General features: G+C 49.6%; 1 protein-coding gene and 1 non-coding gene across 2 annotated transcripts; both read left to right on the top strand.

The window, feature by feature from the left end:
- The first annotated feature begins 7,050 nt into the window (after positions 1–7,050).
- LOC125933568 (U6 spliceosomal RNA) lies at positions 7,051–7,160 on the top strand. Its single transcript, XR_007460999.1, has one exon. It is a non-coding gene; the product is annotated as a U6 spliceosomal RNA (small nuclear RNA).
- Positions 7,161–42,764: 35,604 nt separating this feature from the next.
- TMEM72 (transmembrane protein 72) lies at positions 42,765–68,827 on the top strand. Its single transcript, XM_049646379.1, has 5 exons — positions 42,765–43,307; positions 60,975–61,041; positions 64,988–65,059; positions 66,620–66,759; positions 68,138–68,827. Exons 1-5 carry the CDS (start codon positions 43,238–43,240, stop codon positions 68,614–68,616), a joined length of 828 nt encoding a protein of 275 aa, XP_049502336.1. The 5' UTR covers positions 42,765–43,237; the 3' UTR covers positions 68,617–68,827.
- The last annotated feature ends 2,489 nt before the right edge of the window (positions 68,828–71,316 follow it).

Raw genomic sequence — 71,316 nt, 5'->3', positions numbered from 1 at the left:
CGTTGTGGGCACAGGGACAGTAGAAGAGGAAGAGACTGAGTGCGGCCTGTGCCCTCCTCTGCTCTTCCCCACCTGCCCTCAGTGCCCCAGGTCTTCAGTGCCTCTGGAGGCTGGGGACAGGCCCCCCCCCCCCACAGCCTGCCCCTGAGGAGGTGCCTGGCCCACGGACGGGCATCGTCTCCAGGCCCCAGTGCGGCTCCCGTGAGTTGGCATCAGCCTCTGCATCTAATCCGCTGCAAATCTGGGTTCTCACACCAGTGCCCTCACCCTCAGACCTGCGGGTCTAGCCTTGTCCACTGAGGGCTGGCATTCGCTCCTTTTCGGTGATTATCAACAGTTGAACGGATCCTCTGGCAGGGGCAGGTTTGTGTTTTTAACCTCCCAGCATCCTTCAAATGTTTCCTTCAATCCTTTCCTCTCCACCATCAGTACCTTACTCCCAGCTGCCCTCCTCCCTGCCTTGGACACCCTGGAATATTCTCCAGGCCTCTTGTCCTGACTCTCCAATTCATTCACTTGAAAAAAAAAAAAAAAAAGTAAACCTGATTGTATCACTCACACCCTAAAATTCCTTCAAAATTTCCCCATTGCTTTTGACCTAGAGACCCAACTCCTTCCTGTGGCCCAGAAGGCCTGGCGTGTTCTAGCACGTCCTCCCAGCTTCTATTATTTTCTTCACTTCCCTATTCTCCCATCAGACAATAAAGCTCCCAAGGTCAGGGACCACGTCTGGTTTGCCCTTTAGACTATTTCCAGTTTGTGACTTCATCCTGGGCTCAAGCAGTAGTAACAGGTGAACGAATGAATGAATGAATGAGCGAATGAATGATCAAAGGAGGCAGCTGTCTCTCTGGAAGGTAAAGAGGACTGCCCCCCTTGCCCAAAGCATATCCCATTAGTCTGATGTCCGAAGTGCTGTGGAAGTTGGATTAGATCCCTCCCAGGTGTCTTTCAATTCTGCAGAGGGGCACAGTTTGCTCTCTTCAGACAGAACCGTTGGACTAGAGCTATGTCCGGGCCCTATTATTTTGCTGCTTTATGTGTCTGTGAGAAAGACCCTGGGTCGGGCCAGGACCACGTGTGAAGAGGGAGCCTGACTCTGGGCCACATGGGCACAGAAGAGCCTTTATTCTGGCGGACTCTTGATCCCTCACTCTGACTAAGCCCATTGGTGCACTGCGGGGGGAGGGGGATAAAAAGAAAAGTCTTGAGGAATGCCGGGGAAGGAAGAGAAGCCGAGTGTCTGGATGGTATGACCCCAGGCTACAACGCTACAGTGACTCTCAAAACATTCTCCCGTATCAGGAAGATACGCGCGCTCCCCCAGCGGGAGTGGGACTACAAATTGTTCAACAAATTGGGCTGCATTCTGAACTCAGCCTTAGTCCAGAGCAGGCCTCCTGCACAGGGATCCCCCAGGACAGACCTGTGGGGACTCTTGCCCCCTGTGGTCAGGAGAGTGAGCTGCTGGGCTGGGGCAGGTGCCAAGGTGAGGAAGGGGAGCTCCCAGTCACCAGCGGGGGGCTAGGAGATGATGAATAAAAGGACAACTGGTCCGGCATTGCTCAGTTCACAAAGAATTTACCATCTACAATGGTTAGATCCTTAAGCAAGATTGCCTTCTCATTGCTTTGCATGTAAAGACAATTAAGCTGAAACAGTGCCTGCGATGTTCATGGTTGCAGAGTGTGGGGCGAAGGGGGAGAGCGGAGTCAGACGGGCAGCGTCCCAGGGGGGTGATGTGATATCCCGCTACATGACACTGCTCTCTGGGGACTTATGAACTCCGCAGTAGAGGTTATGGGTAGATTGTGGGAATTCTTCATGAGGCTCTTAAAAAGCTATCATTGGTGTAAGTTGCTTTTACAGACATCCCTGGAAACCATGGGGAGAGTTGGCTAAGTCGTGGGGTAGTGGTAATTGCACTGAGTTCACACCAAAGGCCAAAGAGGAGCCAGAGAGATTAAGAGACAGAAGACAGGATCCTCAGACCTCTCAACCTACTGCCTGGGCCTCTGTGGGTTGCTGGGCAGCGACTATAAACCCACGTCCCTCAAGGCATTGGCCAGCCCAGCTAACAAACACGGACATCTTTGGTCTAAAAGGAAAAATAAGGTGACAGACAGAAATGCTATTTTTGTTGGGGCGCCTGGGTGGCTCAGTTGGTTAAGCAGCCGCCTCGGGCTCGGGTCATGATCTCGCAGTCTGTGAGTTCGAGCCCCGCATCGGGCTCTGTGCTGACAGCTCAGATCCTGGATCCTGCTTCAGATTCTGTGTCTCCCTCTGTCTGCCCCTGCCCCGCTCACGCTCTGTCCCTCTCTGTCTCTCAAAAGTGAATAAACATTAAAACGTCTTTTAAAAACAACAAGAGCCCTGCTGATATGAGATAGGGGAAGGTGTGAACCAGTCTTAACTAGTGGAAAAACATCAAGGTTCCTGTACATACACTGGACTGGGTTATCCATGGGGAAGGACACCTGGAAAGAAGTACTGGAATCTGGGAGTCCAGGGCAAGAGATGCTGAGGGAGGAAAAGGATAGCGAGCCCTGCCTGCCACACCTTGGCAGCCTCTGAATAGACACTCATCACCCCAATCTGTTCTTCCCTTCCCATCGGTGGAACCCTGGCCATGTCAGGATGGGAGACCAGGGCTGGAGTCTGGGATAGAAGGGAAAGAAGGAAGAGAACCAATAATTGTCCTGATGACTGGGCATCCACCATAGCCTCTTCTGAGCAGACAGGGCCAGCGCAGAGATGGCGAGGGGACCGGGGAAAGGATGTTGAAAGGAAGAGCCCGGTGGTCACGCTGGGTCTGTCTCCTAAAGCCTCGGGGCACCTGTCACCTCTGTAAGAAGAGTAACACCCTGTGTTTGTCAGGCTTCTTGTAGGGTCCTGGAGAGTAACAGGCACACCGTCTGGAGCTGGGATGCGGAACCGAGGACGGTGAAGTGAGCTGACATCTGCGGCCTGCCAAGGACACGCACCCCTGACTGATGCCCTCCACGTATGCTCCTTCGCTAAACCCTCAGATGCCCTCAGAAGGACTAGGTTTCCACATGAGGAAAGAAAGCCGTGGAGTCAGGAGCCAGGAGGACAATTCAGGAAGGCACATCCGAGCTCCTTAAGATGCAAGGTCATCCGGGTCCTTTACAAGTTTGAGATTCCTTGATTCTATTGGTCTGTTGTTGTGAGTCCAAGAGCGAGGTGTGCCTGCCTGGGGACGTAGATGCGAACAGTAGTTTCCTTCAGGCTAGTAAAATCACAAAACACAGAGGCTTAATTTCTAAAAGTTCCCTCAGAGGTAGCATTGCCTTTATGAAAATGGTAAAGGATACATGAATAGACAGAAAGAACTAGTTTTGTCAGAAGGGATTCCGTAGTTTGTTTGCACGTCTAGCGTCTAGGGTTTGACATAATTAAGGAGCTTGCCTTTTCCTTGAGTGTGCACACAATGCGCACACGCACAACATACATGTGTACACACACAACACTCTGGGTACTGTGCTAAGCTACCTCTGGCCCCGCATTAGTCACATTCTTTCCTACAGCACAATGCCCTCCTCTCTCTGGGCTGATTGTCTTTTATGATTAATGAACATTTTTAAATACCCACAAATTCTGCCGACCGGCTTTGAAAAGCACTAAACAATCTCCCAGCTGTCGTCAGGACGGGCTTTGGAGTCCGCGATGAGAAAGTACCCAGGGGCATCTGTGGAGGAGGGGCCGGGTGCTGGACACAGGCTACTGAGGTCCAAGCCGTCCAACTTGCTAGCTGTGGGACCCGAAGCAGGTGCCTTATCCTCTCTGAACCGCAGTTTCTCCATTTGTAGCCGGAAATACGATAGCATCTGCTTCTGAGAGTTGGTGTGGGGATTAAATAGTTAGCCCAGAACACTGTTTAGAATAGCACCTTTGGTGTCATAAGGCAGGAACTCCAGATCCTCCTTCTGTGGGCTCAGACACCCAGGATCTGCAAACTGTCAGGAGGTTTGGAGCTTCGTGCCCACAGAAGCCACACACCAGATTGAGTCTGGGGACTCTAGTGGTCTGAGCCTTTAGTTTCTGGGCCCCTGGGTGCTGGTTCCTTTTTCAATTTCTCCAGTGAAAGTAACCTGTTGGGCCTGTGAACCTTGCTCTTGGACCCTGGCTTGTCTGGCTCAGCATTGACTCCATATCGGCCCAGTTCAAGGGTCTGTCTCATTCCCACCCTTGTTCGGGAGCTGTTTCCACAATACAGATCCTTCCAGAATTGCATTGCTACCATCTCCCAGACTAAGAGCGCCAACCCTGTTCAGAAGCTCCTGCGGCCCCAAGATGAGAAGCAGGAAGTCAGAGGAATGGTTCAAAGACTAAGCAAAGTACACCGTTTGAACTCCACTGGACAGAGTTTCAGAAACAGTGGCCCCTGGAGAATGGCAAATTCTCACTGGGCCTAACGCAGGGAAATGATCCTGCCCGCCCCACAGGCATCCTGCATGTGGCCCATTTGAATGTGTTGAGATGCACAGTAACCTTGACAAAGATGCGGGAGCGTAATGGCCCAGGGGGATGTGCTCTGACTAGCATTGCCACCCGCAGTCACTGGTGATGACTGCCCTTTGATTGCTGCCCTGGAAGTCCTGAGGGAATCTTCCTGACCTCCACTCCCCAGGCTCTCCCATGGTGGAAAAAGCCCCCAGATCCCCTATATTAAATCTCTCTGCTTCCCTACATAACCCTGAGCAAAGCCCCTCAGTGACAGCTCTGAGGGTCCAAGGCACCGCCAGCTGGAAAGACCATCCACACTCCTTCCCACACACCCTCTGCAGGAGAATTCTTGCTCACACCAGGTCTCTCCCTGATGCCAAGCCTTTTCTATCTGCAGACAGGGAGCTCATTTCTCCAGGAAGTCTTTCTTGACCCAAGGACCCAGTTAGGTCTCCTTTCTTCATGCTTGCTACACCATATGCATCGAACATCCTGCTCGATGTCAAGATCCGTGAACAAGCAATTATGTCTGTTTTGCACCCCATTGTACCAGCACAGGGCCTATATACATAGACTTTGTATTCGTGAATAAAATAGATGAAAAATGTCGAAAGGCTTTGAGATCATGATGCCTGGGATAGGGAAAGAGAATATATGCAGCTCAAATCCCCGAAGTCTGATAAGGAATGCATATTGGCACAGACTCTGAGCTGGGTGGGCTCCACGAGGTACAAAGGTGAGCCCACTAGGAGACCACATCCAGGAGGTGTGAACATGTATAAGCGTCTGGTGGTCTCTGTGCAGCTGCATTCTGTTAAGGTTTCTGGTGACTTCTGCCTCCCTTTGTCCCTCTAGGAGCCATATTTGTGCCTGGAGGAAAAGCAGTGCCAGGAAGGAGACCATTCCCAGATGTCAGGAAAGCCACCTCTGCACTCCGTGGATGGCTTATTTTAGTTCCTGAACTTTCTTTTTCTTTTTCTTTTTTTTATTTTTTTTAATGTTTATTTCTGAGACAGAGAGAGACAGAGCATGAGTGGGGAAGGGGCAGAGAAAGAGGGAGGCACAGAATCCGAAGCAGGCTCCAGGCTCTGAGCTGTCAGCACAGAGCCTGATGCAGGGCTTGAACTCATGAACCGCGAGATTGTGACCTGAGCAGAAGTCGGACACTTAACCGACTGAGCCACCCAGGCGCCCCAATGTTTATTTATTTTTGAGAGAGATAGAGACAGACTGAGTGCAAGCAAGGGAGGGGCAGAGAGAGAGGGAGACACAGAATCTGAAGCAGGCTCCAGGCTCCGAGCTGTCAGCACAGAGCCCGACAAGGGGCTCGAACTCACAGACTGTGAGATCATGACCTGAGCCGAAGTCAGTCGTTCAACCGACTGAGCCATCCAGGCGCCCCTAGTTCCAGAACTTTCAACAAGAGGAACCAGTTGGTATCAGTTCCTTGAACAGCGTACTTAAAGGATGAGTTTACCTCATTTAACCATTTTTATATATTTCATTAAGGTCTAGGAAAGAAATTTTTTTTTTTTTTTTTTTTTTTTTTACTAAACAGAGTAACAGTCCTACCTATTGTCACCATGAGTGGGGAGAGGGGGAGCTGGAACACCACTGGACGGCCAAGCCCTGTTGAAGCTGTGACCAGGTTTTAGCTTGTGAAAGTTCTGCAAACGTGCTTTTAAAACCCTACACGATTTTGTATAGACTGCACTGGAGAGCAGCAGAGTCCAGCTTTTCCACACCATGTGTCATCTGCGTCTGGCTTACTACCGCTGCCCCTTGGCCCCCCTGGCCCAGGGCTCCTCACCCTCTGCCCCCAGGGTACGTCTGGGGCTACATCTCACCCACCTTCCGAGAAGCAGAGCTGTGGGCAACAAAGCTTAAAGCGGAGACATCACCAGGAGTATACACACAAAAGCAGGAGACAGGAGAGGAGCCAAGAACAAGGATCAAGTGGAAGAAGCCACAGGGAGGAAAAAAAAAAAAAAAAAAAAAAAGCCACCAGGTCTATCAGAACAATACTGGACCTCTGCCGCCCTCTAGCAGACGCTGGCCGCACCACCTCCTCTGCCGTGGGAGCCCAGGAACAGACAGCAGGCTCAGAAGCTGGGTTCCACCTCAGACACCGCCACTTTCTAGCAGGTGACGTGGGGAAGTTATTGAAAACAGCTGGGCAGTTATCTCATTTGTAAGGAGGGGGTAATACTAGTCTTCACCTCCTGTAAGACTGTTAGGAGGTTTAAATGGCCAAGATGGGGAAACAGGGACCAGATTTAACCTCCCCCAGCAAGAACCCCTGGGAGGTGGGGGGCAGGTCTGACCAAAAAGCTGAAATAACAGCTTTCAACACACAGCAGATCAGACACGAAGTACGGGGAGCCCTGAGAGAGAGGAAACAAATGATCTCTCTCATTGCCCATCTCACTGACCAGTTTCCACGGCCCAGGGAGGGGGCCCGGGCATGGCTTGCCGACTCCATGAGTTGAGGAGACAAAGCTGAGAGTCTGAAGCAACCAAGGCAGGTACTGAGGAACTGGAACAAGAGAAAGCTGCAAAGAGACACAACCCTAGAGCACTCCAGTGCTCGCTCGGGCAGCACAGATACTCACACTGGAACGACACAGAGAAGTAACATTAGCATGGCCCCTGCACAAAGAGACGCGCAAATTCGTGAAACTCCGGAGAACTCCAGAGAAAGGGTCCCCTTTAAGTATGTAGCAGAGTACCGATCGGCACACGCATGTGCAGAAACTACCCAAGCCCAGGAGAGGACCACCTGACTCACCGCAGGGCAGGGTACCCAGCACTCACACAGGACTGGAATAGCGTCTCTTCCTTCAAGGCAGACCGAAAACTTCACAAACCACGAGGCATTTACCTGGAGTCTTGCTTGAGGACTAGGGAATGATTACCCCCAGAGTAAACACAGTTTCAGCCCCCCTAAGAAACTTAAAGGCATGACCCGAAAGGGTCAAACTCTTTCTAAGTAACTTAACGGTACCCCAGGACTGAGCTCCAAAAAACATGCAGTAAAACAAAAATATCCAGCACACAACATAAAAAGTAACAATGTTCAGCATTCCATAAAAAAATAAAATAAAATGGCCACACATGCAAAGGGGCAGGGAACATAACCCATAATGAGAAGAAAACTCCATCAATGGACTGAGTGCCAAAACAGGGCACCTCAAAACTGGTGGGAGAGGGATCAAGCAACACGTTGAGGGGAATTCACAGCACCAAACCAGGTTTGGAAGCAAGAAAACTTTCAAATCCCTGTTTATCAGCTTCCATCTTTAAAAAAATAAAATAGAAAAGAAGAGCAAGTTATACTGAATGTAAGCGGGAGAAAGGAAATAATAAAGCTCAGGGCATACATACTGGAACAGAAAATAGAAGAACAACAGAGAAAAATCAGTGACATTAAAAGCTAGAAGGTTTTTTTTTTTTTTTTTAAGAAGACCAATAAAATTGATAAACCCCTGGTCAGATTGATCACAAAATAAGAGAAAAGATTCAAACTACTAATGTCAGGAATGGTAGTTGTGATATAATTATAGGTTCTACAGCTGTTATAAATAAATAAAGGAGAATATTGTGAAAAACTTGAGGCCAACATATTCAAGAAATAAAATGAAACAGACAAATTCCCAGAAAGCCGTTATCAATGCTCGCTAAACAGTAACAGATAACCAGACAGTGCCCTGTATCTATTTTTAAAAGTCAATGTATACCTTAAAAATCTTCTCACAAAGAAAAATTCCAGGTTTCATTACCTAACATTAAGGAAGAACTAATACCAATTCTACATAACTCTTCCAGAAAATTGTATAGGAGGAAGTATTTCTCAAGCCATTCTAGGAGGCAAGTATTGCCCTGATACCAAAACCAGACAGACTTTATAAGAAAATTATAGCAAATTAATATATAGCAAATTAAATCCAATGATATAAAAAGATAATACATCATGACCAAGTGAGATATATTCCCAGAATGCAAGGTCAATTTATGATTTGAAAATCAATCAGTGTAATTCACCGTATTTATCAATTAAAAAAGAAAAACCATATAGGCATCTCAACACAGTAAAAACATTTTCAAAAACTCCAACCTTCAGGGCACCTGCGTGACTCAGTCTTTAAGTGTCTGACTTCAGCTCAGGTCATGATCTTATGGTTCGTGGGTTTGAGCCCCATGTCAGGCTCTGCGCTGACAGCTCAGAGCCTGGAGCCTGCTTCGGATTCTGTGTCACTCTCTCTCTGCCCCTCCCCTGCTCATGCTCTCTCTGGAATCCAACCCCTTCTCACGATACTGCTGCTAGCCTGGCCCCAACATCTGATCTCCTAGCTTCCACCCTACCCTTCAATGAACTGTCCCCAGAGCAACCAGAATATCCATTCCATGTCAAATCTCACATCTCTCTTTTCTTTCCTCGCAGCATTGGCCAGAACCCCAAACACCACATCAAACAAACAGTGATAGCAGGCATCCTGATCTGGTTCCTTAAATTGGAAGAATAGGAGTCTAATGTTTCTCCATTAAATATTAGGTTTCTGGGGGATTTTTGAATATAACTTTGGCCAAGTTAAGAAAAATTTCTCCCATTCCTAGTTTGATATTTTTTAATCATAAAAGTTGAACTTTGTAAAATACTTTCCTACGTTAATTTAAATTGTTCTGTGATTTTTTTTCTCTAGAATGTTAATACAGTTAACATTTTTTTACCAAAAGTTTTAAGATAACTTCAGATGATGAGCTACCTTTGTAGGTTACACCCTATGTGAGCATGATATATTTTTTAACATGTTATTTCATTCACTTAGCTAAGATTTGAGATTTTCCTTCTACCGTAATAAGTGAAATTGGAGTACTATTTTATTTACCTTTATTGTTCTTATCTGAATTTTGAATTAAACATTACATTAGACTCACAAAACAAGCCAGAAAGCTTTCTCTTTTTCTATTGATGGAATCACTTATAAAAATTAGGGATTAATGATTCCTTGAACGTATTCTAAAACTCGCTTAAAACTCATCTGGACCTGGGGCTTTGAAGATAGGAAATCTTTAAATACCACTTTAATTTCCTTAATAACTATTGGTTTAGGTAACTTTTATAATTTCTTCATGAACTAATTTTGGCCCTTATTCTTCTTAAACTGCATTCTTTGCATTTGTTTTTTTTAACTTATTAGCACAATTACACATAATTTAATGTTCAGGCTATGCTGAGTTCACTTACCAACCTGTAATTATATGTACAGGCCAGTCTTCTTCCCAGTTGGAAAGAGAGAATGGGGGCCCTGGGTAGCTCAGTCGGTTAAGCATCTGACTTCTGCTCAGGTCATGATGTCGCGGTTAATGGTTTCCAGCCCTGCGTCAGGCTCTGTGCTGACAGCTCGGATCCTGGAGCCTGCTTCTGATTCTGTTCTCCCTCTCTCTCTGCCCCTAGTCTGCTGATGCTCTCTCTCTCTGTCTCTCAAAAATAAATAAACATTTAAAAAATTAAGTATAAAAAAAACAGAGATCATTTTCTTTGATAATGTTCATACATATCTCTAAAACTGTGCACAACTGATAATGTCTCCATGAGATTGTGCGCCCCATGTCCTCCTCGGAGAGCCTGTGAAATAGCCATTTCAAGAAGCTCTGTCCTGCCTGGGTTCTTTCTACAATAAAATATAGATGGATCCTTCACACTCTTCTTCCTTGCCTTGCAGTTTCATGCCACCAGGGACTGCTACTGTGTCTTCCACATTCTTAAGATTTATCTCTTCCCATTCAGTGCCCAGTGCATTGCCCAAACAACCATGTCGATGGACTGATTACAATTGGAAGTGTTCTCTCTGCTGCATTACAATAAATCCAGGATTAACCAGAGAATCGTTATCTACAACTTCCAGTTGTTGGAAATATCTCTCTAGTATACCTTCACTTTTAGAAGTAACCAGCTAAGGAGTGCCTGGGTGGCTCAGCCAGCTAAGCCTCTCACGTTGGCTCAGGTCATGCGTTCATGAGTTCGAGCTCCGCATCATTGGGCTCTGTGCTGACAGCTCAGAGCCTAGAGCCTTCTTTGGATTCTGTGTCTCCTTCTTTCTCTGCCCCTCCCCTGCACACTCACTCTCTCTCTCAAAAACTGAATAAATATTTTTTTTTATTTATTTTTTTATTTTTTTTAATTTTTTTTTTCAACTTTTTTTATTTATTTTTGGGACAGAGAGAGAGACAGAGCATGAACGGGGGAGGGGCAGAGAGAGAGGGAGACACAGAATCAGAAACAGGCTCCAGGCTCCGAGCCATCAGCCCAGAGCCTGACGCGGGGCTCGAACTCACGGACCGCGAGATCGTGACCTGGCTGAAGTCGGACGCTTAACCGACTGCGCCACCCAGGCGCCCCTGAATAAATATTTTTTAAAAACTTTTTAAGTAACCAGCTAAAATAATAACTACCATTCATTCAATGCCTACTATAAACCTGACATAAATCAGCACTTTGGGTATGCTAGAAGCTTTATTAAAGCCACAGAAGGAAAAAAATCTTAGTAACTTTCTTCCACTGATTGGGAAAACATGCCTTACTTGTGTTAAGTGACTTGCCTGAAGTCATTTAGTGAGTAAATAACAATGGGGACTCAAATTGAGATCCATCTGGTTTTAAACTGCTAACTGAAAGCTGGAATTTTTCTCAATAAAGAAGCTTCCAAGGAATGACCCAAATCAAATGGTTTCTGCCAAATCAGGTATACCTACAAAATTTTAAGCTCCTGGCTAATATTTTAATTCTTGGATAGCTATTAAGTTTCATGCTTGTACTAACTCCTGCCTACTGGAAGTTAACTGTCTGCAGTCTTATACTGAGGAAGACTGTGCAACTGAGTTTGCGCTAAGAGACAAAGATTGCAAAGAGTGAATCTAATGTTTGTATCAGTCAAGACTGTCCAGAGAAATAGAGCCAGTGGGATGGATAGATTAAGAGAGAAGAGGAGAAAGAAAGAGAGAGAGAGAGGCAGGCTGGGGGTGGCTGGCTGGCAGACAGGAAATTCTAGCAGGAGTTGATGTTGGGGTCTTGAGTGCAAGGCAATTTAAAGGCAGAATTTCTTCCTCCCCAGTGGACCTCAGTCTTTTCTCTTAAGCCCTTCAACTGATTGGATGAGGACCACCCATATTATGAAGGGTACTCTCTTTACCCAAAGTCTACTGATTTAAATCTAAAAAATACCTTCACAACAACATCTAAACACGTGTTTGACCAATCAACTCAGTACCATGGCCTAGGATAGTTGACACATAAAATTAACCATCACACAGTCACAGACCAGGAAGAGCATATTCTGGACAATAATGGATCTCAAATTTTAGCATGTATGGGAATCCCCTGGAAGGCTTACGAAAACACAGGTGTGGAGCCCCAACCTCTGACTTTCCGATTCAGTAGAGGGGGGCTGTCTTATAACGAGTGCCTTGATGCTGATGATGCTGGCCCAGGGACCACACTGCAAACCCCTGCTGCATAGTTGCGACTTTGCTCTAAGTGATGACATTGAACCATCATGAGCCATCATCACAGAAATGTATGCTTCTGATCTGTATTGTATAACAACAATTTTGAGTTTTTCCAACACTTAAAGTTCTCAACAAGAAGGACTTCCTTAACCCCCAGAAAAATGTCCATCCAGCCCTGAGCCCCCCCTCATACGATTATATAAAGAAAGTTATGTGACTACTCACGTACCAGTAATCAGTTAATTCATAATTTAATTAACTTAAATTTAATTTGTTGCGAAGCTATAGAGACACGACCCTGCGGGTCAGCCTGGACGTGGCTGAAGTGCGATGGAAGGGTACCACGAGTCAGGACACCTGGGTTGGGCGAGATCACGAGGCTCACAGTTCGTACCACTGCTCAAAGCCAGAACTCCCAGTTCCTAGTGCTTCCCTCCCTCAGGCCTCGGTTTTCACATCCATGAAATGAGTGGGTTGGCTCAGGTCTCTCCAGACCTAATTAGTCTTCCACCCAGGTCTTAACACATCTTGATTCAGTTCAATACAGACACTCAGAGAGTTCGTGCTGGCCAAGGGGGATGGGCTGCTCTGTAAGGTAGGAGGTTCCTGTCAGTGGAGGAATCCAAGAGGGAGGACACTTGGTGGGAACTTCATAGAGAGAATTCAGAGGGCAGACTGGACACGTCTGTCTCCTCTCACACTGTAAAGTTCTCCGAATCCCTGAATTCCAGCCCAAATTCCTGGGATGGAGCTTAAAAGGAAGAAACAAACCTTAAAGCAATACAGGAAGGTGCCATTGTTGCTAGAATCATGATGGATGCCCATTATAAAAATATTCACGGTACTCATGCATCTTATGTGCAGAAATCCAAAATCATGTTGTTAAAGCAGTTTCGGGGTTTCAGAAAATAAATAAGTAAATAAATAAGTGTCGGGTCTCTACACCTCCGGGAAAACTGTTCCCACTTGGATTAATCTGGAACTGAATGTCACATTTAATCCTTCCAAGGCTTGGCAGGGCCTCAGGCAGGGAATGGTTTGCATTCCATCCGGAAAAGCGGCTTGGGTGCTGAGGAACCGGTAGTCTGAGCAGGGCCCCATCAGGGTGGCCAGACCACAGTGTTCCTCTGGGAGGACTCATGCAGCACAAGTAAACTGAGGGTCACCCAGCCTGAATCCCGAAGGCAGTTCCCCACCCCCACTCTCAACCTGGCCCCGCTCATCCCTCTGCCAGTGTTACTGCTGGAAACACCACTGTGCGGTAAAAAAGCTACATTTATTCACAGCTGTGAATTCCCACCGAACCACACATAATGCTAAGACTCAGCGCCTGCGTTCTAAGACTCAATGGACACAGCCTCAAACTCGGAGCCCGAAGACCTCCAGAACACCAGGCTCCACCCTTCAAGGACCATGTGATTTAGGCAAGTCAAATCACCCCTCTGAACTCTGGTTTCCTCGCCGGTAACCAGGGGTTATTAAGACGTTTGACCAGGGGCACCTAGGTGGCTCAGTTGGTTAAGCATGTGACTTCGGCTCATAATCTCATGGTTCAAGGTTTCGAACCCCACGACAGGCTCTGTGCTGAGCTGAGAGCCTGGAGCCTGCTTCAGATTCTGTGTCTCCCTCTCTGTCTGCCCCTCCCCCACTTGCGCGCGCTCTCTCTCTTTCTCTCTCTCTCTCAAAAATAAATAAACATTAAAAAAATGAAAAATAAAATTAAAAAAGGTGTTTGACCAATAAACTCAATACCATGGCTTAAAGTTGACACATAATGCTGGATCTTCCCACCTACATGAGAAAAAGATAAAGTCTGACATCAGAGCCTGTGCTGTGGTCATGTTTGCATGGCGACATGGTCCCATATGGACATCAATGTACGTTTATCTTTGCACATAGATATACACACGCATACATTTCAATTAAGTAGATACAGCCCCATCTTGCTAGAGAGAGTGATTTTTGTCTCTTATAAGCTCCACTCTCCCAGTATGCAGGAACGATCGGTAAATGTCAATCAATGCATAGAATGGCACCGAGAAGAATGGTGGGCTTCTCCTGTGTTCCTAGAGTGTGAGATGAGGGGCTCCTGGATGGCTCAGTCGGTGAAATGGCGGACTTCGGCTCAGGTCATGATCTCACGCTTTGTGAGTTCCAACCCCGCTTCGGGCTCTGTGCTGACAGCTCAGAGCCTGGAGCCTGCTTTAGATTCTGCATCTCCCTCTCTCTCTGTCCCTTCCCTGCTCTCTCTCTCTCTCTCTCTCTCTCAAAAGTAAATAAAGGTTAAAGAAAAAAAAATTTAGACTGTGAGATGAAACCAAAAGCCATCATCAGATTAGCTGTTATCTTCACAATGAGGTGGATGAGTTGGGGGAGGGACAGGGACCAGTGTTGCAGAAAACCAGACCTTTTATCCAGCTTTGCAGACAACACCTGATCCCACCCCGGTCCTCCGGGTCTGGGCCTCGATGACTGGACTCTGGCCACACCTGCCTCCCCACTCCCCAGGGAATGAAGGTCCTCTCATTACTTGAAGGCCCTATTTTCCATCCCCCAACACACGTACTGATGATGTTCCCACATTCCAGCCCCACGCCAACCCAATTTGTCTAGAAATTGCCCTTTGGTTTCTTCATGTGACTTGAGGAAGCACAACAGCAGGAACCAGTGTTCACAAAGACAGTATATCATTACAGTAAGGGGAGAGAGGGAAAGATTTAGGGTGTGAGGGGTTGGAATCCAGCAACACAACTACGGGATGTGAGCGCTTAGAATGCAGAGGAACTCACGGTCCTGAGGACGGGCCAGGTAGGGGGAGACAGAAGCAGTGGCTGACCCACCAGGGCCCTGGCCTGGAAATGGAACCTAAAACTGCACCTGTGGGAAAGGTGGCCCAGCCTTCCCTCCAGGATGGTGCCTGAAAAACATCCATTGTTTGTGGCCAGTCCTTGTCACTCCCTTAAAGTACGGGGATTGTGAAACCAAAGCAGCGAATCAATTGGGCAGATCTTCGTGCACACATTGGGTTGAACCGTGTACAAAATGTGGATGAGTATAAAATACAAACAACCCCCGCTGTGTCTAGGGAGATGCTGCCCCACTGTGGGCCGCGGGAACAAGCAATACTGCGAGGTCATGGCAACCCCCAGCTCCCCACGGGGGCAGAGTGCTGTTTCCTGCTGCTCCCCTCCGTGTCCTGTAACTACCCCCCACGTTGGGGCACAGTGTCCAAGGGCCCAGTCCCAGCTCTTTGCACTGCAGCTCACAGCCATCTGTCAAGTGCAAAGTCTTCCGCTCCAAACTGCCACCCCCAGGGAGCCTATGACTATGAGGACCACTGCTCCTCACTCTCGTCCCCGGAGCTGCAGTACTCCTGCATGGCCGAGGGGCCCACAGGACAAGGGTCTCTGGCCAGCAGTGGGAGTGACTGTGCCGTGTGTCACGGGCATATAGAAAGTTGGCACTTCCCAGGATCCCCCCAAAAGGAAGGAAAAGCTAGCAACCATCTCATTAACCATGGCAAGAGGCAAATCAGAGGAATTGGCCAAAACGGCCAATGAAACAAAGTATCATTTGTGAGAGACCGTGTTCTATCTGACTAGAGCAAAGCAACTGCATCATTTTCAAGTGTTTATGTGCAGAGCTGGGCCGAGATCTAGAAAATATCTAAATGAAAACAAACCCGTGAACTTGGCAGTTTCCGTTGATCCGATGGCTCATTTGCCTTTGATCCACTGACTCCTATTCAGGGAGATGAACAGAGAATTCCAAGTAACAAGGTCTCTTGTCCTTCAGCGTGGTTATAGGATTTCCAGATGGCATATTGGAAGGTATGACAAATGGAAGCAGGCCTGGAAATGAGATAAAACAAGGGGGCTTGAAGGCCAAAATTAGACGCCGCACAGCACGGTCTGACTTAATAGCAGTGGCGAAAACAAAACAACCCCTTGTGACCGAGCTGGGTTGAGAAAACAGCCAGGTCACAGGACCCATTCCTGCAGGCCCTGGAGCAATGCACAGCTGGGAATGTACTAGAAACCTGGGAGGGAGCAGCCCGGTGACATTGAAAGGCCAGCTGGGAGGAGGCGGGGAGGCCCCCCCTCCCCATACCCCAGTCCCCTCGGTGCCCCGTGCTGCCCAGCCAGCTGCAGGGATGGGACGTCCGAAGCGGAGCACCCCCGGGCCTGGCGGAAAGGTCGCCTGGACGCAGCAGCACCACTGTCCGCTGCAAATGTCCCCTTGCCCCAGAAACCCAAGCCCTCGGCCTTTCCCAGAGGCTCCCTGAGCCTAAGGTCCTGGATCCGTAAGCAGAGAGGCCACAGGCAGTGTGGAGGAGGGCACACGTGCCTTTCAAGCAGAGAGCTCTGTGCTCAGATCCAAGGGCCCCACTTTCCAGCTGTGACATCGATGAAGGCTCCCAATTCCTCCGAGTCTGACGTCCTCATCTGTGGGGCGAGACAGTGACATCCGCCTTACAGAGGACCCAGAACAACCTAGCGCTCAATAGGCTTGCCTACTTTGTCTCCTCTCCTGTCTGGTTGCCTTCAAATCTCCTCTCCTGTCTCAGGGCCCCTGCTCCCCCAGGGACACTGAGGACAGGTCTGGGGCTCATTCCCTCTGGCTTCCCTTGTGCCCAGCATGGCTGAGATGAGTGTCCTGAGAGAATTTCTTCCTGCCCACACCGAGGCCTCAAATCCCCCACACAAAGCTCCAGAGGCCATTCCCTGCATCTCAAGAATGTTCCTCCGGAGCCACCTCCTACTCTCTGTTTCAGACCCCTGACGTCAGTCTGGGTTTCCTACATTCTAGACCCATGTCAAATCTCATGTGGCCTCCTTCCTCCCCCCGACCCATCTTTCTTTCTTTATTTCTTTTTTAAATATAATTTATTGTCAAATTGGCTAATACGCTGTGTGTGAAGCGTGCTCTTGGTTTGCGGAGTAGATTCCCGTGGTTCATCGCTTACATACGACACCCAGCATTCATCCCAACAAGTGCCCTCCTCAATGCCCATCACCCATTTTCCTCTCTCCCCCATCCCCCTACCCACCCTCAGTTTGTTTATTGAAGAGTCTCTTATGGTTTGTCTCCCTCCCTCTCTGTAACTATTTTTTCCCCTTCCCTTCCCCCATGGTCTTCTGGGATATGTGGATCCTTCTTTCCTCCTTGTGCATTTATCTTCTTTCCTTCCTTCTTTTCTCCTTTCCCAGTCTCCACCCCCTTCTCTTTCTCCCTCTTCCTTCCTGCTTCCCTATCTCCCCTTGCCTTGCTTCTCCATTGATGACTGCCTTCCTGGCCTTCCAAGCTTTGATTTCATTTTACTCCCAAAGACACTGCCTCTTGTCTCACTCCATTTCTCCCAAATCCTTCACTCAGGGCCCTGGGAAGTCATGCCCTCAGCTAGGCTCTGCTCCCTTACCTCCCAAACACTATCACACAGTTGACAACTGTAGTGAGCATTCAATTTACAAAAGTAAAGTGTGGGGAGGTGGGTTTATTCTCTCCAATGAGACTCTCAACACCTGTCTGTTCCAGGCCTGGCTTGCCAGCCCTCTCCTCAATCCTGTGGGCAAACTCGCATCCCTCCAACACATTTTCTTCTAAGTTACTAGCACAGGTCCCTGTTGCTTCCAACCAAAGAACTCTCACTGTGTGAGCGAGAGAGGATGAGGTGCTCAGGACACCAGCTGCAGGGGAACCTTGTCTGAGTCTATTCCAATTGTAGCAGTGAGAATGATTAGTGCCCAAGCTGAGCCAGGAGCAGTGTGTGTGCAGAGAAGGGGGCGGATTAAAGAGCTATTAAGAAGACGAAGACACTGGAATCTGATGTGGAGGATAAGCCCACCTCCAGGCTCCTGGTCAGGGTTTTGGATAGAAGGTAGTGCCCTTGCAAAGGGAGAAGGTAAGGGGTGGGGCGGGGGGTGACATGACCTGCTTCAGACACAGAAGGACTGATCTATCTATAGAGAACCCAAGCGGCAATGGATTGTATGGTTCTGAAAATCATCCCAAGAACAGATTATTTGCCAAGGATGTTGAGGAGATGTTCCTGCCTGGGGTCCCAGTGCCAAGCAGGTACCCAGTGGGGAACTTTGGTGCTAAGGTTGGACAAGGAGCCAGAGTGAGATGGCAGAAATCCTGGAGGAGAAGGGTGAGGGCCCAGCCCCAAGTCAGGCTCTCCACCACTCTGTGGCCTCAAAGGCAAGCCACTTACTGCTTCTGAGCATCAGTCTGCCCATCTGTAGAGTGGGGAGAAAACAGCCCCCTTGCCCTCCCAGCAAGGGGAATGATGAGTGTGGGAGGGCCTCTGGGCTACAGGAATAGAAATGGTCCTGTAGGCAAGTCAGGTCATGGACAAGGACCAACAACTTTAGATCAGGGCTGGGGCTGCAGGGAGGAAGAGGAAGAAGCTGAGGGCCCTTAAACACAGAGTGCCATCACACCAATTTATTGAGTGTGGCCTACCTTGAGCAACCCAGCACAGACCACTTCTTCCTCGTCTCAACCAAATGTGAAAGCTCATCAAATTCTTGCCCTGGCCTCCAAGTCCTGGTGGATACACTGTTTTTCTCTCTAGATTTTTAGACTTGAATCCAAGCTGAGGAAAGTCTGGTTAAAGACAGGTTTTCTCTGATTCCTGAGACTGGGGACCAGAAGGGCTCCAGACAGTAGCAAAGTTTCACTGACAGCCGGGGATGTTCCCTTCTGAGACTGGCTGCCTGGCGCTGAAAGACTTCTCTGTGCTGGGGGACCGCACAGTCCCCGGGCCCACGTGTGGCACAAGACACTCTGTGAAAGACACGGAACAACACCCGTTCTTCAGCCACTGGAAAACAGAGCCACTGAGCAGACCAAGGGGAAGCTGTGGACACTGCAGGTGAATGAAAGGCATGACTGAATGCTGTCACCTAGAACAGTAGTGTTCCACGTATGGCCTCTGCTTTTCAGAGCTACAGTAAAGACCGAAGGAAATGGAGGCACATAATTGAGGACCAGCCTGAGTATCCCCCACAGGGACAAGGGGGAGCATTCCTTGGGTGATTGGGGACAAGCATTAGAAAGAGCAGCTGATGTGTTCTAGAATACTGAGTCTGGAAAGGCCCCAAATCGTGTCATCGCTTGGACAATGATTAGTGAGAGAGCCCTAACCAGGGGGAGGGCAGCATTTACTACACTGGGCTCCTGCATACTCGGAGCCTGTTCACATGGCAGAGGCCCACTCACTTGACCGTTGACCTTAGAGAACTCACTTCACCTTTCCCAGGCTCAGTGTCCTCTCCTTAAGCCTTGGTATCCATAAAGCATTAACAGAGCGTTGACACATGATAAGTGCTCAAAAGACTGTAGCTTTCATTTTCTTTGTTTTCTAATGTTTATTTATTTTTGAGAGAGAGAGACAGACAGACAGAGCACCAGTGGGGGAGGAGCAGAGAGAGAGGGAGACACCAAATCTGAAGCAGGCTCCAGGCACTGAGTTGTCAGCACAGAGCCTGACACGGGGCTCGAACCCACTTACCATGACATCATGACCCGAGCTCAAGTCAGACGCCCAACTGACTGAGCCACCCAGGTGCCCCAATAGCTTTCATTTCCTTAAGACATTACTCTTCTCTCCTTTGTCTTTCTCTCTAGCAGCCAAAGCCCAGGGAGAGCGGGCTCTTCCCCCGCCGGTGACAAGCTAGACTTTCGTTAGTACTTTACCTCTCCAGGTCTAGCTTCTTGTCTGCCAATGAGTGGTGAAAACAGATGATGGATAGGGCCACTTGCTGCAAAAAAATGTACAGAACTGTGAGTCCAACATTGTGTGGTTCTCTGGACTACATGCTTATGTACCTGGGGAGTCTCCACCTACTAGGAGTTCCCCTCGTACTTCCGTGGGCAGGGAACAGGAAGGGTTGCATTAGCAGCTCGGGCTCATTACCTACATATCCTGGTGATAAAGTCGGCTTCGGAGTCTAAACGGCTACAGACTCCAGGCTCCACAACTCAGTCTGAGAGACAAAGTTCTAGACACTCTGGGAAAACATCATTTCTGGGAAAAAAAAAAAAAACAAAAACTAGCAAATAGTCCAAATAACATTAATGGATATTTTTAATGAGACAAAAGTTATGAGCGTCTCTCCTTTCCTGTTATTAGTACTTTAAAATATGCAAAATATAAAAAAAAAAGCTTGCAAAAACATCCCTAAGTACCACCCCATTGCTACTTAGTCTTGCTCATTGATGACATTTCCATTTCCATTAGAATATTCTTACAAGACTTCTTCACATCATCTTCCTCAACTCCTCTTGCCTGCTTCTCCTCCTTGGCTCTGTGACACATTCTGGAATTCAGCCCTTCTAAGAATCAGCCCTGAGAAGCCTGATAAATAGTATCTGGCAAATCCATGGAGATGTCCGCTTTCATCGCGAGAATGGTTTTAACACAAGCATAAGTGCCTTTCACACGGCTCAAGGAAGGCTCTCTCATCACTCTTCAGTCCTAACATTGGCAGATCCCACCTTTTAAAGGGCATCTTAGCATTACGTGCCCACAGAAAACAGAGGAACAGTCAGAGGAGTAGCTAAGGGTCAGCCTGTGGGGTCCTTACTCACGTAACGTACGTTTCAACACCACGTCTCAGACCCTCCACCCTTAGCTGGGGATCCAACAATTTAGTTCAGTTCTGACACGGATTACCCAGAGCTAGTGCAGACCCCACAAGTTAAGAGATCGGTCCCACAACATTATCCTTGCCTCAGATGCCAGTGGCAAACGGAGTCCCCAGGCCACCTGCACTTCTGCCCTGCCATCTATAAATTCAGGGTTTCCACAACGCCTCTTCAGCCTTGGTAATTCGCTAGAATGATTCACAAAACTCAGGAAGACTCTACTTAGAGTTACGGTTTTATTATAAAGGATACAAAGCAACAGCAAAGGAAAGAGACGCACAGGGCAAGATATGTAGATGAGGTGCACGGAGCTCACCTGCCTTCCTCAGATGTACCACCTTCCCTGCACTTGCTGTGTTCACAGACACAGAAGCTCTGTTGCCCTCATTGTTCCAGAGTTTTTAATCCAAGTTGTTTTTTTTTTTTAATGTAGGCATGATTTGATTACATCGTGGCCATTGATGATTAAAATCAGTCTGCAGCTCCTCTCTCCTCTCTGGAGGTCAGCGTGGTGGGGCTGAAAATTCTAATCCTCCTGAAAATTCGCCTGGTTGGTTCGTCTGGCAAACAGCCCCCATCCTGAGGCTTTCTAGAGAACTGCCAAGAGTCACCTCATTTAGCTAAACTCAGGTAAGCTCAAAAGCAGGGACTCATTATGAATAATAAAAGACACTCCTACCACTCAGGAAACTCCAAGGATTTTAGGAGTTCCTTGCCAGGAACCAGGGACAAAGATCAAGAATCTAGTTTTTATTGTACCACACAGCTGTGGCTGGGCTGGAATGTCACCTGGCTGACTGGGCAAAGCATCAGGTTCCTGAGTGGTAAATATCCCAAGACATCCTCAAACCTTTCTAACAAGTAGGCCATGTGCATCCAGAAGGACTGTGTGAAAGGGGCCGAACCAGTGCAACAAACAAGTTGAAACTCTCCACAATGAGTTGCTACCTCACCACGACTAGTGTTGCTAGAATCAGAACCATCCGGAGCTTGCCTGCACATGGATGGGCACACCCACTAAAGAGACGCGTTTGTTAGTTTCTATAAAGTTAACACACATCTATGCTATGATTCAGCAATTCCACTCATTGGCATTTACCACAAGGAATAAAAACCTATGTCTACAAAGAGAACTGAACTTGAATGGTCATTATAGCTTTTTTCATAATAGTTGAGAAAACCTAGAAACAGCAGGTGAATGGATAAATGAAAAGTGGTATAACAGAAAGGAATGAACTACTGATAGAAAAGCCCAAATGGATGAATCTTAAAATGTTAAGAAGCTAAGGGTGTCTGGGGGGCTCAGTCGGTTAAGCATCCAACTCTTGATTTCAGTTCAGGTCATGATCTCACATTTGTGAGATCAAGCCCTGCGTGAGGCTCTGCGCTGACAGCATGGAGCCTGCTTGGAATTCTCGCTCTCTCCTCTCCCCCTTCCCCGCTCATTCTCTCTCTCTCTCTCTCAAAGTAAACATTTTTTTAAAAATTAAGAATCTAGACATAAAAGGGTACGTACTTCATGATCTGATTTATATTAAATCTAGAATACTGAAAACTAATCTAGAGAAACCAAGGTAAGGACATAGCCATTGGCAGTTGATTGGAAAGGGGTATGAGCTCTCCCTCAATGGAGATTGAAAGCATTCTATATTTTGTTTTGAGTGGTAGTTACACAGGTATACATGATTATCAAAATCCTCTATACTGAAAGCTTAAATTCTTCCACTTTACTGTTAGTTTGTACCTCAGTTAAAAAAGTAAAAAAGTTTAAAGCCCTCTCAGTGAAGATCATGGTCCGAAGAACTGTATGGAGGTCTGTCTCTACATGGGAAGAAAGGACCCCGGGCTATACAGGAAAACTCCTGTCTAACCCTACAATCCCAACCCTGAATTCCAGAATTGCATTAGTTGCTGGAGACTTGCTAAGGAAAAGTTCCAGTGTCTACGTGGACCTTGCCTTTCCCTGAATCCTCCAGAGGCACTGTTTATGAAATGTGTTCTCCGAGTCATAATCCTTGCCTGCTTCCCCCAGCCTGAGCCCCCAAACCAGAAACTCCTGGAACACAATGGGGTGTGTCACCCCCCTCTGTGTCCCTCATGCCTGGTGGCGGATAGCAGACCATAGGTGCTCTATAAATATTGAATTGCACTAAGTCGCTAAATATCACGGTTGGCTATGGACGACTCCGAAAACTCAATCTTAGATGCCAATATACCTAGTTTGTCAACATGCATTGAATAAAGTAACCATGTAAGTATACAAGTTCTTGGTGGGAGCCAGATAGCTTTCTCCTCATGCCACACACCAAAGAGACAGCAAATACAAACCACTCACTCAGAAATTATGTTCTAAGGGAAGCAGACAAATGGGGAAGTGTCTCTCTCTCTCTCTCTCTCTGCCAGAAATTCCGTAATGTTGCCATGCTGATGAGAACAAGTACATGTGTATTTCATGAAATGATTTATTAAGGCAAAAACGAGGTCCTTCTCTTTCATCCATCTCACTTTCTTTTGCACTGAAGTGCAAGGAGGAGACAGAAGGGGGATTTATAACTCCCCTTTAAACCCCTTCACCCCAAGATAGACCCCCCCCCAGATAAGTCCCTTAGGTGGGTCAGTTTGAAGTTACCAGCATCACCGTGGAAACGTCTCCACTGCTGGGAAATAACGATAATTGCCGGTATAGAGTGAACGGGATTTGAAAAACAAGGCAGAATTACATAGAGCCCTAAGAGGAGGGATAAAGAGATGATTTGGGTTAAAAAGTGGTCACACATGCACTTGGGTTATGGGGATGTACAGAAGCAACCACTTGCAAATCTAATATTGAAGTTTGACCTCAGCAGTTGGGATTACCTAGTAATGACACTCACATGACATCTTTCTACAGGGTATACGTACACCGTATTTGGATTATCCAAGTTTAATCCCTCAACTACATGAGAGAGACCCTAAGAAGGACACAGGAACAGCCAATGATGCGGCATGTTTCACAGCAGTGGGAACAAGATCAGTGTGACTGCAGGTCATCTGCAAGAAATAGCTTCTGATCCTAGCAAAGGACTCCTCCAATCTCACCCCCAGAGCGAAGGAAGGAGAAGCGGGGCTGAGCTTGTGGACCTGAGGAAGTATCCTGTGGATGTATTACATTTATTACAAGAGAACAGACCTCGAGAGAAAGACCTTCTTGCAAAAGACAAATGACTAAAGCCATTTTATTAGCATATTAAATAGAAATGAGGTTGATTTTGTAAAGGCCAAGGCTACAAATCAATTCATGTAAGGTCCTTTAACAAATGTTCATAGAGTACCTACTATAAATCCAGCATTGTGTTAGCCACCGGACCAAGGGGACTAAGGTGTATTCAACACGATTCCTGCCTCCCAGGAGCTCAGAGAACAAGCACTTGGGGGACACAGACACAGAAACAACTCAGCCTGCCCAGCCCTGTGCTTGGTGCCTTGCAAGTACTCACAACTCCTAGTGGCCATGGTGATGATGACGACAATGACATGACAGTGTGATGAAGGCAGCCATTGAGGTACAGATGAGGTTTTCTGGCCACACAGAAAAGGAATGGCCAAGTCTGCCAGGATGGTCAGGGAATGGGTGCTCAAGCTGGTGAGCACAGGAAGAGACTAGATCCAGGGGACCAGAAGAATGTCTGAGCCAATTGCAAAGGGCCTATGACGACTCCTGGGAGCCCAGAGTCCCTTATAGAGAACTGAAGGGATGACCCAAGAACCCAGCATCCTGGCCCAAGAATCAAGCCAGTTCACATTAGAGCTTTGCACTAACACCATTGCTACGAGCAGGCTTCAGGGAAAACTACATTAGGGTTTTTTTGCCCTTCCTTGAAACGGGCTCCTTCCCATTTCAAATCCACATCTTTGAGATGAATATCAGAGACGAAGACTGGCCGACAACGAGGAAAAATTCTTCTACAGCGATCTGTGCAATGCCAATCATAAATCTCACCAATGTTTGGGACTTCACATAGTGAAAAGCCACAGAAGGATTTCAAATGACATTTGATCAGATTCCAGGGGCTTTCCAACACCATCTGCCCTTTGTTTTCCATAAATGAAAAGGATGCATGGATTACAGACTGAATATTGAGTATGTGATGCTTTGTATCTCAATTCCACAGATAGCTTTCTCCATCCTGTCATTTCAGGATGATCTGTCCTTCAGGGTTTCAGACTCTGAAGTATGCCTCTAGCACTTACTTCTGTCTGGATCCAAGTTATAGTACAGCTTTCCCAACTGTGCACAAGCCCAGAGGAGGACAAGACCAACCAGGGAGAACTCACTCAGCAGAAACCAGGAAAAATCCAAGTGCCAGCTGATGAGGTTCAACCCCCAAGCCAATGGCCCTTGGTACAGCCCCAGTCAAGACAGACCGGCTGGGTCACAGGCAGGTGTGTGCTAAAGTTGACTCGTGTTGTCTAGTGAGAGCTAATGGTTAAATCTCCAGGTATTTAAAGGGCTAGCTGTTAAAGCCACCATTTAAAATAAAATTATATTCAAGTAAATATATAATGAAATGCAACAAATATTCAAAACTGAGTATTAGCACCCCCTGGAGCTGCACAGACAAAATACTGTATAACAGTGTCCTACGGTGCCCCTTCCCAGCTCTAGCATCATGTTGGCAGCTTGAAACCACCATGGTGGGAGTATTTGCACCACAGAAATGGGCAACTGCTACAAATAAGGGTCCTCCCCCCCCCCCAGATGACTGTTGTTGAGCATTTACTAGCCAGCACATTATTGCCCCCCAGCCTGGTGAAGGACCACATACTTGCCCTGCGGAAACTGTTGAGATTTTACACTGGGGACTGACACGGTTCCTTCTGTGTCTCCGAACGACCGCCCCTGGCTGTGGGGTGGCATCTGGAATGGCAAGAGAAGGTGTCAGAGGGGCCAGATCAGCTAGCAGCTGATGGCCCGCAGCAGAGGATAAAGAGGCAGGCCCCCGGGCTGGCACAGCCCCAGCGAGATAAGAAGGAGGCACGTGAAAGCGATCCCTGGGAAATGGGAACCACAGGGCTGAAGGAGAGCTAAAAGCAAAACTTGGCTCTGGGGTGTTAAGCCTGAGTGCTCGATAGGTGCTGATATCCTCAGCCAAGTTAGAAGTCTCAGAATGAGGTTTCGACTGAGGACCAGAATTGAGAAAAAAATGAGTCCCTTTGAGCCGTTTGAAAGCAGAAGTAATGGGTGTCGCCCTATGACCCTGAGCTCAGGTGTTGCCTAAGCAGAGATTGGAGGAAAGATGTCCGTGTCCTTGGCTAAAGATTATCCCCACCCTGCTCAGCAAGTTTTCACCTCGTTTTACAATCTCGGGGTGTCAGAGCTGGAAGGATATTTGTGACCCTCAGACCCTGTCACCTCATCATACGGATGAGATCATCACAGCCAGGGGCTTAGGGGAGGTACACGGGCCCCAAGCCCATCACCCTCAGGTTTCCCCAGAACCGTGACATGCCCCCCCACCAGGGGTGGGACCAGGGTCTGTGAGGGGCTCACCTGCCATTCAGTGGGGGGAGGGGGGTACCTGATTTGCAATCAACCTTGACGGTACAGGCATGCTGTGCTCAAGACGGGGTGGGAAGCCAAGTCTCTCTGGATGGCCGCCCCAGAGCTCCCTGGGGAGGGAAGAAGCCTGCTGCAGGGGGGCTGAGGGCACCCCACAGAGGGAGGTGAAGGCCGCCCCAGCTGTGAGTGTTCCCCGGGGTGGATAAGGTAGGGCAGGCCAGGAGACTAGCAAGAATTCCAGCCAAGAAAATGACTCCAAGGGGGGAAGCCCCGCAGCCATCAAGAGAGTGCTGGTGTTCAGAGTACAGCTCTGCGGAGGCCATTTACGCAGGAGAGGCTTCATGTTTATGGGGTCCCCACTCGCCCATCCAGGCGGGCTGAGATGACGCGAAGAACAGGGAGCCAGAGTGAGAGGGTGAGGCGCAATGCTCCCTGCCAGCCTGGGAACCAGCCTCAGGCAACTAGTATCATTTGCTTCTCCATTCACTATCAATGTCTGTCATGTGCCAAGCACTGCCCCATACTGGGGTGAGCGGCCCCACGTAGTCCCCGCCCTGAGAAATGCATATCCCCGTGGAGGGGAGACAGATCGTAAGCGGGCACGCCAATGAGAACACGTGTGCACATGTCACGTAGAAACGAAAGGAGAATAAGAGACCCTGAGCAAATTCCCTGTGCCCTGTGCCTCTGTTTACCCATCTACAAAATGGGACTGATGTGGCCACTGACCGCCCCCATCAGGTGAAGTGCAAATGGGACCTGCCGACGTCCCCCAGAGGGCCGGGCGAATGAGCCGAATGCAACCACAGGGGGCTTTCGCCCTCTTTTTTGAGTTTTTATTTATTTATTTTAAGAGAGAGAGAACACATGCGGGCATGAATGGGGAAAGGGCAGAGAGAGAGAGAATCCCAAGCAGGCTCTAAGCTCTCAGCGCAGAGCCTGGCACGGGGCTCGATCCCTGGGGCTCGATCCCATGAACCCTGAGATCATGAGCTGAGCCAAAATCGAGTCAGACACTTAACTGACTAAGCCACCCAGGCACCCTTAGCCTTTTTTTTTTTTTTTTTTTTTTTTTTTTACTCTGGGAAATTATGCATGAATTCACCATTTTAGCCATTTTTAAGGGGCTAAATGTTATGCAACCCTAACCACCATCCACCTCCAGGACTTTTTCACCATCCCAAACAGAAACCCTGCGCGCATTAAACCTCAGCTCCCTATTCTCCCGCCCCCAGATTCTGCTAACCCCTGTTTTAACTTTCTGTCTATGAATTTGCCTCTTCTAGGTACCTCACATAAATGGAATCACACACTGTTTGTCTTGCGTCACACTTATTTCACTTAGCTTCACCCAGAGGTGGAATTGCCAAATCATCACACGATAATTCGATGGTTAGCTTTTTGAGGGGCTGCCAGACTGTTCTCCAAAGTGCACCATTACCATTCCTACCGGCAGTGCGCAAGGGTTCTCATTTCTGCACATCCTCACCGACACCCATTATTTGCCACTTTTCGAGTAATAGACAGCCTAACGGATGTGATCTTTGGCTCTCTTTTATGTACTAACAGATAGTGTTAGATTGCATCCTGCCTGTATGCCCATTACACGCCTACATCGCTATCTATGCTATTTATTTACAGTACATGTTTTTATATAGGGTTGGATATACCAGCCTATGTCTTCTGTGCCCTATGGACAATTTGAGGCATTGTCAAAGGTAATCTCAACAAATTTATAAGTGTCTCTGTTTCTTTCCATAGCACGAGTGGTTACGGGGACTGGCACCCTGTCTAGAAAGCTTGGTGATGTGTCCCTGTCAGACCTAGGGAGTCTAAAAGTCAGTTCCAGTACTGTCCTCTCCCCTTCCACTCCACCACCGTTGTGCACGCCACAGACTCGTGCCAGGGAGGATGGCAAGTCCAAGGGCAACTCATGCAGGCTTCACATTCATGTTTATGGGCCACTGCTCAGTTTCAAAATGACCGGAACCAATGTGAATGAGTAAACAGGGGTAAATAATACAAGGTCTATAAACTGCCCCTAGCCAGACTGACCTTGCTGCCCACATCTGATCTGCCACATACCTTAACCTCCAACAATAAATAACACGTGCCTGGAGCAGAAGATACAGCAGTAGTTTAAGGTTTTGTGGGTTTTTATTTTATTTTATTTTATTTTATTTTATTTTATTATTTATGAGAGAGAGAGAGAGAGAGAGAATAAGCAGGGGAAGGGCAGAGATAGAGGCGGGACAGAGGATCCAAAGCGGGCTCTGTGCTGACAGCACAGAGCCCGATGCGGGGCTTGAACCCACAAACTATGAGATCCTGGCCTGAGCAGAAGTCCATCCAGGCGCCCCAGTAGTTTGTATCTCAAAATCCAAACAAGTGCCAAACTGCAGCCAGTTCTATGAATATAAATCCCACCTCGTTCATATGCTGACTCTCCGTGGTCTGAAAAAGAACAACGAGCAAGAAGATGCCTTCCTGACTAAGAGTTCCACACGGTCAGGTCCTGAACTTGAGCACTTTTAGGGACTTCAGCAAGGGCTAGGCAGAGATTGGAGGAAAGAGGTCTGTGTCCTTGGCTGGAGATCATCCCTCCCTGCTCAGCAAGTTTTCACCTTGTTTTACAATCTCAGGGTGTCAGAGCTGGGAGGATGTTTGTGACCCTCAGACCTCGACACGTTATCATACAGATGAGATCATCACGGCCAGGATTTATGCGAGATAAGCAGGCCCCAAGGCTGTCCTCCCAGCCAGTTCTTGGGCCTGACTTGCCCTCCAAGGTCTATTAAGAACATTACTGCCATTCTGGCCTAGGCTGAGAAGGAATTGGGGACCCTGTGGAGAGAGCATAGGGAGGGACATAGCAAATATCTCCTGAGTCTGAGCATGAGTTGGACTTTTCATCAAATAACAGCAGCTATGTCTTGCTCTGTGCAGTCCCCAAGTGGGGCAGGCCACTCCGCCAGGTCTGGCTAATAAACACCCTACAACTAAGTCACTTAAAACACAACCACTTATTATCTTACAATTCTGTGTGTTGGTGGTTGAGCTTGGCTCAGCTACATGGTTTTCTCTTCTGTTGCTGGGTCAGCTCGGGGGCTGGCTGGTCTGGGATGGCCTCGGCTGGGACAGCTCATCTCAGCTCCTGTCCTCCAGCAGACTGGCCTGGGCATGTTCCAACAGCAACTGGGTGAGTTAGGAAAGAGGGGACGTGGAAGCATGCGAGACGCTGAGGCCCATAGCTGGCCCACCTTCTTTTCTACTGCATTCCGTTGGCCAAAGCGAGACCCAGGCCAGCCCCGATTTGGGGGGACCAGAAGGAGCTACAAAGGCACATTGCAAAGAGCACGGGTACAGGAAGGAGAGCAGGATTCTGCCACCACCCCCGTGATGTGATACAAGTGATTCAGAACCACTTGCCTTGGAGAAACCTGCGGGTTTGAACAGAGAGAACTTCAGGGGTGATTCGTATAGAACGAATACCAGAGAGCCTCTTCTGAATGTTTGGGCCATTTAAACCCCTGACGCTCGTGCTTAGTCCTATGGAGAGTGAGGACTTCCAACTGCACAGAATGCATCATCCCCCGGCTTAGTGGTTAGAAGCAGGTGCAGGTTATCTGCTTGGGAGCAGTGTGACAGTTCTTATACTTGAGTGTTATGGACTAACATCTGTACTCACCAAAAAAAAAAACTGAAGTGACAAAGGCCCAGAGAGACTAAGTAACTTGCTTAAGGTCACACAGCTAGTAAGTAGCTGAACCCTGAACAGCCCCCTAGCCCTGCTTTAATCAACCATACCACATGATACCCTGGGTGCCCGTGGCTGGAGGAAAATGGTCCACCGATTGGGGAAGTCATAGAATGAACCCTGGGGACTGACAGCTCCAGAGGAAAGCTTTGGGAGACTCCCAGCTGCCCATCAGGAAGAAAGGGGCACTGGGAACTGGGCTTCCAGACACTGCGGCTTCCCCTCTTTCCCCAGACGGGGACCTGGAAGGTATGTGTGGCCTCTGTGTTGTCGTACCTGCAGTCCTGCAGGATTAGCCAACTTTTCTGTTCTTTTGTCTTATTGGTCTGTGCATTATATAGAATTGCCAGTTCTATATAATGCACAGAGCAGAAAGGCAGTGAAGGGCAAATGAGGGAAATCATTTTGCAGTCCATCAAAATGTAAGTACCGGATCTTCATTTAAGAAAAAAAAAGAGGGGCACCTGGGTGGCTCAGTCAGTTGAGCGTCCGGCTTCCACTCAGGTCATGATCCCAGGGTCTGTGGGTTCGAGCCCTGCATCAGGCTCTGTGCTGACAACTCAGAGCCTGGAGCCTGCTTCGGGTTCAGGGTCCCCCTCTCTCTCTCTGCCCCTCCCCTGCTTGTGCTCTGTTTCTCTCTCAAAAATAAATAAACATTAAAAAATATTTTTTAAAGTTTTTTTTTTTAACGTTTATTTATTTTTGGGACAGAGAGAGACAGAGCATGAACAGGGGAGGGGCAGAGAGAGAGGGAGACACAGAATCTGAAACAGGCTCCAGGCTCTGAGCCATCAGCCCAGAGCCCGACACAGGGCTCGAATTTACAGACTGCGAGATCGTGACCTGAGCTGAAGTCAGATGCCCAACCGACAGCCACCCAGGTGCCCCAAAAAATATTTTTAAAAAAGAGCTTGGACTAAAACCAATCTCAGATTATATGGGTCACCTTGGGGTACCTCCCAGGTCTCACATGTGGGACCCAGGCCTTTCTTCTGCTATACGTTTCCTTGCTGAACACAAGTAAGAGCCAGTCTAATACGGGACAAAGAGACCTTCACTGAACACTGCCATGTGCCAAGGCTGGACCCAGTGCTTCATGCTTGAAATTAAACGGTGAGGACCCCACCCCACCCCCGCCCTGCAGATGGGGTAGGGAGCTAAGCTGGACCCCATGTGACCAGCAAGAGATAGCACTGCTCCCATTAGACCAGGGGTTTCATTCTGGCTGCACCCTCCTGGAACCACCTGGAGAGTTCTAACACAAACAATGCCCAAGCCGGCCTCCCCAGAGACTGGTTTATGGCACTGAGTCTCCTGCTTTTTGTTTGTTTGTTTCCCAGTTGATTTTAATGTGCAGTCAGGATTTAGAGCCCCTGTGTTCGACATGCTCTCAGCGTCACCTGCACATGGAAAGTCACATCTGTGAAAAAGGTATGGAGCCTGGGTCCCACCTGCAGACATTCTGATTAAATTGGTCTGAGGTGTGACCTGGGCATCAGGATTTTTTTAAACCTGATTCCTATGAGCAGTCAAGTTAAGACCCACTGTCTTAGGTGAACTTAGGGAAAGAGTGAGTCTGGATTTCTCCGAAAGGTCAAAAGACCCCATCACCTGGGTGCTTAACCCCCCAGGGAGCCATCCACCCCATTGTCTGGGGTCAGAGTCTCTGGTTTCCTTCCCCTCCCGAAATACCCCCCACACAGAGCAGCCCTGCAGCGACACCACAGGGCTCAGGCCCGCCTGTGGCCTGCACTGGAGACCAGAGCATCTCTGAGGCTCTTCCCCCGCAGTTCTGACTTCCTGCTTCACTGTTGGAGCCATGAGCCCAGCTGTTTTCCCCGAAGACCCAGCCGGAGGCTTTTCAGTTCTTCCTGGTCGATTTTGTGGGTCATGTTACCTTTGCAAGGGCATTGGCAGCCTGACATCTGAGGAAATCGAGTTCCCATTTCTCCAAGGAGGCCCCTGAGTGGCTGGGGAGCCCTGGCAGCCTAAGAAGAAGCCGAGCAGAGAGGGCAGAGAGGAAGGTTCAGCCTCAGATCACCCCGGAGGACCAGCTCAGCGACCACAATGAGGGCAGGGAAAGATGACTGCTCCGGAACAGCGTTCTAAACCCCAGATTGCTGGACCACCCCGCCAAGAGTGCCTGCTTTGGTAGGACTGGGTGGGACCGCTGCATTTGCGTCTCTAATGAATTCCCAGCTGACACTAATGCTGCCCAAGAGCATCCTTTGCAAACCACTGATCCAAAGTCTGCTGGTTTCTACCTTTCCCACGGTTGCAGCTTTTCCTCCCACAGGATTCTCTGCAAGGCTAAATCCGATACCCCAACTTCTTGTGCTTAGGCTCCCTGCCCCAATCTTCTGTAGAAAACAGGATTTGCAGAGGGAAGATGGCCAGTGCAGCAGGCAGAATAATGGCCCCCGATAATGTCCATATCCTAATCCCTGGGACCTGTGAGTGATGAGTTACATGGAAAAGGGAAGTAAGGCTGTAGGTGGAATTAGGCTGCTAAGGAGCTGACCCTAAGATACTATCAGTTACCAGGTGGGCCCAGTGCACAGTGCACAGTGGAGCCCCTTCCCCATCTGGGAAAGAGATGAGATGAAGGAAAACATTTGAAGGTGAGACACGGGATGCAGCCACATTTGATGGCTTTGAAGGTGGAGAAAGGTGGCCACAAACTAAGGAATGTAAGTGCCCTCTCGCAGCTGACAGCCAGCAAGGAGACAAGACCCTCAGTCCTACAGCCACAAGGAACTGAACTCTGCCAATAACCTGAATGAGCAAGGAAATGGGTCCTCCCACGGAGGCTCCAGAAAGAGGCAACACCTTGATTTTAGCCCAGATACCAGATTTAGCCCCATTGCAGACCAGAGCTCTGTGGTTCTACATCCCTGTGTGCTATCCTATGTCTGTGCCCTGGTGTAATCCCCACCATCCCAGAGTTTCCAGAATCCCCTTCCAAGACAGTCTTTGGATCAGGTAAAACAGGTGGGAATTATACAGGCAGAAACTGTAGGTGGAAGGAACAGAGAGGTGAGGCATCACAGGAAAACAGGAAAAGTGAGACCTGTTTAATTTTTTTTAAGGTTTATTCATTTTTCAGAGACAGAGCGTGAGTGGGGGAGGGGAAGAGAGATGGGGAGACACAGAATCTGAACCAGGCTCCAGGCTCTGAGCTGTCAGCACAGAACCAGATGCGGGGCCCGAACTCACGGACAGCAAGATCATGACCTGAGCTGAAGTCGGATGCTGAACCAACTGAGCCACCCAGGCGCCCTGAGACCGGTTTAAAACCTGAGAACATACACATGAGGAGCTGACTAAGGTGGCAGTCAGAGTGGGGGACTTCGTCCCAAGCGGGAGATTCTGCAGGCGTCCCCACTGCCCTAACACAGCCTCTCTCCGGAAACGTCCCTTGATGGGACCTGACCAAGCACAGTTCAGCTCATCAGGCAGCTCACACAGTGGGAGAATTACTACAAGTGGTGAATATCATCGCTGAGATGGGAAAGGCCCCTGCCCCACTCACCCTCCTTCCCAGCTGGGGAGAGAGTCCCCTATAACCAAGCTGGGATCTCCATGTCCCTTGGCCTTTACGTGGGCCACAGTCATGACTGATGTGGGCCCAGGCTTCCAGCAGGTCTTAGGGATCGGCTTCGGTGCCTGTGGATGGCATGGGCTGGCATGATGGTTCTGGGACACTGTGTCTTCTCCATCACTGAGGCCTCCACATCTGTGGCTTGGAGTGTTTCTAAACCATTTCTGCTAAGAAACCCCTGTGTTGTTTCTCGCCCGTGCCACTAAATTTGTGCAGCTTTTAAGGTTTTTAACTGTATACAGCTTTGTTCTCTTCTGCAGTACCAAATAGTAGGCCTTCCTTATATAAGCATTTATAATGCAGGTGCATTATTCCAGGATACTTTTAAGTTAAAAAAATCAGTTATTTAGCAACATGCATGTTATCATGTTGTGGCAAGAAAATATGGGGTTTTTTTTGTCTATGCATAATAGTATATATAGCTAAAAGAACACGTTCTCATATATTAACATCCAGAGAAGGGGTACTTTCTTAATTTTTAACCCTGCTTCCTTTTTCAAAATGCATTTTATTTTTTTTCTAACTAATAAAAAAGTAGCCAAGCTTAATATTTCAAGAGACAATAAGAGGCTTAAAGCAGCAAATCAACAAAAACAACAGTTACAAAAAGTTGTCCCCTATTTCTCTAATCCCTCTCCCCAGATCCACTCTCCAAAGATAAGCATTGCCATTTCTTCTAGCAAATTCTTCTGATATTCACTGTGCTATTTTTTGGTAATATATTCATGTTGCAATTTTTCATTGGTCAGCTGTATGCATTAACCTTTGACCTCCCCATCACTGTCTCTCCTTTCATCTTCCTAAAATTTAATCATTCTGGAGACTTGTTTTCTTCAGTTCTCAGAAGTTTTCTTGTGTTGCATCTTCCATACTTCGTGCCCCCCACCCCCGTCAGCCTTTCTGGAAGTCCTGGAGATCAATAGACATACCCTTAGACTTTCTCCTCTATTTCCTTTTCTTTGTCTTTTTGTTGTACTGGATTTTAGCTTCTAACTGGTCTATTATTTTATTTTGTTTGGGTTTTGTTTATTTTTCATTTTGAGATTCTTTTGCTCTGGGGTTGCTATCGTGTATTCAAAATACAGTGTATTCTGTCCTTGTTTCATAGATGTGATACCTTCTCACATGTCTCTCAAGATAGTAATTATAGAGTTTATTGTTTTTAAGCTTTCTATGTGTCCTCCATTGTCTGTACCTTCTCTCTGGGTCTTTCTTTTCTGTTTGTCTGGGACTCTCTCTGTGATGTTGGACCCTTTCCTCAAATATGACCTAATACCTATGACAAGGTACTAAAAAACTGATTGGAAATGTGGAGACTGATGTGGAGACTTTGAGGACTTGGGGTTTTCACCAGAAGGCCGTGAGACTTTTTGGTCTCCTAAAGTTAATTTTCAGGTGTTCTGTGGGGCTATTCACACTTTCCAGGAAAGCTGCTCTCTAGGGTCCCAGGTCTGCCTCTGCTGTTCTAGAGTCAAGTCAGGGAAAGAGCTGGAGAGCCGACAGTTCAGCACAAGTCTGACTTTAACCCCTATCTTCTGTCCTGTGCCTCGCCTAGCCTCCCAGAGCCTGACACATTGCCATTCAGTTCATCTGGACAATAAACTTCTGGTCTCCATTGGATGGAGGAACAGGAGACGAGCAGGGCAGAGAGGAGGGATGGGGGGGGGGGCCCAGATGGCATGGGGGGGGGAAAGGACCTGAGAGTCCAACTGCTCAGTTTCCAGACTTTCAACTATTCGCCCGTTTTTAGCTCCAAGCCTGACCCCGGCTCCCTGGTCCGTGGTGTCCCTGAGTGCTGAGCCCCTCAGGGATTTTCAGGGCGAAACACTCACTGCTCACAGGAAATACCCACTGCTGGCCAGTAGCCTGAACCGTCCCATGTTCTGCAAAATCAGTTGCCACTTCTCCATCCACCTCCACTTGAATTCCGCTGTTTGCTCTTATCTTGTGTCCATAGAGTAATCGTTTTTAAATTGTCACACGTCATTTGAGTGGGGAGGAGCCAAATGCTTATCATTAAAAAAAAAAAAAAAAAAAAGCCACATTCATCGGGAAGCCCCTGTGTTTTCAAAACTAAACCTTGGTGTTGTTGGTTTTTGGTTTTTGACTTTTTTTTTTTAGTTGTATCAGAAAAAAAAAAAATTAGCAATTGGGTGATGTGAGTGAATGAAGAGACTCAAATGAATAAAACATGGTTTCAGCACTTAGAGAAGATACAAATGACCTTGCTTGACTTCTGAACAAAGTTCACCAACAGGACTCTCGTTTTTCCTGACAGAGCCTTAGACATCTTTTGAGAATTAATTTAAACCAAAAAATCAAAATTTTCAGAGACACTATCATGAAAAGCACAGACATGGAAGGGGAAATTGTAGCTTCCCCTCCTAACTTCACCCCTGCCCTTACATTTCATGGTGGGTGTGGTTTTTTTGGGGAGAGCAGAGCCAGGGCCTTCATGAAGGAGCCTGTGTTCTTTCTCCTGAGCTCCCCTTGGGGTTCTGATTGATGTGGAAACCCCTTCCTTCCAGCAACAACAGAGGGGAACCTTGTCTGAGGCAACTTGGCGCCTTTGACTAAAATATTATTTCCTCCACATGTTGGAGTTCACTCCTGGGAGCGTTGGGGATTTAACCTCCTAAATGCTACAAACCTGGACAGGTATTTAGTCTCACTGTGCCCCCTGGGAGGACTGATGTCAGAGACCAATTTCCCAAACTCTGTGGTCATCAAGAGGGCCAAGCCCGTGAAATGTTTAAAACCTCTTGTGGCCTCGCACTGTAAATCTGTGTCTCGACAGACAGTCCCGGGAGAGCTGGCTGCGACGGCAGGGCCGTCTGACCACGTCCGACGAAGCTTGCTCAGCAGAGCAGGTGGTCCCCGTGTGTCAGGCCCCCATCAGGCACGGCCATCCCTCACTCTGTCAGTCTACCCTTTCAGGACAGCTTAATTGAAATGGAGTCCAGAGTTATAAAGTCCACAACCTCAGTGACTTGGAAAGATCTGAAGGGACCACCTGTTTCACTGTAAGCGTGGCAAAACCAATCCCCAAGAAGCATGACCTCTCCTAGTTCACACTGACCGTTAGAGGCAAGTTGGAATTCATCCCCGGGCAACCTGGCCTGAAGACCACCGCACCATCCCCTCTCCCAGAACCAGTGTGTTAAAATGGCAGCTGCCAAGCATGGCAGACCCGTGCCGCTCAGTAGCCCCCCCCCCCTCACCCCATTCCAGAGCAGGTGTCTCTTCCTGCCCTGCACAGACCAAAACATGGTGGACCCTGGGCAGCTCTGCCTCCCTGTGAATTCAGACTCACAGAGAAATTGTTAACACAACCCTGTACAGTAGCACAGGCCTCGTGCAGATCGTTGGTAGCCCCTGCACTGTGAGGAAGCATACACAGATGGCACCAAACTTAGAGAAAGAGGGAGAGGTGAAGGACAAACGTGAGTTTGCCTGAAAATGCATCCACTGCACCCTTTACGCTGTCGAGTACGTGGCTTTGCCTACTTCCTGTGCTTTGGCTAAATTGATCTTAAAGAACTAAAATATAAACGAAGGGTCCCCTTGGACAAGACGTCCTCATTCATTCAAGTATCTACCATCCCCGAGTCCATAAATCTCACCAGCCAGTGGAAGAGGCCAACGTTAACTCGGCAATTGCTAATACAATGCGACCGGCTGCTGGGGTGCTGCAGGTCTGAGGATCTCTGTTGTCTTCTGCAGACACTGAGATGAGGGCCTGAAGAGGTCAAAGGTTTAGATCCGCTCCAGGGATTTGTCTCCGGGGCCAGGCACTTCCTTTGAGTTATGCCCATGAGCTTCCTACTATTTTGTGCAAGCTTCCTCATCCCCCAACAGATGAAGATTAGCACACCCCCACATTTCATCCTTTCCTGACTTCTCATGCTCCCCAGAGTCATCCTGGGCATCTAGAAGTTTCGTGCTGCTTTTAATGGCACACAATTTATGGCCATCCCATATGCCAGAGTATATCTGTAAAGCGTCCATATGTAGCAACGCACAGAAGCTCTAGACAAGGCCAGAGGCAGCTGCAACCCAGCCTCCGGGGACACTCATTCCCATGAACCACCGTGGGAAGACAGTGGAGAGCTTCAGCAAGTCCACCATCACCTCCTCCAATCTGAGAGCAGTTTCCTTTAGAAGCCCTCCTGGATGAACTGCCCCAGGGTTACTGGAATGGTCTTCTCTCACTGGGCAGCCTTATGATAAAGGCACCTGTAAAACCAGAGGGCACAGCAGAGGGAGCCAAGCAGAGACCACTGGGCTCATTGTCTCCTCGTTTCTGTTTTGTGTGATCTTGAGTAAATGCACTTAATCTAACATGACTGCTTCCTCATCTATAAAATGCGAATAAAAGAATAGGGTTGTATATACAGCACTTAGCACAGCACCTGGAATGCAGTTAATGTTGAACAAACACTAGTTATTATAATTGTCACTGACGTTATCACTAGTTTTCACAGCCCTGGAGGCAGGACATTTATTACCAAGCAGCTTGAATTATTATAAGCTGATTGAGTCTGACTGCCTTCCTATGGTTACAACACACAGGGACTCTGGTTAGTGTGCCGTGAAATGAAACAATATAGCAAACAAAGCTCTGGGTGAGCCCTGTCATCCTAAAGAACAGCTTTTCCCTCTATTTCCCTGAGGTCAGGGCCTGGCCGTGCCCCTAATTGGGAGTGTCGTTGGTTCACTGGGTGGAATCCTATTGTTACAAAACCTACAAAAGGTTGACCACAGTGCAGAAAGTTTTCTTGGTTCACTCCTAATAGTAGATCCCGTTTCCCGGCATCTGCTGTAGACAGGTACTTTTGACACAATACTTCTATCCCAGTGAGACACCTTGTAGACCCATTTGATAGATAAGAAAGTTAGGACTGAGAGAGGATAAAGAATGTCTCAAGCCACACAGCTGTTAACTGCGGAACTGAACTGGGCACCCCTCCTCTCCCTCTCTGCACTGCTTCTCTGCCCTGGCCCAGCTGTGGACAGATGCACAGAAGAGGAACCAGGCAAGGTAGGAAATTCTGGCTCTCTTCCTTTGCATTCTAGGTGCATCCCTGGCACTTCTCAGGGCAATTGTCTGGATTCCTTTAAGAATGACAGTCATCTGGAATCACAGACTCAGGGGTCCAAATCGTCTGATCAGAGCTTGAGAATTGCCCTCAGTGTCAGCAATGTAAACGTGCGCGCACACACACACACACACACACACACACACACACAGACGGTATTCTTGGGGGCTCCAGGGAGCTCATGACCTCCCACACCAGCCTATCCTATGAGTGGGGAACAACTGAGAGAACACCTTCCCCTACTGTGAACTGAAAGTTTCTCCCCATAACGCCCACCCATTAGGGCAAGTTTAAATTCTTCCCAACGCAGCCGGAGTGGAAAGTGTGCTTTCTCTGTGCCGTACCCACGCCACACTGTTGTCAGGAGCAGTGGGGCCCCTAGCTCTCTGGTCCCTATACTGCTGTAGTCTGAGGCTCCCTTCCTGCTGTGCAGGGTACTTTTCTGCACTCTTTATACAGGTCCCTCACAGCCGTGCTCAGTCCTGGGTCCTTCCCTCCACCCTTTCACAAGCCTCTTGGAAGCCCCCCGATCTCTCAGGGAAGTGCCCCCTTCTTCTTCCTCTGAGCCCATGAAGGACTACAAAGTCAGACCTGAAGGTCTGGGAGCTTCCCCCACCTTCACAGTTAGCTTCTATTTCAGGGCCTCTGGCCCTCGGTTCCTGGAAATCTTTTCTCTGAATTCTGAGATGTCTGAGGACCTTGTCTGCCAGCCAGATTTCTCCTTTCCCCACGGAGCTCCACAAATCGGCTTAGTGACAGCAAGGCCAGAAACTCTGCCAGAGTCCTCTTTGCAGTTTCCTCAAGCCAGCATACACGGGGTCTCGTCCACTGTGTGCTTTCACAACGGGCCATACCCTCCTTCCTCCACCAACCCGACCTGCACTGGGCTCTTGAGCTGACAGTGTGAAGCCTGCTTGGGATTTTCTCTTTCTCCCCGTCTCTCTGCACCCCCCAACTTGTGTGCACACACCCTCTCAAAATAAATAAGTAAATGTTTTTTAAAATGTAAATAAATAAATAAATAGATAAATAAATAAGGAACAGGTAAGTTTAACAGCTCCCTAAGGACATCCAGTGCCCAGTGTTGTTGCCATAGCACTGGACAGACTCAAGTGCTTGTTTCGCCCTTTGCCTTGACCCCCCTCATCACCAAGGAGCTGCCCGTCCTGATACAGGTGCACTCACGGAGGGGGAGCCCAGCCCATCCTCAGGCCCCTTGTTAAAAGCGAGGGACACTTTCCCAGAAGTACATCAGCACATACCCCTTCCAGGTTGTTTGGCCAGAATCGGGTCACACGCTCGCTCCTAAAACAAAGGCACCAGGAAGGGAAGGCTATAATCGGGCCTGTGGAGTTCAACAGACCGTGGCAAGCAAGGCCTGGAAGGAGTCTATGTCTTCTGAGCAGGCAGATGTCAGACACCCAGCAAAACGAGCTGCTGTTAGCAAGGAGGAAGCAAAGCGTGCTGCAGGGCTGGCCAGAGCTTCCCGAGGAGCTGAGAGCACAGGCCCCCACGGGGCACGGAGCCACAGGACTGCAGAACCCCCGGCCGCCCGCAACAACATCTGTGCGGTTCAATGTGTGCTACAGACACCCAGGTACCAGCATGTGGGAGAGGGGATGTGGAGCGCCAAGACCTGTGAAAAACTGGGAACTTTGTGGGGCGCCTGGGTGGCTCAGTCGGTTGAGCGTCTGACTTCGGCTCAGGTAATGATCTCACAGTTCATGGGTTCGAGCTCCTTGTCGGGCTCTGTGCTGACAGCTCAGAGCCCGGAGCCTGCTTCCGATTCTGTGTCTCCCTCTCTCTGCCCCTCCCCCACTCACACTCTGTCTCTCTCTCTCCTTCAAAAATAAATAAACATTAAAAAAAAATTTAAAAAAAGAAAAACTGGGAACTTTGGAGTTGATAAACACAGCTGACCCAAGAAGTAAATATGTCAAACCATACATTTTCAATCTTTTTAAAATTGTTTTCTTTCTTTTTGAGAGAAAGAAAGAGAGCACATGTGCATGCATGAGCTGGCAGGGGGCAAGGGAGGGGAGGTGCTGGTGGGGGGAGAGCAGGGGAGGGGGGAGGGTACAGAGGATCTGAAGCAAGCCCTGCTTCATAGCAGACAGCAGAGAGCTCCATAGGAGCTTGAACTCACAAACCATGAGATCGTGACCTGAGCTGAAGTCCGACGCTCAGCTTACTGAGCCACCCAGGCGTCCCCAAACCATACATTTTTAAACTTGATCTTAAAGGTCACATGAACAACAGCGATTCTTAAACTGATTCAAATGGGGGAGATTAAAAAAAACTTGGTAATCTTTATGGAATGTTATGAAATCTTGACCAAATTAATCAATCATATTAGAATAACTTTGTTATTTTTATTTTTTTCATCATAATAAGTCTTTAAGCCTCATCCCCTATATCCCCCATGCCCCCACCCACCTCTGCTCTGGTAACCATCAATTTGTTCTCTATGGTTAAGAGTCTGTTTTTTGGTTTGTGTCTCTCTCTTTTTTCTTTGCGTGTTTGTTTTGTTTTTTAAATTCCACGTTTGAGTGAGATCATATGGTACTTGTCTTTCTCTGACTATTTCACTTAACATAATACTCTCTGGCTTCGACCATCATTCTTTTTATGGCTGAATAATGTTCCAATGCGTACATACACCACATCTTATTATCCGCTCAATTGATGGACACTTGGGCTGCTTCAGCAATTTGGCTATTGTAAGTGATGCTGCAATAAACATAGGGATGCATGTACCCCTCTGATTTTGTGTTTTTGTATTTTGGAGTAAAATAACCAGTAGTGTGACTCTTGAATGATAGGGTAATTCTACTTTTACTTTTTTTTGAGCAACCTTCATTCTGTTTTCCAGAGTGGTTGCCCCAGTTTGCTTTCCCACCAGCAGTGCAAGAGAGTTCCTTTTTCTCCACACCCTCATCAACACTTGTTTCTTGCGTTTTTTATTTTAACCATTCTGACAGGTGTGATGTGATATCTCCTTGTAGCTTTGATTTTAATTTCCCTGATGGTAAGCGATGATGACGAACATCTTTTCAGGTGTCTTCTGCCCATTTTTTAAATGGATTATTTGTTTTGGGGTGTTGAGTTGTATCAGTTCTTTGCGTATTTTGGATACTAACCCTGTATCAGACATATCATTTGCAAATGTCTTCTCCTATCCTGTAGGTTGCCTTTTAGTTCTGTTGATTGTTTTCTTCACTGGAAACTTACAATAAATTTACTAGAGGGGCGCCTGGGTGGCTCAGTTGGTTAGGCCTCTGACTTTGGCTCAGGTCTGATCTCACCATTCATGAGTTCGAGCCCCGCATTAGGCCCTGTGCTGATAGCTCGGAGCCTGGAGCCTGCTTTGGATTCTGTGCCTCCCTCTCTCTCCGACCCTCTCCCTCTCACACTCCTTCTCTCTCTCTCTCTCAAAAATAAACAAACATCAAAAAATTTAAAAAAAAATTTACTAGAGAAAAATATGTATTCGTTATATGAAGGCGTATGATCCTCACCAAAGCAATAAGCAAAACAGACTATGCCTGAGCTTTTCGTTATTATTAGAATTTAGTTTGGGGATTTTTTTTTTTTTCCTAATTTGGTTGTTCGGCTGTTTATTCCACTTGAGCAAAGGGATAAAAGATTTCAGAAAAATGCCTGGGAGGAATGCTAAAAGTTTTCATCAATGAGTAAATTGTGAATTAGTAAAAGCCCACGATTGTCAGCTTTTAGAGGCTGGGCTTCCTGGAGCAGCTCTCAGAACATACCCTGAGAATCACCGATCCAGCCAAACCCTCTCATTTATCGTCTGCAGAAGTCACTAAGGCTAACAAACATCTTTGGGTTTCCCCAAGGTCATCCAGTTAATTATTGACACAGAAAGTCCCCTCCCAAAGAATCACAGTGTTTCCCACATCACACGTCAGGGATGCCTGTCGGGGATAAAGGAGGGTCCATGTGTGCTATGGGCCTGAGCTAAGTATAACTGGTCGGAGTCCAAATCTAGCATGGCTGCAAAGCTTTCTAATCCACCTATATGCAGAAGAATAGAAACTTGGAGCTCATTTCATGAGTTGTTTCTGCTAGTGATTTAAAGACACAGCTTTCTCTTCCACACGAAACGGTCACCTCTAGACAATGACTTCCCCGGACCCTGTGGGCCTGAGGTCCAGGTGTGACTTTCTCAGAGCTGACCAGTAAGGAAGGGCCTGGGCTGGCTCCTCGGCTCTCCCCTCTCACCCAGAAATGGTTAATTGCCAGCTCCAGGCTGCCTCCAGCCCAGCCCTAATTGGCCCGATCTCAAGCGGCCGTGCTGGAGCCGCAGCAACCCTGGGCCAGGCCGGAGCTGCGCGGAGCGAAAGGGGCACTCTTCCAAGGTAATGATTAAGCTGAGCGTCTGGCAAGGGCACAGGCAGCAGAGCCGGGAAGGTGAGCCCTGTTCACACCTCGGCCAGGCTGTGGTGGCCAGGACTGGTTTGGAAGGCAGGGCCCCGGGGCACGGGGGCCCAGAGCCGACAGCCACAGCCTCCCCCTGCACACGGGCATCCAGGAGCATCTCAGGCCGGAGCTTCTGCTGCCTGCCCTACTAGGACCCTGTCCTCGACCCTGGCACCATGAAGCTGCAGATGTTCTGGACTGGGCTGGAATACACCTGCCGGCTCCTGGGCATCACCACTGCTGCAGGTAAGACCCCACCTCCCCGCTACAGTCCCCTGCGCCCTGGACACAGCAGACGTGGCTGCTCAAGGGGTGGGGGCCAGCAGGCTGGGGACAGATGGACACATCGGGCCGCATCTGCTCTCACTTTTCTTCCCAATGCCTCCAGAAACACTGTTTCGCAGGGCAGCGGCAGGTGCGGTGGGGTGAGCCTGAGTGAGGGAGCTTGATGCCAAATCTCCACTTGGTAACCCACCACCCATGTGACCCTGGGAGCCCTCAGTGTCCTCATCTGGGAACTGAGTAGAGAGGGTCTGCTCTACCTCCTGGAGGGCTATTGTGTGGTGGAGGTGGGGTCTGAAGGTGAAGGTATAAAAAACCAGGCTAATGTGAGAATCAGATGCCTCCCCGTATAGTTATAAAGATGATCAACAGAGCTCAAACCACAGCCCTATTTCATAAAAAGAGAATTCCCAGCACTTGGGGCAGGCTGAACTCTAGGACCAAACATGGAGACCCCCGGCTTCCCTTGGCCCACTCCCACCTCATTAACAGAAAGTCCTGTAGAAACCCAAGCCCCCTCCCTGTGGCCTGACTACAAGAACACAGTGTGGGTCTGGAGAAGAAATGGTTCCCTACCCTGGGCTCCTCTCCCTTACCCGGCCTGATCACAGGCTGCTTGACTTTCTGGAAGCACAGACAGAGCAGAACCAGAGCACCCACTATCCTGAGTTCTGCCTGCTCACTTCCCCAGTGCAGACCCCAACCTTTAGTCCCATAGGCCCCACATGGCCAGAGTCTGTGTGAGGGAAGTGAGAAGGCATCGTTCTGAGCTCTTAGCTCTTGTCCCACTGACCCTTAGGAAAAAGAAGAGACACACATTGATCACCAGGTCCTTCCTTGCCACTGGACAAAATCCAGGATGGGTCTTGGCAAATAGGAAATGTCCCCCAGCTCAGACTCCAACAGTGCTGGTTCCAGCCCCCCACCTTGTCATCTGCTGATGTGTGACCTTGGGAGAGCCACCCAGACCCCCTCGGATGGCACTTTCTGATCTGGACCTCCTGGCCAGGTATTTTGAAGGATCAAGGATGCATAAGCTGAGCCAAGTTAAGTGGAACTGAGGGCATAAACCTCTTAGGAGAAGCCTCTATGACATGGTTCAGAGCTTGTTGGGGAGGCTGGCCAGTGGGTTCTTCTAGCATCCAGGTCCTCAGCACAGGAAGTCAGCTGTTGGGGAAGCTCTAATGCCACCCTTCTTATTGCAAGATGGAGCACCTGAGCCCAAGTAGGGGCAGTGACCTTGCCCAAGGTCACACTGCAGATCACAGGGACAGCAAGTCTGGAGCTCAGGTGCCTCAACTTTTGTAAAGGCCAGGACTCTGGCCAAAAAAAACCCTGCTTCTCAGAGTAGGAAGCCCCGCCCAGCAGACACCAGGAAGGGTCTGGAATTGCTCTGCTGAGGGTCCTGAGTAAATGGGCTGGCAGGGTAGCCAGCTCCCACCTCCAACAGAACCGCCTTGTTACCTACATATAAGGGAATGAATGCCGACGCCCGTAACTTTACATCCTGGGGAGAGAAAGGTAAACCTATAGAGTGTTTCTGTGTCTGGGGTTCGAGTCCTGGTCTACCCCTGTTGATCTTGAGCCCACCCTGCCCTCCTCCAGGCCTTGGTTTTCAGATAACTATAATGTATCTTTTTTAGCTATCAGATATCTTGGTGATATTCTGCCCAGAGCTGCCTCCTGTCAGGAAGCTGTTTTAAGACATATCTATTTTTCTAATAGCCTAGCAAAAGACAGTTTAAAAGTCTGATTTATCTCAGTCAGTGGAAGGGTCTGCAGCCACACACACACACACACACACACACACACACACCTCCTCTTAAGCACACTCTTATCTCTGTGCAGAGGGCTGCTGTTAATGCTGAAGATGGGTCTTCCTCTTGGTTTTGATAAGATCCAGGCTAAAAATAGGCCACAAGTTGCCTTTTAATGGCCAGGCTTTCCAATAATCTTGTTTGAGCTTTTTAGAGTGCTGGGAGCACGTGGGAAGCTAGAGAGAGGGGCTTTGGTGCTTTTGGGCAAATCTCAAGTTTCTTCCAACGTCACTAAACTCCTGGCCCGTTTCCAGTGTGTAAGATTTTCAAATTCTTTATTCCCTTAAGCCTCTTGTTGTTGAAATCTCCGTTGAGAAATCTGGGCCTCATTTACAGGGGCATTGCTACCAGAGAGGAAAAAAGACTTGAGACAGAGGCTGTCACTTTACAAAAACCCCAGGAGACCTAACGCAGCCCCTGGTCCTTTTGTCAGAAGGAACGTGGCATCTCCAGAAATGAGGAGAAGCATGTGGCCCAAGGTTGCCCAGTGTCACCTGAAGGTGACACCTGCCAATCCACCTGCCAATCCCCTCTGCAGATGGGATCTGGGACTATTAGAGGTTCTAAGGGTACCAGACCCCAGGAGACTCCACCATGATGGCAAAGCCCAGTGGCTAAGGCCTGGTTAGCTGAGCTCATCTCTTCTTCTCCTCCCAGGCCCTTTGGATGAAGTTTCTTCAAGATGTCCAGTAGTCCCACGGGCCATTGCTGTCCCACCCCCATGCCCAGCCCCACAACACCAGTGGGCACAGACAGAGCATTGCCACTGCTGAACAGGGGCAGACAGGCCACGAGCAGACAGCACCCAGCTGGAAGTGTTTCTAAAATTAGAAAATTCTCTCCCATGAGACTTTTTTATGACTTTGAACCAGTCATAAAGTTTCCAAGTCATCACAGAGCTGCCCCCCCCCCCAAAACGTTTGTCTTACCCTTGGCCGGCTTCACTCATTTGCATTACCTCCTTGGCATGGAAGGAAATACGTGTGTGAGTGTGTGTGTGTGTGTGTGTGCGCGCGCACGCACATGTGATGTCTGGTGCCTCTGCTGCTGAGATGTGGCTCTTGGAGTCGCTCAAAGAAGCAGACACAACTGGGAAATGCACACAGACTGTGAGCTCTCCACACCTCCCCTCGCAGATGCCCACTTGTCCAACCCTCAAAGCGGGTTCTCATTGTGTCCACATAAAGGCAGGGACGTGCCATCCTGAGTTAGAGACTCGGGCCCCAGGGGATATTCAACCCTGGGCTTTATTCTCACTACAAACCCACCATCAGAAAAGGGAACCTGGGAAGTGGGTTGTAACTGAGATGGGAGGCCAGAGGTACAGGGCGCCCCTTCTCTGTCCCTCAGGACTGGTCCCCATCCCTGTTCTTGGAAAGCAGGATTGGCTTCCCTTTGCACTTCGGCAGTCCTCTTAGTCCCTGAGAGAGAATCTCCATGCACTTCCTCACCACTCCTCAGCCTCAGCCCCGAGTCTTTGGGGAAGAGAATGGAAAGAGCCCACTGTGTTGGCCCTTTGGTGACACCCCTGCAACTTTCCTCAGAGCAATGGTGGCTCGGGGTTGAGGCTTCTCACTGCCAGTGCTTGAGGGCTTTCATCGTTCTTCCAGCCCCGCTCGGGTGTGAGAGCCGATAATGAACATGATTATTTGAGTATTTACTGCGAGCCAAGCTCTGCGCTGCCTGTTTCAAATGTAGTGTTGCATTTCGTCCTCATAGTGACTCTTTGAACCATCATCATACTCCTCCCCATCCCCACTGTATGTGGGGGGAAACTGAGGTTTGGTGGAGTGAAACACCTCATTCAGAGTCTCACAAACAGGAAGCAAAGAGGCAAGATTCTGATTGATGGTGGTCTATTCCTGAGACCCGACTCTTCCACCTAACTCCGGCTAAAGAACACGTCTTTATATGTCTTGGCTACCCCAAGATGCGGGAGGTAAAACACACAGAGGGTCCCAAAGAGGCCGGACCGAAGCCACACCATACACAGGCTCAGGCATGTGGGGTCACAGCGAGTTGGGCACAGCTACACTGAAGCCTAGTAAGCATGACCAAACACTTCCTGAATCTAAAGACACTGACATTTCATCACTTCCTGTCTCTGAACATGCATACTTTGACTGGCACTACCAAATCCACTCCTGGACCTCCTCTGAGGACAGACAAATCTGCTCACCTTTCCGGAGGGAACTGTCACAGCAGGACCTCCCATTTATGGGTCCAGAGATGCACAACTGATAACAACAGCAGAGTCATGATCTTGCTAAAGCCCCACCAGTGTCTATGAGGGCCAAGTGCTGACCTTAGTCTTAGTTTACAAATGAGAAAACCGAAGCTCAGAATGTTCGGGTAGCTTGGCAGAAGTCGCACAGCCAGTAGACAGCAGGTATGGTATTGGGGGTCCAGTCTGCCCATTCGCAGGGATGCAGTGGAACATCCAGGGACCATCAGTACACTGCTCCAAAGAGAGGGGTGCCACACAGCCAACTGGGAAATGGGCCGGCACTGAGACAGGGCCATTTTGAATGAGCCCTGCTTGTCAGGCTAATGTGCCCTTTCTCACAAATCAACTATTTTAGATCAACCTGGAATCACTTAAGGGTCTGTTTTGTTCCAGGTTTTTGACCTATTAACCTCTTCTGTCCTCTAAAGGACAGAGCCACATTCCCCAAAGCCCCATTCCTTGCCAATATTCGGTTCAAACTGGAGATTTGGCTTATTAATATAGCCTAAGACAAAAGAAGCATTTAAACCCAGATGTTCTCATTATTTTTTAAAGAGTACAGCAAATGCATAGTTTGACCTTAGCCCTGACAAAGCCTTCAAAAAAAAAAAAAAACAACAACAACTAATGCTTCTGAGGCAACCATCTTGGGCCCTCCATGCTAATTTCCATCCTTCTTAAATGTGTATCCCCGTGACCATTTCCTGCCATCTAAGGAAGCTTTGTGCACTTCAACATGTCCACAAGTGAATTTATTACCCAAGCGAGACCACATTGTTTTCAGATCCTCCAAATGGATGTTGACTGTTTTTCCTTTCTGATCTGATTGTTCCAATGAGCAAATGAGATATCCCTACTTCTGTTCCGCTCCCTTAGCACTGAAAGATCATATGACTTGGGTCATTTTTTTTTTTTTACCTCTTTGTGTCTGTGTCCTCCTTAGATTTAGAATCAAGGAATCTGTCACTCCATTTAGGATTCATTTATTCAGCAAACATGTGCTGAGTTCCCATTTTGTGTCGTGTAGACACATAGATTAGTATGGTCTGACCCTTACCCTTGAGAAGCACATGGTCTGACCAGGGAGACAAGCCAATAAATACACATCCCAGCACCAAGTGCTGCAGTGTGGAGTTGGAGGGGTGAATTTGTGTTCTTCTCTGCCACTTACTAGGTGTGTGACTTTAGGCGTGTTACCTAACCACTTTACACATCAGTTTTTTCACCTATGAAATGGGAATAATGACTGTATTTACCCTCTAGGGCTGTGAACATTCAACAAAACGATGACTGAAGCATGAAAATGCCTGGCACATATATTCTCAATCAGGGCTGGTTAATTTTTAAAGGGATGTGTTGAACACAGGGATGGTAGAGCATAAGTGATGGGCTCTTCCTGAAGGATGGAAAAAGAAGAAAGACCAGAGGAAAGGAATAAGGCAATCTATGACCCTTGAAGCTGCAAAGGGAGGAGGAAGAGTCCTTAGAATGTGAAGAGTCTTTTACTGAATAACATTTTCCTTCACAGTTCGAGGTTGGGTCATTAGGATCAGCCCACAGAAAAACCGATCATTTCTAAACCACACGTAGTGATCAAATCAGAAGAAAGGTGGTAGCCTCGTTTTGTTTTTTACCAGCTGGCAATTCTCTTAAAATTGTCCTTAGTTCTGAACAACCATCTGAAGAGGGCTATTATCAAAAGAGATTGTCGTTAGATATAAGTGGCAGATGCCGAGGAGGAAGAGCCTTCTGCGGATTTCCCCCCAAGGCTTCCTAGATCACCAGAGGCCAGGTGAAGTCAGATGAAGAAACATGGCTTGTGTGGCATGGATAGAGTATCTGGAGGGATGGCCATTGTTTTCCGGCACCAGGAAACTGCCATATGGAAGGGTGAGCAAATGTCTTCTCTTTGAACGCAAGAATAAGAAGCAAATACCTTGGGCAAATACCATGACCTGAAATCAAGACCTAGAAGAAATTCCCCCTGTAGGTCCTTACAAGAATGCTATTCTGTGCTAGAGGTGATATCCTCAATAGTATCAGTGATCCCTGCAGAGCCATCAACAATGTCATCCCCCAAAAGTGGCGTATCAGCCTAGATGGCTTCACAAGTGAATTCTACAACATTGAAAAACTAATATCATCTATTCTACACAACCTTTCCAGAAGTCTGAAAAGGAAGGAATACTTTTCAACTCTTCTATAAACTAGCATTGCTCTAATACCAAAACCAGACAAAAACATCATGAGGAAACTACAAATAGCCCTCAAAACATAGATGTAAAAGTCCAAACAGTGGTTTAGAAAATCAAAAAATATATATGTCAAGAGGATAGTATATCATACACAAGTGGAGTTTATCCCAGGAATAGTAAGATTGCTTTAACATTTGAAAATCAATTAATATAATTGACCATATTAACAAACTGAAAAAGAAAAGCTTATATTATACAAAGCATTTGACAGAATTTAACATTCTTTCATGAGGAAACCTATCATCAAACTGGGTATAGAAGAAAACTTTCTCAGCCTAAAAAGAGCATCTACCAAAAACCTTACAGCTACTTACAAGTAAAAGATCAAATGACCTTCTCCTAAGATTAGTAACAAGACAAGAATCTTGTTACAAGAATCTCTCACCGCCTGAGCCAACATGGTACTAAAGATTACAACCAGTATAATAAGGCAAGAAAAAGAAATAAAGTACATACAGGTTGGCAAGGAAGAAGAAAACTTGTTATTCACAGATGACATGATCATCTATGCAAAATCTGATGGAATCTATCAGAAAAGCTACTAGAACTAATAGAAGGTGTAGTAAGGTTGCATAAGACAAAATCAATATACAGTAACCAACCATATTTCTCTATACCAGCAACAAAAAAATAGAAAATGAAAATTTTTATTTTTTTGTTGTTTTTTTTAATGAAAAATTTTAAATACAATTTACATAACGTCAAAAATATGAAGTACTTCAGGATAAATCTGACCTAAAAAGAAACTAAAAAAAAAAAAAAAATGCTAGAGGTAGCAAAGAAGACCTAAATAAGTAAAGAAATCTATCCTGCTCATGGGTCAGAAAACAACATTACTCAGATGTCAATTCTTCCCAAAATTGTCATACAGTTTAAAAGCAAACTCAGTCAAAATCCCAACAGTTTTTTTCCAAAACCTGAAGACTGCTTCTAAAATTCACATGCAAATACAAAGGTCCTAATATAGCCCAACAATGTTGTAATCAAAGAACAAAGTTAGAACATTAACACTCCCTGGGGCGCCTGGGTGGCTCAGTCGGTTAAGCGTCTGACTTTGGCTCAGGTCATGATCTCTTGGTCCATGGGTTCAAGCCCCGCGTCGGGCTCTGTGCTGACAGCTCAGAGCCTGGAACCTGTTTTAGATTCTGTGTCTCCCTCTCTCTGACCCTCCCCCATTCATGCTCTGTCTCTCTCTGTCTGAAAAATAAATAAATGTTAGAACATTAACACTACCTGATTTTAAGACTTATTGTAAGTCTGCAGAAGTCAAGACAATGCACTATTGACATAAAGAAAGACAAATAGGCTAATGGAACAGAATAGTGTCCAGAAATGGGCCCATAAATTTATAAACAACAGAGTTTTGACAAAAGTACAGAGGCAATTTAGTGTAGAAAGTGTAACTTTTTCAGCAAATGGTACTGAACAATTGAAAATCCATTTACCAGAAAATGAATGTCTATCTATAGCTTGTACCATACACAAAAAAAGACTAAAGTGGATTATAGACTTAAATGTGAAACCTAAGACTACAAAACTTTTATTTTTTTTAATGTTTATTTATTTTTGAGAGTGTGTGTGTGTGTGTGTGAGTGGGGGAGAGGCAGAGAGAGGGAGAGAGAGAGAATCCCAAGCAGGCTCCGCATTGTCAGCACAGAACCAGATGCAAGGCTGGAACCCGGGAACGGCAAGACCATGACCTGAGCCAGAGTCAGAGCTTAACTGACTGAGCCACCCGGGAATGCCTAAAACTAAAAAACTTTTATACTACGGGATAAACTCTAGGTAATGAGTTAAGCCAACGTTTCTTATTTATAATATCAAAAGTTCAATCCGTAAAAGAACAAACTGATAAATTGCATGTCATCAAAATTAAAAACTTCACTTTTCAAAACAGAATGTTAAGAGACTGAAAAATCAAGTTGACAAAAATACATGCTGGCCAATAAGCCCATGAAAAGAGGTTCCACATCATTAGTCATTAAGGAAATGCAAATCAAAACTACAATGAGATACTACTACGTAGTATTAGAATGGCTTTCTACCAAGTACTGAGTGTTGGCAAGGATGTGGAACTCTAATACAGTACTTATGGGATGTAAAATGGTACACTCACTTTGGGAACGATTTGGCAATTTCTTTAAAAAGTAAACATATAACTACCATATGATCCACCATTCCATTCCTAGCTATTGATACCCAAGAGAAAAAAAAAAAAGCAATGTCCACAAAAAGATTGTACATGGATGTTCATAGCATCTTTATTTGTAACAGCCAGAAGCTAGAGACAACCCAAATGCCCGTCAACAGATGAGTTATAAACCAGCCCAAGTATATCCATACTGCTTAGCAATAGAAAGGCGTAGGGGCTACCTGGGCTCCGTCAGTTAAGTGTCCGACTCTTGATTTTGGCTCAGGTCATGATCTCATGGTTTGTTGGATTGAGTCTTATATCAGGCTCTGAGCTGACAACACGGAGCCTGCTTGGGATCTTCTCTCTCCCTCTATTTCTACCCCTCCCCCCACTCACATGCACTCTCTCTCTCTCTCAAAATAAATAAACTTAAAAAAAATAAACAATAGAAAGGCATAAGTCCTGATATGTGCTACCACATGGATAAATCTCAAAGTAATTATACTGAATGAAAGTAGACAGCCAAAATAGAGTATATATTGTATGATTCCATTTTTATAAACTTCTAAAAAATGCACACTAATCTCCAATGACAGAAAGCAGGTCAGTGGTTGTCTGGGGGTGGATGGAAGGGTGGGAGTGTTGTATTACAAGGATACAAGGGCCACTCTGGTTTCTGCGTGCCTCATGCTCCAGCAGGTTGGCTCAGGTAGCTGTGCATGATGATGGTAGAGGCAGGAGAGAGCAGACCAGGTTCACAAACCCATTTCACATCATTGCTTGCATGATGCCTGATAACATCCTCTTGCACGAAGCAAGTCACATTTCTGAGCTCAGATTTGAGGGCTTGGGGAATCAGCCTTCGCTTTAATGCGGGGGACTGCAAAGTCACAAAACAAGGGGTGTGGACACAGAGAGGGGCATTACTTACTGCAATCTACCCCAGGACTTCTACAAGGCCAAATGAAGTAGACCTCCTGGATGGTCAACTTTGGTCTATAGCTCATGTTAAAAGAATCTAGTCTAGAAAATTGAACGGGTGCAAAATCTTGCCTTTGGGAAATTCTCCCCTAACAGGCTTGTGAGAGGTATTAAGGGTACTGACTGCCACACTATACTCTAAAATCTCTTCTAATTGAATATCTAGAATTTTCTACTATAAAATCTTGGCCTTTTCTCCCAGTGTCTCTGAACCGTGGCCCATATGTGTCAGCTGACCGTCTCTCAACATACAGGTAAACCTCCCTGCCAGGCTTAGACTCTGTCAAAGCTTCTCCTGGGCTAAGAAGTCTACAGCTACTACCTCATTATCTCAATGGATCCTTAGCAACTGGCTCCAACATCTTCATGTTCTTAGAAATGGTGCAAGTGTAGCTTTTACCTCTACAATGAGCTGTGACCTTTTCAGAACCTAAACCATCCCCAGCCATTGTCATCAGCTGGTACATCCTTACCCGAGATGTCCTTGTGTATCCTACGACCAGTAGGAGATACACCATACTTGAGGAAGAAGAGGAGAGACAATCATGACGTGGTGAGTTATGAGGCTGCCCTCAGCAGCAGTGAATATGACATTTTCATCTTGCTCCCCACGCAGCCAGAGCCAATATCACTGCCTGGCATGAAAACCCAGGTAATGTGACCTCTAGTGACCTCTGTTGCCATCAGGGCACCGCACTGAATGTAAGACAGATATCAAAACTCCACCCAGTGATGGAGTCGGAACAGACAACCCCCAGCCAACCATGAGGTCAGTCCTGAGACAAAAGCAGCACGAGGCCAGAGGCCCCCAGGATAGCCCCTCAGCAGTCAGCACCACGGACAGGCCACGTCCTCATGAGCACACTGGTCCTAAGCCCTTGGCATCCCTAGCAAGTCACACAGAGGACGTGACACAAGAGATGTTGAAATGGATGGGGATTTGGACTACTGATATCCCAATCAGGCCTGCAGACGGGATCTCAGGCAGAAAAATCAATGAACAACATCAGTGTGCAGAGAAGAGCTCTTTAGCCACAATAACACCGCGTATTAATGGAAGGAAAGAATGAGAATAAACCCTCTCCTCCCCCTTGAGAGTGCTTGCCTCTCTCGGGCAGGAACAACCTGCCTCTCCTGATAATTCTATGAGCCATCGTCTACATTTGCACAGCACTCTGTAATGTACTAAGATTGAGCATTCAGAGCCATTTGTGCATGCTTTTATTACCCTCATTTTCCGGAAGAGGAAGCAGACGAGAGGGTTATGGTTTGCTTGAGAAGCCGGGGCTCTGCTTTCCTGATCAGGCCTCACGTTCTCTCTGCCACAGCCGAGTACCCGCACAGCTCCCATCCGCCCCTGCTCTGAGACCAGCACCTCAAGACGCCTAGAAGGATGCCCAGAAAGCGGTGCACCACAGAGTCTCGGGCCAGAACCTCTGATCCCTGCTAACCTGAACTAGAACAAACCACTCAGGAAGGCAACTCAGAAGAAAGCCCTGGCCTCTGGGAGAAGAAAATACCGTGCCTCGGCCCAGACAGGAGGGACAGAGGCTAGAGGGCAGGGGACAAGGTGAGGAGGCCAGGCCTGTCCACAAATGCTTGTGGAGGAAGAACTGGCCCTAATGGGCACCAAGTAGGATGCCTCCCCCAGGGGACGGTGAAGGAGGGGGGAGACAGAAGGGTGGGGCAGATTGTACGGGGGGTGGGGGGCTCCTAATGTGGTTCTGTGGGTCTGGGAAGAGAGGTAACAGGTCCCTGAGGGACAGATAACAGGGAGTGTTGGAAGGAGTCAATGGGTCACTTGGTGGTATAAAAGTAGTTACATGGCAGTTCTGCCCAGCACCACCCTCCCACCTGCAGCACAACAACAACAACGACAACGACAACAACACATCTAGGGATCCAGGCTGTTCTTAGGGACAAGTTTTTCTTACAGAGAATTTATCGTAATGAAGCCCTGATTCTGGGGACACGTATGGTGTTTGTTTCCATGGTCGAACTGTCGGCTTCTCTGTCTCCACGCCCAGCTCTGGGAAAAGGCCTCAGGGCCATTTGTCGGAGTGAATTGCTGACACAGATTGTCCATTTCACACTGAACTAGAGCCCCGTGAAGCCAACTTTGCAGAGACACCAGCCAGGCTGCCTTGTCAGGAGGAAAGGGGACCAGGAGTACAGGCCAGATTCCAGGAGTAGCTAGAGGCTCCCAAACCCTGGGCCATGTGCGTCTCTGGATGCCAGGGCCGGAGACACCCATTGCCATGGTCACAAAAGGGCCAATGCCGCCTCCGCATCACCCTGGGAGTGAGCACCTCCTTATATTTAGGTCTTAAATTTAGAGTGAGCGCCTCTTTAAATTTTGTGCTCACCTCACATCAGTCCTGGCTTCACTGGATGCCGTAACTTCTCCGTGTCTTATAGACAGTCCTGCCTAAATTTGGAAACCTGGCAGAGTTCCTAGGTCCGATTCCACCAAGCAAGGACTACACCCATTCTCATCCACGGGGCTGACAAGAGGCCTCGGAGAGAGCAGGTGGCCCACGCGCGCACTGTCCTGGGAAGACAAACGCACAGGAGACAAGATGGCCAAACGACTTCTCACACACCCGTCCCATTTTTCACCTAACACCCCTCCTTCCAATCGAAGGCCATACATCATGCTCATTTCTTGGCTTCTGAAATACCCCAGTTCTGGAAACTAGTCCCCTGGAAAAACATTTAGGAAGCTCCAGACCCTCAGTCAAAACGGCCTTGGAGTCCTGTATCTGCATCACATGGCACTGTGGGGCCTCCCAAAGACAGTGCGTTCCCAGCACAGTTCAGTGAGAACAGCAGGCGGGGAGCTGCCATGGCAATGGCTGATGTGGCTGTCTGGGGTGAGTGCTAGATACGAGTCACAGCGTTCTCCCGCAGTAGACGGGCCTCAGTGTTTGCTTTCCTCACTTTTTCCACTGGGAACCTTTGTAAAATGAATCTGCAGAAGGGAACTGCTTTGGATGAGGCAGAGCCCCACCGATCCTGCATGAAAGCCTAAGCTATTATACCAGCGAATAGGATCCTAGAGACCCCCACGCCCACTCCTAATGAGCTGCCTTTCCCGGCCCGGCCCGTGCCCAAAGTTGAGCAGGGGGAGAGTTGCTACAGGACCTGGGAGCCCACAAGTTGGCTTTCTGACAACCAAGCTGAGGACCGGTGAGAAGGGCCAGAGGCCCAAGGGGCTTTGGGCGCACGCTCAACATTGAGAGTCAGAATATAGACCAGACCAGACACAGGGACTTCTGGGCCAAAAACCTCAGGTAGTTAAGAAGATAGGATAAGCTGCTTTTCCAGTTCTGTGGCTACCTAATAAAACCACTCCAAAACTTAGTCGCTTGAGGCTACAACAATTTTATTACGCTCAAAATGTTGTGGCTCGGGAATTCAGGCAGAGACAGTGGAGACGGCTCATCTTTGCTGCATGACGATGGGGTGGCTGGAATGACTCCTCAAGGGCTGAATGTCTGGAGCTTTGGTTCTGACTGTTGGGTTGGCTCGTCCATTTTTCTCCACTTGGTACCTGCTGGGGCTGGGACGTCCACGGAACTTCCTCACGGAAACTTGCCTGGTGGAGAGGGCTGAACCAGCTGGGGCTGGCTGTGTATCTGTCTGTCTCTCTCTTTCTCTGGCATTCCCTCTACATGGCTTCCTCGCACACAATGGTCCCGGGAGCATCAGACTTCTTACGTGGTGGGTGGGTGGCCCCAGAACAGGCATTTTAAGAGGCCTGGGTGGAAGCTCTTTGTGAATTAGCAGTGTAAGTCCTTGAACTGTCTACATCATTCTACTGAACTGAGTCACTAAGGCCAGACCATATTCAAAGGGAGGGGAGTTAGACTCCACCTCTTGATGGGAGGCATTGCAAAGAATTTGTGGGCAGCTTCCATTAACACATCCTACTGTAACAAAGAAACCCCAAATCACGTTGCTAAAGTTAGGGGTATCTCTCTCACCTAACTGTGTAAAGTACATGGGCGTCCACTCTCCTTTTCTGCCATAGAGCCCAGCAATTAGTTTATCAGGTGTCTGGGAGTGTGGCTGCCCCAGGGATCTGTGGGAACATCTTCACAAGACCATCCCTGGCTCACTTACCTTAGTCATGGCAACTAGTGTGACCTTCAGAGGCCCGGGAGACCTTTGGGGAGATAAGTGCTAGGGAGAAGAGCAAGTTCTCGTAGAAACAAGTCCAATCCCCAGGGTACGTGTTTGCACCCAGGCTGCAGGGACAAGGGTTTTCCCAGCACCACAAGGCACAGCTTTCTCAATGGACTTGGCTCCCTTGGAGGAACAGGAGGAAGTTGCAAAGTACAAGAGGACTTGAGGGTGTGGGCCCAGGAAGCCACACTGTCACTGCCCTAGTGTGGAACCCATGACCTTACCTGGTCCCAGGAACTGCACAGAGAAGCCCAGAGACAAGGCCCTGTCCCTTTTCAGCCACGGCGGTTCCAGGTTCTTATTCATGCTGCTCCACGCTTCTGGCATCACCTTGCCTTCCTTCCCTGCAGAACCGTCCTTGGCTTCCAGACAGAATGGAGCCAGCACTCGTCCTGTTCCAGGGGTGCCGTGGCCTCTTCCCACCCTCCCCCGCTCTTCATTTCCTGGGTCCGCGACAGTCTGCCCAAGCCCCAGGGTATATTTCCTTTGCACCGCTGTGCTTTACCCAGGCCTGGCACAGAGGATGTGCCATAAATGAGGGTGCAGGCTGACTGCTGGGGACTTTGGACCCTGGCTTATTAGGACAACTCTTGGGTCTCTGGGGGGCACTGCCCTGGGCAAGGAGATTCAGCCGCGGCTACTTCTGACATTCAGAAGATGACTCTGCTCAGACTGACGGCCCCTTTCCAGAGGCCTGGGGAGAGGGCCAGATGGGTTACTACCACACTGAGCCAGAGTTTAGACATTCGGCAGATCATCGAGGCAGTGAGGCAGGAGTTTCCTGACTCGTTCTGTGGCAGACATTAGAGAAATCCATTCACAGCTGGGTTTGGGGGACACAGTGGTCCACTGCCCATGGCAATGAGGGTGTCATCCATGTAACACCCCCATCACCCCATGTGAGGGCCCCCAGGAAATGTCCTCCCCACCAGCACCATTGTCACCAGAGTCCTTCCTCTGCTGGGGGTTCTTGGGGCCCCTGGGAATCAGTCCTGATTCTGGCTGCCCTCTGCCCTTTACAACAGCATGCCCCGGGCAAGGTGCCGCACCTCCAGGATGCTTGCTGGGATTTTTCCATAAGTTACATGAGGGACGTTGTGCAGACTAAACAAGATGCACGTAGGGGCCTACTGGAATGTGCCGGCACGTGCTGGGACCTCCCTGAGAGGCAGCTGGGTGGTCACGTCCAGGGAGGCTCCAAACCCAGACGCCTTCTGGTCCCACCCTTCCGCCTTCCACTACCCAGATGAAAACCAGGACGAAATGGCAAGGCACGCCCTTCTCTGTGCCTGGTCTGAGCCCCCAGACAGAACCAGCCCTCCCCGCCTGGGCTCCTGTGCCTACTGGCACCCTAGTATTAAACAGGGGAGCAAGGGCACCTGGGCACGCCAGCAGGAGCCAACCCCAGAGCTCGTGGCTACAAGTGTGCTGGGAGATGGGGAGGCCAGGAGCAGCCGGACCAGGGTCCTGTCTCTCGGTCACCGCCTCACGTCTGCTGCTTGATCTCGGCCAATCACCAAAGCCTCTTGCCCTGTCTGCCCGAGGTCGGGATGCTTTCTGAAATGCCAATCTGAACATGTTGCTCAACTTCTCCAAAACACTCAAGGCCCTCCCTGCCCATCCTGTGGGGGCTGATATTTAAAGACCCACCCGCCAGCCTCAGTCCACATGGACTGCCCAAGGCCCCCTCTGAGAAAAGAGAGAGCTCTCTCTTTTCTCTGATGTTCCATTGATTTGTTTTTTTAATCGCAGACCAGTGCTGCCTCTACAGCATTCCTAGAATGCCCCTCTGACTATTGACCTTCTGTTTCCATCAAAAGGCATCAAAATACCTCTCCACAGGCCTAACAAACCAGGGCAAAGGGCTCTTTCCAAGACCCTTTCCTGCCACCTGCTGGCCAGTGGCCACAAAGCATGCGAATCTACAAATGTGAACGAAGCCACCCGCCGAAAGTTAACAAGCGACTGAGCAACTGTGGTGTGCCTGGCGTCAGTTAGCTTACTGAATCCTTACAACCATTCTGTGCAAGAGGGATGACGAGGAAACGGGGGCTCAAAGAGATTGCGTGCCTCAGCTATTAACTGGCGGATGTGAGGTTGAAATGCAGGAATGACCTTGGTTGGTAGGCTGGTTTTGCTTACACTCCCTGTGCCTCAGTTTCCTTTCTGTAAAAGGACGGTAACACTAGTACCTTCACAGAACACTGTTGTGATGACTTGGAAAGTTAATAAATGCTAAGTGCTGAGGACAGGGCAAGATACATACATTGAGTGAAAACTGAATAGACAGATGGGCATTTGCCTGCAGCATATACCACATCACACACACACACACACACACACACACACACACCGACAGTGGAAACCAGGAAACCGCCCATCACCCGGAGCCAGAGTCTCAAGTTTGGTCTGCAGATCGTTTACCTTCTGACATGTGTCCTTGGGAGAACTACCCAAGATGACAGACTGAGTAGGAACTATATACCTCCCTGTGTCTCGGGCTGCTGTTGAGGAGCCAGGACGAGCTTGACCACCGTGCAGAAAGCATTAAGCTCTCTGTAGGTTACGCCGGCCTGCTGGATGTATGTGGCCGACCAGCATCCCTGGCCCCTCACGGGGTACAAGCCAGTGAACATCTAGAACCTGGAGAGAGCATGGGGCCCTCCATGGCTCCAGACCAAGCCCAGGGGAGCACCGGAGCCCTCCATCACTACGAATCCTCAGGCACCGCCCCTCCTTTCCTGGACAGAAGCACTCTGTGCCCTGCCCCTCAAAGCACTTTCACATCCAGTCCCCCCAAGGGGGAGCGAGAGGTGCCTGTGGCCTAAGTGAGGGGCTCTGCACTGCTCTTCAGCAGACAAAAGTCTCAGGACATGGGGATGAAAGACAAAATTTCTGCAGCAGACAAAAGTGTCAGGACATGAGGATGAAAGTTTACAATGTCTCTGCCAGGGAGGAGAGGACTCATCAAGGGAAGCAGCCTCCCGACCAGCAGAGGTGAAGGGCCACACATGGACAGGCTACCAAACATGACAGCCTAGCCCTGCCATCTGTGATTTTCTGGGAGGGAGACAAGGTGAAGCCACAATTCGGCCAATAGCAGAGGGGGTCATCTGAGCCCAGAGAAGAAATAGAGGATGCAGTGTAATCAATTAGGACCAGAAAGAACTCTGGTTACTGGGCTATGTGGCCCTGGAGGAAGTTTTCAGGACACCTCCGTGCTGTCTGTGGAATGTTTCCATCAGCGAGCGGATGGGGTCTGAGCCACGGCTCATTGAGTGAAGCGGTAAGAGCAAGGGAATCCCCATGAGGAGACAGCCCGGAGCCAGCAAGTCTAGAAAGGAGAGTCCGAGAAGAAATTCACGCTGGACAAATGGAAGGTCAGGTGCTTGAGCACAAACACCAACCGCCAAGTAAGAGCAGGAGGAGGGACGAGGCTAATCAGCTTCCTGTGTCCGAGCAAACCCTCAGGGGCTTAACCAGCACTGGGACCAAAGCAAGGAGCCAGGACTGTGTGATACAGGCATGAAACCAGCGAGTGAAAACGAGGCCACAGAAATAGCTAGAACAGTGAGCTAGGCAAGGGTACAGGGGTTGGGGAGGTCCCATGGCCAAGCACGGACCCAGACACATGGCATACACGGGTATGGCTTGCAGGACAGTGAGGGCCCTTAAGGCCATGCCACATGGAAGACAGCCATGGAGCAGAGGGGCTGGTGGCCCATCAGTGTGAACTGTCTCTGGGGACACTAAGGGACGGCCCATGTGGGCAGAGGACAGGCATCTGTGCCCCGGGGGCACTGCTGGGGTTCTGCCTGAAACCCCTCTGGCTTCCAGAGACCATTCCAGAAGGCTCCCTGCTCTCCTGCATCTTCCTAGCCACTAATCCCTGTGCCATGTGGAGAAGAGCCCACCCTGGCTCCCGGTCCCCAGGGAGAAGCCTCACTCCACAGCCAAGGAACCTTCCACAGGGCCATGCTCTGGCTGGAGCACATGGGCCCACTCTCCCCTCTCTTCTTCCCCTCTTAGTGTTGATCGGCGTGGGCACTGAGACCTTCCTCCAGGGACGGTTCAAAAGCCTGGCTTTCTATTTGCTGTGAGTATGCGTGAATGTGCTTTCCCTGCCCACATGTTCTGCTTGGCACATCCCAAGTCTGTCTCTTCAGACTAACACAGAGCAGCCCCCACCCCTTTCCCATGCTAACTCCGTCACATCCCACAGGTAGAAGAAGTAGAGAGGGCTTTTAGGATATTCTCTGCTTTGGGCAGGGCTTTGGTCGGACTATCCCATAAATCAAACAATTCTCCTTCCATTCATCTACCTACACACCCATCCTCCCATCCACCCATCCATCCACCCATCCGTCCAACAACCCGTCCATCTATCCATCCATTCAGCCAGCAAGCCAGCCAGCCGCCCTCTACCCACCCATCTATCTTTCCAATCATTTCTTTATTCAGCAACCACTAACTGAGCTCTTGTTTTAAAGAGAGAGGAATCAACTCAAGAGACTATATATGTGAGCCCTTGTACATGCCATGCACACACACAAAAAAGGTTTTATTTACATCATGTTCTTTAACTCTGACCGCATCACGGAAGTGCGCACTGTCCTAGTTTTTCAGGTTAGAAGGTTCAGAGGGAGTAAGCAGCTCAGCCACGTCACCAAACATAAGAGCAACAGGGCACAGACTCAGGCCTGGGCCCATGTAGCTCCTCCCCAGCATCCTTCCCAGCCAGCTGCCTCTGCAAATGCCTCCCGGCAGAAAGGAGATCTCTGTGCAGTGGTGACCCAGGGAGGGAGGAAAGCCTTGGGTCCCTGCCGGCTCTGACCAACCAGCTTCTCGGCAGCCCCATCCTGAGGGACACAGGGAGCCTGGGCTTGGCCTGCAGGGTGGCCAGGCTGCCTCTGCAGCTCCTCCCTCTCCTCCCCATCTACATCCACCCTCATCACTGCCCAGGGCAGGTCTTCAATCTGCTAGACGGTCACACCCACCATCTCCCATCTTCCACCCTTCCAGCCCACGTCCACACCACCACACAATTAGCCACCCATAAACACAGGGCTCTTCCAGAACCTTCAGCAGCTGCCAGGGTCTCCCGGCCATACTCTCTGCCATTTCCTGGCTTCCATTTTAGTTCTTGTCACTCAGCTTCCACCCCCGGAGCTTCTGACTCTTTCTCAAACTCACCTGCACCACCTCACCTCCTAGCCCATTGTTCATCCCGGTGAGCACCCAAGGTGATTTTCCACCCACCTCGACATTCCCAAAGCCTGATATTCCTTCCTGGCGTTCTGCCCTGGGAAGCTTGCCCGGAGCCTGAAGCTCCCACTGCCTGAAAGTGACTTCTCTTCGCTCTGAACACCCTCCATGTCCCACTGAGCCTGTCCCCGCTGCTCTGCGCTGTCTTTCCGGAATCCAGAAGCGGGCCCGGCCTTCCCCTCTCCGCACGGTTGTGCAGCTCACCCACACGGTCACTACAAGTTAGAGGTAGGGTTATCATCCTGCTGTAACAGGTCAGGTCAGTAGCTGGTTAATGCAAACTGCTTTCTGCCCAGAACCCTGCCCCTTCCTGACCGCTCTGTCCCTTTCCTGAGAGGACGCTGTGCCCATCTGGTCACTCTGCGGCCAGTCCTCGAAGACATTATTTCCAGCCTCCGGTCCCCCTGCCCCTTGCGGTGAACTGGCTTAGGTTCTGCACCCTGCACTGCTCTATAACCCCACGGGACGGGCAGCCACCACCCTCCTGAGCTCACAGCCACCCACACCTCAAGGGCCATCTAAACGCCAGCCTCCCTCTTCCTTCTTCCTCTGCCGTCCTCCTTTGCACTCACTCAGGCTCCCCTGCAGATCTCAGACTCCTGCCTCTGCATTCCCTCAGAGCAGTCCTCAGTCCTTAATGGCAGCGCATTGAGGCAGTGGCAGCGCATCGATGGCAGTGGCTGTAGGACGGCCACTCCGTCCTGCATGTCCCCGGGACCCTCGCACTCTCCAGGAGGAACTGAGCTGTTGTTGGCTTTCGCTTGTCCTTCACTTCTCTCTGCCCTGGCTTCCTCTCCCATCTTCCTCCTCCCTGCAAGGCCCCTCACTGTCTTCCTCACATGCACCCACAAACAGCAGCCACACCTTTAGCTGAAGGGTCTGCGTGGCTTGTGTGGCACCCTGGGCAGAGGCCTTGGTTTGTAGGATGTTGCTGCCACTGCAGGGCTCTAGCCTTGGATTCATTGCCCCACTTGAGTAAGCAGACTTCCCTGGCCTCAAGAGGCACAGCCTCTATAGCACCAAACAGGATGTCTGGTGAGTCACTTTATTGCCCAAGCCTCAGTTTCCTCCTTGCCCCGCCACCCCCCCCCCCATCCCAGGCAATGACGTTTATTTTACAAAGCATGCACCTTGGTGTGCTTGTTAGGAACACAGGCTCTGGAGTCTGAGTGCTGGGTTCAAATTTTGCCCCTGCTGCTGATCTGCTGTGTGACCACAGCAAGGATCTTGACCTCTCTGTGCCTCGAGGCCCCTAGCTGTAAGCTGAGGGTAATTACAGTGCCTCAACAGTAATATGGTTACAAGGACTGAATGGATTGATATTTGAAAGCCCTTAGGACATAGCTGGCGCATCATTGTCATTATATAAATGTTAGTTACCCAATTTAAAAGCTAAGGAGTAAGAGGGAGATACTGGGAGACATAAAGAGAATAGGAGAGAATGGGGATTAATTACTAAATGGTCACAGAGAGAGAAAGAAAAAAGATAATAACTAACATGTATATAATGAGCACTATGTGCCACATTTTAAAGGCTTTGCAAATATCAATTCATTCAGTTGTTATAAGCAATGTTATTGAAGCAGTGTAATTACCCTCAGTTTACAGATGAGGATACTGACACACGGAAAGGTCAAGCCGCTTGCCTATAGGCATACAGCTGGTCGGTAGCAGGGGCAACGCCCAGGAACCTGAGGAAACCGCGGCCCCCAGCCGCAGTGGGCCTGGGCTACATGGAAGAATTAGAGAGGGAACTGCCAAAAGGCGTTCACAGAGGCTCAGATCACACAGGAAAACCGGGAGAAGCAAGAGGTCACCAGACAGACAAAAGGAGGAAAGGGGAGTCTTTCCATGAGGGACCAGCCTGTGCAAAGGCCCTGTGGCACTAGTAGCTTCCCGTGTAGTCAGAGGACTATAGAAGTTCATGTAAGACTTTAAAGGCATGCTAAGAAATTTCCATGTTATGGGCCAGTAGGACCCTCCAACAAAACATTCAAGTCCATTCCCAAAGATTCTAATATATAAAGTCTGAGGCTCACCCAGGAATCTATGATTTTACACATTTCCCAGAAGATTCTGACTGGAAGGCCCCTGGACCATACTTGGAGCACAGGGAACTTTTGAAACATTCTGGATTGGGAGGAATACCGTCACATTCAGGTGTCAGAAGGAGCCCTGGGGGCAGCCCAGTAGGGGCAGAGTGGAGAGGCAGGAAGGGGAGAGGGGAAGCAGGGAATCAGGGAGGCAGAGAAGGGGAGACTAGTGCAGGAGTTGAGAGGGCAGTGCCCAAACTCAGGTCAGACAGGTGAGGCCAGAGAGAATGGGAGTGACTCTAAACCGTGGAAGGAGTACAACCAGCCCCTCCTGGAGACGGTTTGGACAGTGGGAAAAAAGGAAGAAGGGAAGGAGTCTGGAACAGATCCAGCCTTCAGGTTTCTACAGCCAAGCAGTGAATGTCCTCCTAGTGACGGTAAGTAGAAGTATGTGCCTGCCAGTGTCCACACAGGGGCCTGGATCAAGGCGGCCTCCCCTGCTGGCCCATACTCCCTCACCCATGTCTGGGCCCTGGCCCCCACCTCTCCACTGAGGCCCAGGTCCTAGCATGAAGGCAGCTCCTGGCAGATGTTAGCTTAGCGGCAGCATCAGATCGGGAGACCCCTGGTCAGTCTGCTGGCTGTGCCTGGCCAGGAGCCCCGGATGCTGTGAGAAAAAAGGCTATGGGAGAGCGAAGCGCAGACCAGATGGCACCAGACCTCCCTTACCTGTCTCCTCCACAGGTTTATAGGAGCTGTCATCTCTGTGTGTGAAGGGGCCTACTTTGTGGCTCAGCTGCTGACCATCTGCTTCCAGTAAGTACCCTCCAGAGCAGCCCCTCCACCACCTCCCAGCCCCAGACGCTCCCAGATACCCCCACCTGTGAGGCCACAGCCCAGGTGATGTTCTGCTTCTGCAGTCGCTGCGGATGGCTTCCCTCCCCACAGTGTGGCCAGCCCCCGCCTAGACATGGGATCAGGCCCGCACGGCTCAGTGGTCTCCTTTCCCCGCTCCCAACCAGGGGAGTAGAGTGAAGCATTCACTGAGGGCCTGTTCCCACCCAGAATTCCCCGCAGAGTCTCTCCCCACCACCAAGAACAGATCATACCTGCACCTGCCATCCAAGGCACCCACAGAGGGGTGAGGACCCTGCAGAAGGCCGGACAGGTTTGGAGTAAACAGAACTAGATTTGAGAACTGGTTCTTTTTCCTGCTGGGACCCAGGGACAAGTCAGGGGCTGCAAGGATCTTGGGAAGCCTCAGTTTGTAGAAGCTGTCATCAATGTGGCCAAGGGCTGTCCCTGGACCACAGCTCTCAGAACCTAAACAGTTGGGTTTCTAGGTAGTCAGGGAAAGAGCCAGGCCTCAAATCCAGCCGTCCCAGTACCTTGCAAGGCTATCAGCTGCCTCCCAAGGTCACCAGCCCTGAGGCCACGGGCTTCCTCCTTTCTGATGTATGTTACTGCCAAAGGATCTTTTGCAACTTCTCTGGAAGGAGGAGGGGCAGGGAAGAGCGGGCAGGGAAGAGCCCTGAAGCTGAAGGGGCATTTCTCCCTGCTCTGGACTCCCTTCTCCCAGCCCGGGTTTGGTCACAAAAGAACGTCCACCAGAGGGCACCAATGAGCCATGGCCATGGCCGTGGTGGAGGGCCTTGCTCTGGACCAGCACAGCATCCTCCAGGCCCCTCCACTGCCCCCAAACTTGCCTGGCCAGAATTCAGCTGTGCAGAGCCCTGCTCCAGACCAATTCAGAGGATGAAGGAGATAGACCTAAAGGCAAGCCCTTTCCTCCTTTGAAACCTGGAAGCAACACCCCTGAGGAAAACTGCTCAGCATCAGGCCTCTGCCAGACCCATGTGTGGTCCTTGTGTGACAGTTTTTAAAAAAGCCCCTCCGGGCTGATGCCATCTTATGCCTAGGTGACAATCCGTGAGCAAGGTATAACTGGATTCCAGCCTGTTCATACAGGTGGCCAGGCAGCTTGTGCAGTGCACAGTCAACACAACTGTCCCAGCAGGCTATCTCCCCTACTGTGTGCCTTCTCCACTCCACGGGGGACCTCCCAATGGGGCCCTGGTTTCTTTCTCAGTCTTGGCTGAGTCCTGATATCATTTGGCTCCTTTCCCCCTTGACCTAAAGGCAGGGCTAGACAGCATTTCAGAAAAATTGTGGACCCTCTGGAGGGACTCAGACAAGACCCCTAACTGTGGAACCCCTGGTGAGAACACCAGCCCCTGGGGAGTGTTCAGCTGGAGGTCACTAAAGAGAACATGGACACAGAAAGACCCAGTCCCAGCCTCCAATAGCTTCACTTGTTGCTGGGGCTTGTCTGGGTTGTTTCCTGTCTCCTATTAATCCTGGACTCCCTCCCGCCAGGTGTCGGCCAGAGTCCCTGGCCTACAAAGCAAGGGAGAAAGCCCGCTGGTTGGGCTGCTTCCAGAAGTTCCTGGCATACATGCTGTTGTCTGTGGCCTGCTTTCTCCACCCTGTCCTGGTCTGGCACGTGACCATCCCAGGTAGGACCTCCAGGAGTTAGTGGAGGCCAGCAACCCCCACCACAGACGGGCTCTGAGCAGGGAGGGCTGAATCCCCTTCTCACAGGCCTCACGGACACTGGCTCCCAGGGCCCCCACTGACCCCATTGACTTCTCCGGCCTAGATCTTGGGGATGAGGAAGTGTCAGACATCCTTCATCCTGTCAAGGGGCAAGAATGTCCCTTCATGCAGGTATCCAGAGGCTGCACCCACAGAGACTTGTCCTCCAATGCCTCTGTGTGGTCAGAGCTTTCGGAGGGCATGAGATGGTCATTTCTCTGTACAAACCCATCCCTGTCTCCCCAGTGCCTACCCACTCAGGGGCAAACTCCTCAGCCTGGTTTGGAAGGTATCCCATGATGGGACCCAGGGCAGACCCTCAAAGCCTCCTCATCTTCTCCCACCCCAACTTCACAGAGCCTGCCAGTAGCCTAGTGTCTGATCCTAGAAGCCAGGACTCCGTGATCCCGCCCCTCGGTGTTGTCCATGACCTCTTCGGCTAATACCCTCCTCTCCCCTCCTCCCTAGCTGTGAAAACTCTGTCCCTTCTCGTGACCCACCTAAAATGCCAGGAAGCCAGCTGCCCCAGGGAAAAAAAGTCCAAAGGCAGAGCTTCCTCTTCCTCCCTGTGGTTTCTTTTCATGTACCTGTCATAGCATCTCAAGGCCACTCTGCACAGCCCTCAGTGGACTCCAGAGAAGGATTCAGCATTGCCGAGGCCAGAGCGAGCCACAGCCTCCCGCTCCTCGGAGATGCCCGGAGGCTTCCTCTGGCCAGAGCAGCAATCTCTGCCTGAGACAGAGGGACCTCTGGCCTGGAAGCTGGGGGTGGGGGGCCCCCAGGAGGGGGGCCCATGCTAGGCCAGCCCCACCCCATAGGATTTGCTCTTTCCTCTGTGTTCACTGGGGAGGCTGAGGAAGGAGCATGTCCCCGCTGCTGGGAACGGAAGGAAGCCCAGATCAGCCGCTGGAGCCCAGCATTCAGAAGAGAGTGCAGACCCATTGAAGGTCCAGCCTGACACGCTGTCCTAGCAGGGAGGCCAAGCACGGTGATGAGAGGCCAGGCAGGCTGCACCAGGGTTGGCTGTCACTAGGCGGGGGACCTCAGGCATGGGGCCCCCCTGGCTAACGATGAGGGTGAGGACCCCAGCATAGCGCTGGCCCTGCTGACGTCCCTCAGCCGGGCATCAGGCCTGCCCCCTGAATGTGAAGTGGGTGCGTGAGGACAAGTCACATGTGCAGGCTGGAGCACAGGAGGGCCTGAGGGTGCCGCGATGGCCTTTTGGGACAGCGGGCTTGGACAGCCTCTGGCCCTTCTCCAGCACTCACCCAGCATGCTGACCTCCCACATCCCTTCCAGGCTCCATGCTCATCATCACTGGCCTGGCCTACTTCCTGCTGAGCAAGCGGAAGAAGAGCAAGGCCAAGCCCGAGGCGCCCGCTCCCCCAGAGCAGTACACGGACCCCTCCGGCAGTGCCGTGAGCACCACTGGCTCTGGGGACACCGAGCAAACGTACACCTTCCACGGGGCCTTCAAGGAGGGGACCGGCTCCCTCTTCATCCACATGAAGAGCATCCTGAAGGGGACCAAGAAGCCCGGTGCCCTCCAGTGCCCGGACACCCTGACAGAGCTGACCCTGGAGCCAGCCGACTCGCTGGTCAAGAAGAAGCAGGTGCACTTCGAAGACAGCATGGTCAGAATCATCCCGTCTCTCACCGAAGACCTGGACGGGGGGGACAGCGAGCCAGAGGAGACCACCTCTGACACCACCCCCATCATCCCTCCCCCGCAGGCCCCTGCTTTCCTGTCCTCTCTCACAGACGCCAGCCTGTTCTGAGCCGCAGGCTCCAGCCGAGGGGACACTCAGCAAGGGGTCCGCATAGATCGATGGCCCTGCCTGGAGTTTCCTGACATCTGAGGGCCCCCCTCCCAGGGAGCTTGGGGTCTTCACAGGTTAGTGCTTCAAGGGGTGACCAGACATCCCCGTGGTAGCTGGGCTACTGGGACCATCAAGTGGCATGGCAGATCCTGGAGACGCCTCTGGCAAGGCACAGATGAAGCTCGTGCTGTCTCAAGCCAACAGAAGCTCCTCCTTCCTGGCCAGGGGGTGGGGAAGTCCCTGTGCTTTCCCCAAGAGAGACCATCAGCCCCATTTCACACAAGGCTGCTACAGCCCCAAGAGCCGATGAGCTTCTCTTGCTCCTGACACGGGGCCCAGCAAGGCCTCGTTGTCCATCTCACGTCAGATGCCGCAATCCAGCTCTGAAGGCCCAAGGATGCGTGGGCTACTTAAGCATCTCAAAGGCAGGTGTGAAGGCAGCCATAGACCCCAAGCCCCAGCCGAGCTGGCTCAGGATGTGCAGGGAAGGCACGGCTGCAGGCCCTCAGGAGGGGGGCAGCTCGAGCAGTGGGCCGCATTCTCTGCGTGCTCTGGGGCTGGCCCTGTGCCGCCTGAGTTGCACAGGCGCTCGGGGACACAATGCCACACTGTGCTCCCTGCAGGGAAAACCAGGCCGGATGAGTGAGGCTCATTCCAGAAGCATCACTGAGAACTCCCTGCCTCCCCACCACATAAACTTTCCCGAGATTCCAAGTAGATGATGTAAACTGAAAGGTCCTGAAAGCCGACGACAATCCGGCAGTGAAGACCGCAGCACAGGACACAGTACCTCGGGCATGCAGGGACCACGGGGGTGGTGCCCTGGAGACACTCAGCACAGAGAGGTGGCCCTGCCATGTGTGGGCGAGGGTGCGTGGTGGCAGAATAGGTGACAAATGCACATCTGTTTAAAATGTAAGGGGAGAAAGAGGAAGGAAAGAGGGGGGAGATAGGAGAGGGGGCGGGCAGGCTAGCCCTCTGCCCCTGGGCTGTGGAAGTGACAGTCCGCTTAGAATGAAGGAAGAAATTCGAATCAGACCTTTCCTAAAGGATTTTCACCATGGTATTTGTTTCTAAAGAGCGTCCTCTGGTCCGTGGGATTGTGGCAAGGAGGAGCAGACCCGTTACCCTTGGGAAGCAAGCTCGATGAATGGGCAAGCTCAAAAAAATAGTTACACTGTTGACCAGTTTGTACCACAGCAACTCCTCCAGCACTTGCTCTAGGTTCTGGGTAAGAAACACGTGTTCCTTCCACATCCCCTGGGAGTCACACGGCAAATGTGTGGGAATACAGCCGGTCCAGTCATCACTTTGGTGCCAGAATCCCATAGGTGTTGCAAACAAGCAGCCCTCTTCCTGCACGAAGCCAGGTCTCCTGTAAAACCAAGTGAGAAAAAAACAAAGAAATATGTTCCCATGAACCCTCGACGCCGGAAGCAGCAGAGCTGTTTAGCTGCCACCAAAGAAGAGCTTCAGGGTCCCAGGGTCCCCGGGGGAGAGTGAAGAACATTGGTAGACAGGGACGGCCCCCAGCTCCTACCGGGCCAGGTGTCCCAGGCAGGCCCCTGGTGCACAGAAGGAGCCCACGTGGAGAGGGGGCAGGGCTCCTGCATCCGTCACACGTGGAGGGGGACATGATGGGCACAGACACCCCCACAGTATAGGCATGGCGGTCTTCTGGGGAACCCCAAAACTTCTGCTCTGTTCTCAGAACCCAAGCCAGTAGAGTGGAATGGATGCCCAGGTCGCAAGAAGCCAACCCCGAAGTGTGATATCAGAGTGTCAGATTTCAAATAAACTTCTGTAAACCCGAGGGCTAGAGCATTGCTTGGTATGGTCCCTAGAGGGAGCTGCACATTGGGGGTTCCAGGTGACACGGTGTGCGTACCGTCCTGTGACATCTGGGCTTCCTGGTGCCCGTCCTCAGTTAAGGGAGAGTCTGCAGGGCTCTGGAGCAAGAGGTTCGGACAGTTACGGTCTCGCCTCGCTCAGCAAAGTAAAGCTCTCACTCTTACTGCCGCCCAAAACCACAACAAAGCTGGGATGAGGTCGTTAAATAGGCTGCAGCCCGTGCCTCTGTCAGTAGACCAGACGAGAAAGTGGCACCTCGTGAGAAGCAGATGAATACCACATGTCACCATTTGACTCTCGGCCGAGACACTCTCCACCCACGTCCTCATCCCCTGCTATCCCTGTGAAGATGGTATAATGGCCCTTATCCCTGACAGGGACAAAGACCAGAGGGACTGACCCTAGCCTGTCCCGTTCCCTTTCTCAGCAGAAAGTGGGGCAGACATTCCGTAGATGTGGAACAGGGCAACTGGCAGTAGAACAGCGTTGGGCTGGGATCATTGGCTCTGCCGCTAAGCTAACATGCTGATTGACCTTGGCCAGCCTTCCTCAGGTCTCTGGTCTCGGGTTCTCCCTGTAGTGTGTGGGAATAACAGCTTTCTCTCAGGGTTGGTGCAATGACTCAACTGAGAAAAGTAGGGAAAATGATGTTCAGATTACACACCACCCATGTCCCACGTCCCCATCGCTGTGGGCGCCTCACACTGTATGTGAGTGCTCTTCAAGGAGGCCCCAAAGAAAGGAAGCACTGAGGAAACACCACCAGCATATGTCTCAGCGGCAAGGCCACTCCAGAGTCCCATGCTT

The sequence above is a fragment of the Panthera uncia genome, chromosome D2 (assembly GCF_023721935.1).
Source record: "Panthera uncia isolate 11264 chromosome D2, Puncia_PCG_1.0, whole genome shotgun sequence".
NCBI classification, from domain to species: domain Eukaryota; kingdom Metazoa; phylum Chordata; class Mammalia; order Carnivora; family Felidae; genus Panthera; species Panthera uncia.
This window is presented reverse-complemented; position numbering and strand designations above follow the sequence as displayed.

Excerpts from the sequence above, each read along its gene's own strand:
- TMEM72 (XM_049646379.1), top strand. The coding sequence starts at position 43,238 with ATGAAGCTGCAGATGTTCTGGACTGGGCTGGAATACACCTGCCGGCTC. Across the intron at positions 43,308-60,974 it reads GGGCATCACCACTGCTGCAG|TGTTGATCGGCGTGGGCACT; the intron begins GTAAGACCCCAC and ends TTCCCCTCTTAG. Across the intron at positions 61,042-64,987 it reads AGCCTGGCTTTCTATTTGCT|GTTTATAGGAGCTGTCATCT; the intron begins GTGAGTATGCGT and ends TCTCCTCCACAG.